The 72,089-nt window shown below is 43.9% G+C and overlaps 2 protein-coding genes across 2 annotated transcripts; one reads left to right on the top strand and one right to left on the bottom strand.

Moving 5' to 3' along the window:
* Nucleotides 1–37,490: 37,490 nt before the first annotated feature.
* LOC123497668 (uncharacterized) lies at nt 37,491–39,103 on the top strand. Its single transcript, XM_073495979.1, has 2 exons — nt 37,491–37,823; nt 38,182–39,103. Exons 1-2 carry the CDS (start codon nt 37,728–37,730, stop codon nt 38,851–38,853), a joined length of 768 nt encoding a protein of 255 aa, XP_073352080.1. The 5' UTR covers nt 37,491–37,727; the 3' UTR covers nt 38,854–39,103.
* A 6,863-nt stretch (nt 39,104–45,966) lies between these two features.
* LOC109735692 (uncharacterized) lies at nt 45,967–47,635 on the bottom strand. The gene has a single exon (XM_020294898.4). It carries the CDS (start codon nt 47,466–47,468, stop codon nt 46,188–46,190), a length of 1,281 nt encoding a protein of 426 aa, XP_020150487.1. The 5' UTR covers nt 47,469–47,635; the 3' UTR covers nt 45,967–46,187.
* Between the last annotated feature and the right edge of the window lie 24,454 nt (nt 47,636–72,089).

Raw genomic sequence — 72,089 nt, 5'->3', positions numbered from 1 at the left:
AATAGAGTACTGACCAAATTGATGTTTAGCTCATTGGCCAAATTGAGTACTGACCACAGAACTTGCTTTGACCACATTAATGTGCCACATGCAGAAGTTCAAATGGTAATTTTGATGTCTACTACGCAACCTTCTTCTTGTAGACGTTGTTGGGCCTCCAAGTGCAGAGGTTTGTAGGATAGTAGCAAATTTCCCTCAAGTGGATGACCTAAGGTTTATCAATCCATGGGAGGCGTAGGTTGAAGATGGTCTCTCTCAAACAACCCTGCAACCAAATAACAAAAACTCTCTTGTGTCCCCAACACACCCAATACAATGGTAAATTGTATAGGTGCACTAGTTTGGCGAAGAGATGGTGATACAAGTGCAATATGGACGGTAGATATAGGTTTTTGTAATCTGAAAATATAAAAACAGTAAGGTAACTAATGATAAAAGTGAGCACAAACGGTATTGCAATGCTAGGAAATAAGGCCGAGGGTTCATACTTTCACTAGTGCAAGTTCTCTCAACAATAATAACACAATTGGATCATATAACTATCCCTCAACATGCAACAAAGAGTCACTCCAAAGTCACTAATAGCGGAGAACAAACGAAGAGATTATGGTAGGGTACGAAACCACCTCAAAGTTATCCTTTCTGATCGATCTATTCAAGAGTCCGTAGTAAAATAACATGAAGCTATTCTTTCCGTTCAATCTATCATAGAGTGCGTACTAGAATAACACCTTAAGACACAAATCAACCAAAACCCTAATGTCACCTAGATACTCCATTGTCACCTCAAGTATACGGAACCAGCAAGTTGATCACCAAAACATACATCAAGTAGATCACGTGAATATCCCATTGTCACCACAGATAAGCACATGCAAGACATACATCAAGTGTTCTCAAATCCTTAAAGACTCAATCCGATAAGGTAACTTCAAAGGGAAAACTCAATCCATTACAAGAGAGTTGAGGGGGAGAAACATCATAAGATCCAACTATAATAGTAAAGCTCGCGATACATCAAGATCGTACCACCTCAAGAACACGAGAGAGAGAGAGAGAGAGAGAGAGAGAGATCAAACACATAGCTACTGGTACATACCCTCAGCCCCGAGGGTGAACTACTCCCTCCTCGTCATGGAGAGCGCCTGGATGATGAAGATGGCCACCGGTGAGGGATCCCCCCTCCGGCAGGGTGCCGGAACGGGTCTAGATTGGTTTTCGGTGGCTACAGAGGCTTGCGGCAGTGGAACTCCCGATCTAGGTTTCTTTTTGAAAGTTTGGGTATATATAAAAGGTGTTGGCGTCGCGAACAAGTCAGGGGGTCCCTGAGGCGGCCACGAGGCAGGGGGCGCGCCCCCCACCCTCGTGGTGGCCTCGGGACTCCCCTGGTCCATCTCCGATGCTCCGTGGGCTTTTTCTGGTCCAAAAATAAATTCCGTGAAGTTTCAGGTCGATTGGAATCTGTTTGGTTTTCCTTTTCTGCGATACTCAAAAACAAGGAAAAAACAGAAACTGGCACTGGGCTCTGGGTTAATAGGTTAGTCCCAAAAAATAATATAAAAGTGCTTAGTAAAGCCCATTAAACATCTAAAAGAGATAATATAATAGCATGGAACAATCAAAAATTATAGATACGTCGGAGACGTATCAGCATCCCTAAACTTAATTCCTGCTTGTCCTCGAATAGGTAAATGATAAAAACAGAATTTTTGATGTGGAATGCTAACTAACATATTTATCAATCTAATATTCTTTATTGAGGCAAGAATATTCAGATCTATAAGATTCAAAACAAAAGTTTAATATTGACATGAAAACAATAATACTTCAAGCATACTAACAAAGCAATCATGTCTTCTCAAAATAACATGGCTAAAGCAAGCTATCCCTACAAAATCATATAGTCGGGCTATGCTCTATCTTCATCACACAAAGTATTTAATCATGCACAACCCCGATGACAAGCCAAACAATTGTTTCATACTTTTGATGTTCTCAAACTTTTTCAATCTTCACGCAATACATGAGCGTGAGTCATGGACATAGCACAATAGGTGGAATAGAATGGTGGTTGTGGAGAAGACGAAAAAGGAGAAGATAGTCTCACATCAACTAGGCGTATCAACGGGCTATGACGATGCCCATCAATAGATATCAATGTGAGTGACTAGGGATTGCCATGCAACGGATGCACTAGATCTAGAAGTGTATGAATGTTCAACAAAAGAAACTAAGTGGGTGTCCATCCAACTTGCTTGATCAGGAAGACCTAGGGCATTTTGAGGAAGCCCATCATTGGAATATACAAGCCAAGTTCTATAATGAAAGATTCCCACTAGTATATGAAAGTGACAACATAGGAGACTCTCTATCATGAAGATCATGGTGCTATTTTGAAGCACAAGTGTGGCAAAAGATAGTAACATTGTCCCTTCTCTCTTTTTCTCTCATTTTTTTATTTTTTTATTTGGGCCTTTCTCTTTTTTTATGGTCTCTTTTTTCGTCCGGAGTCTCATCCCGACTTGTGGGGGAATCATAGTCTCCATCATCCTTTCCTCACTGGGACAATGCTCTAATAATGATGATCATCACACTTTTATTTACTTACAACTCAAGAATTACAACTCGACACTTAGAACAAGATATGACTCTATATGAATGCCTCCGGCGGTGTACCGGGATGTGCAATGAATCAAGAGTGACATGTATGAAAGAATTATGAACGGTGGCTTTGCCACAAATACGATGTCAAGTACATGATCATGCAAAGCAATATGACAATGATGAAGCGTGTCATAATAAATGAAATGGTGGAAAGTTGCATGGCAATATATCTCGTAATGCCTATGAAAATGCCATAATAGGTAGGTATGGTGGCTGTTTTGAGTAAGGTATATGGTGGGTGTATGATACCAGCAAAAGGTGCGTGGTATTAGAGAGGCTAGCAATAGTGGAAGGATGCGAGTGTGTATAATCCATGAAATCAACATTAGTCATAAAGAACTCACATATTTATTGCAAAAATCTATTCGTTATCGAAACAAAGTACTAACGCACATGCTCCTAGGGGGGATAGATTGGTAGGAAAATATCATCGCTCGTCCCCGACCGTCACTCATAAGGAAGACAATCAATAAATAAATCATGCTCCGACTTCATTACATAACTGTTCACCATACGAGCATGCTACGGGAATCACAAACTTTAACACAAGTATCTCTCAAATTCACAATTACTCAACTAGCATGACTCTAATATCACCATCTTCATATCTCAAAACAATCATAAGGAATCAAACTTCTCATAGTATTCAATGCACTTTATATGAAAGTTTTTATTATATCTCTCTTGGATGCCCATCATATTAGGACTAAATTTATAACCCAAGCAAATTACCATGTTGTTCAAAAGACTCTCAAAATAGTATAAGTGAAGCAAGAGAGTCATCTATTTCTTCAAAATAAAACCACCTCCGTGAGCTAAAAAAATATAAGTGAAGCACTAGAGCAAATGACAAACTACTCCGAAAAATATAAGTGAAGATCAATGAGTAGTTGAATAATTAGGCAACTATGTGAAGACTCTTTAACATTTAAGAATTTCAGATCTTGGTATTTTATTCAAAAAGCAAGCAAAACAAAATAAAACAAAATGACGCTCCAAGCAAAACACATATCATGTGATGAATAAAAATATAGCTCCAAATAAAAGTTAGCGATGAACGAAGACGAAAGAGGGGATGCCATCCGGGGCATCCCAAGTTTAGGCTCTTGGTTGTCCTTGAATATTAGCTTGGGGTGCCTTGGGCATCCCCAAGCTTAGTCTCTTTCCACTCCTTATTCCATAGCCCATCGAATCTTTACCTAAAAACTTGAAAACTTCACAACACAAAACTCAACATAAAATCTCATGAGCTCCGTTAGCGAAATAAAACAAACCACCACTTAAAGGTACTATAACGAACTCGTTCTTTATTTATATTAGTGTTAAACCTATTGTATTCCAACTTCTCTATGGTTCATAACCTCCGATACTAGCTATAGATTCATCAAAATAAGCAAACAACACACGAGAAACAGAATCTGTCAAAAACAGAACAGTCTGTAGTAATCTATATCAAACGCAAACTTTATGTAACTCAAAACTTCTACCAAAATAGGACGGCCTAGATAATTTGTTTATTGATATACTGCAATTGGAATCAGTATTTTATCACGTTCTGGTGATTTTTAACAATTGTTTTTGTGAGTAGAAAGTTTCTGATTTTATTCAGCAAGATCAAATAACTATCATCCAAGAAGATCCTATAGGTTTTACTTGGCACAAACACTAATTAAAACATAAAACCACATCTAACAAGAGGCTAGATCAAATATTTATTACTAAACAGAATCAAAAAGCAAGAAACAAAAATAAAATTGGGTTGCCTCCCGACAAGCGCTTACGTTTAATGCCCCTAGCTAGGTATGATGATTTCAATGATGCTCACATAAAAGATAAGAATTGAAACATAAAGAGGGCATCATGAAGAATATGACTAGCACATTTAAGTCTAACCCACTTTCTATGCATATGGATTTTGTGAGCAAACAACTTATGAGAACAATAATCAACTAGCATAGGAAGGCAAAACAAGCATAACTTCAAAACTCTAAGCACATAGAGAGGAAACTTGATATTATTGCAATTCCTACAAGCATATGTTCCTCCCTCATAACAATTTTCAGTAGCATCATGAATGAATTCAACAATATAACTATCACATAAAGCATTCTTTTCATGAGCCACAAGCATAGAATTTTTACTACTCTCCACATAAGCAAAATTCTTCTTATTCGGAATAGTGGGAGTATCATAAGAAACTCGAATACTATAAATTGTTTCCATATTAAAAGAGTAGTGTTCAGAAAAAGGGTCCATGGGTTTTGGGGTGAGATGAGACAGATAGGGAGGGATACACACAATACAAACAAAAGTTTTGAAAAGACAAATTTTATTTTGTGGCTGTCGGAAAAACAACAAACAAATGACAGCTCATAAACGTCGCATCTAACGCAGGTATATAACAGGGGTTTGGTCTTCTAAAGGTCAATAAATCTTCAAAGTCGTCAAACTCTTCCAGTCTTGTTCATGTCTCCGATGGGTTCTTCTGATCGTGGTTGACCTTCTCAAGTTCTTTTGCTAGATCATCTCTGTTAACGCGAAGTCTCTCGTGACGTCCTTTAATATTTCTCGAGTTGCGTTCCAAACTTCTGGGTTTCAACATCCTTGGCATGAACCATGGTCCTATTGTCCTTCAGTTCCTGACGAATCTCCGGTATCTCGAGGTTTTGCTCCTCCAGCTTGGCTACTTTCAGTTTCTGGGTCATGAGTCCTTCACGAAATGCTTTCTCGTCAAATACGGCTTCCTGCAGGTCCATCTTAAAATTCTTGATTTAATACTCCAGATCCTGGTGATACACCAGCTAAGGTTAAAACTTCATCTTGCTGATAGGTGCTCCATCAGGCTTCTTGTCATCCAATCTTTCCAAAGAAATGCATGCGTAACTCAGCACGGTGGCAATAGCATAAGCGGGCGATAACACCATGGTTGGCCGTGTCTATGCACATGTTACTGCCATGAGCTTTCATTCCATAGTTGATATCTCCTCCATTAGGGTTTTCTTAACAAAAACTTTGAGTTCTAATGCTCCATGTTCCGGTCATTCTCCGATACACCTTGATCTCGGGTATTGACAGCTTCCATAGTCTGTCAAGTTCCATAAGGGTAGCCTTACTAGGTCATACTAAATCTGGAAATTCTTCATAGCCTCCAATTCTCCTAGTCTTCAGAGTCTTCAACCGTTGTAGTTTCCATTATTATAATTATAATTCTCGGTAAAAATCCTCTTCATTCCGAAGTGGTCTCAGTTGTCCGATATCTTGTACTTCTTGGAGTGGTCTCATCAGTCGAATCTTTGGGTGGTCAATAGGGAAAAAAGAGGGGGCATGGTCTCACTAAAGGAAATATTTGAATAAGCTCAGAAGAGGAGAGAGGAAAAAGATCTTTTTTTAAAAGAAAGTTGTAGAGAAAATCTTTTCTATGGGCTTGCCAGTTTCTAGGGGTCACGTCCTACAGTCAACATGTGCTCTGATACCATCTTGTAGCGACCCGATCTCAGACGGTCAAGTCTCTGTGCTTAAGTGCCATCCTTGGATCGGTATGCTGACACACACAGTACTCGAGGATTTATAACAGAGGTAAATCACATGTATAAAGTAACGTAAATACTATTACCTCAATCCATATAGCGGAAGTAACAACAAGGTTGTGGATTCCCATCAACACCAACAGCAAAGTTGCGTGTAGAAATCGTAACCCTAACGTATCACTTACTCGTCGTAAGATTCCTGCAACATGAGACGTTGCAGCCACAAAGGGTCAGTACATTAAATGTACTGGCAATTTCACACTGTAGAGCAATGCTGAATAATGGCTATCACTACATGCATATTTGGCTGGTGGAAAAGCTCGATGGTTATGATGTTTTTGCAAAAAGCCAATTTTTCCCTACTGCAAAGGAATATAATTTATTTAACTACAAAGTTGGTTGAAAATTGAAGGTTCCTCCAACTCAATCCCCATTAAAAGTTAACAACCCAACCAATTAATTAAGTAAAGTGATGAGATCAATTTGATAATCCAAGAACCAGATACTCAAGATGTCCATAACCGGGGACACAGCTAATCATGATTAGTTTGTACACTCTGCAGAGGTTTGCGCACTTTTCCCCACAAGACTCGATCTCCTCCGTTCGATTTCTCGCACTACATGGTGTTTGAGAAACGGATGATCGAGACACAATCTTTCAGAAGCATTTACTCTCTACTCCGGGCAGACCGGTACACCTCCAATCCACCGACATCTGCTAGTCCACCTCTTCAAGAGCTCAGGGAACTTACTCAACTATGCCAGAGCCCATAATGGCTTGTGGCCGCACACAGAAGTTTCTAGCATGAATAATCTTATGATCCCTTTGAGCCTGGGTGGCATTCCATAGGGTGATCACACGGGTCCTCCGGGATCCCCTTGGGCAAGCACTGGGTTCTCCAGGTGCCCGGGCAAACCACTGGGTGCTCCAGGGTGCCCCAACCAATCCACCCAGATGTGTATTAAAGTAGCCACCTTAAGTTAACCATTAAATAATAATCTCACATCTGTCATGGATACACTCAAACCCAATCCACGTCTACGAGCATAGCATAGCAGTATAAGCATAACGTAATAGTAACTCCCAAGGTTTGAATGCAGGACAATAGGTTCCTACCTCATAAACTACTTCCCAATACCCACATGTTATCAATTCCTAACCATGCAATGTTTGAGGATTGAGCTAATGCATAAAAACTGGGTATAAAAAGGATATGTTAAAAGTGTGAACTTGCCTGTACTGTTGATGAAGATGATTCGCACTCATAACTCCTGATAGTTCTACTCGTCACACTCCGGTCAATCTATCGTGAGCAAGCAATAGTAACCACACAGAAGCAATCAAGCAAAAGAATCGAAGAAAAGATCTCGGAAAACTTCGAAAACAAGCAAACAACTCTTGCAACAGAAAACAATTTCTAACGGTACCAAAATTGTGTGGATTTGGCTTCTAACAGTACCAAAATTGTGTGGATTTGGCCTTATCAGAAAGTTTATGTCAAGAGCTTCGATTTGCAAAAAGAATCAACTCAAACGGAGCTACGAAACTCAAGTTACGGTCAAAAGAAGATTCAAATTCAAATCTGTTTGAATTCAAATTTTAAAACTTTCAAACATATGTTTAAGTTGTTTTAATGGATAGAGGGGATTATAACGAAGAAGTGGGCATTGGTTTCATTGGTTTTGGACAAACGAGCAAAAAGTTGTGATAGATTGAAGATTAGGGACTAATCTGTGAAGAAACTAATTACATACGGGTCCCTGGCCGAAATTAAATAGAAAGAGCAAAAACTATCTAACGAACGTCGCTCCAAAACCTAAAGCAACGAACTGGTTTGCTCCAGAGGCTAAACCAGTGAGCATTCTCTAAATAACTGGACAAAATAAAAAAGGGTTTTTAACGAAAACTGAGAAAAACCAGATCGGACCGGGGCAACGGTTTATACCAGTTCGGGCGGTCCTTCGTCAAAAACCGGCGGCGGATCTCCGGCGACTTCCCGCGGCGGCGGGCAGCGGCGAGGAGAGGCACTCGGGCGGAGGCGAGGCGACTCCGGCGCGGCGGCTCGGCGAGAGGCGCAGTCGCGGTGGCTGCGGCGGCGGCGCTAGCGAGCGGGAGAGGCGGCGGGATGCGGCGACCAGCGGCGGCGGTTGCTGCAGCGGCGGGGCGGCGGCGGGACGCGAGGAGGAGAGGGGGCGGCGGGGTCGCGGCTTAAATAGGCGGGGAGGGGCCTCGGGAGGCGTGGAGGAGGGGGCAAGGCGGCGGCGCGGAGTTGGAGGCGGTCACGGCGGCGGCGGCGTGCTGGCTTGGGAAACCATCCCGAACTCGGGGACGAGGGTGCCGGGCTGGGCTGGCGGCCTGTTGGGCCGGCCCAGTTCGGCGGCGGAGGAACTTTTGTTTTTATTTAAAAAACAATTTTGGCCCAAAAAAATAAAATAAAACCAAATAAAGTAAAATATACTATAGGCATATTATATATCAAAACTTTCAAAAAAAGATTTTGTACAACATGAACATTTTTCTAGCATTAAATAAAATCCACACAAATTCAAATAATTCAAACAGTGCTCCTGCTCTACTAAAATCCAATAAAAATCATTTCAAAAATACCAAAATTAATTCCAATTTATTTCTCTCTAATTTTCTGATGTAGGGAATCATTTTACCCTAATTTCTGTATATTTTATTTTTGGAGAAAAATAATTTGAATAAAACCCAAATAACTCCAAATTTGAAAATAATTTCAATGGGACTTTGAATTTAATTCTTCGAAACTCCCAAGTCATATTTCATATGTTTTCGAAGAAGTCATTTTATCTTCTCTCATGAAAATCATTGAGTTGCTTGAAGTTTCTGAAATGGAAATATTTTCCAAATGGAATTCAAATATTTTCAAACACCCTTTTCATTTATTTAAATGGAAGAAGTCATGTCATCTTCTCTCTAGGGTTTTGTATTTGAAAAGAATTTGAATTCATGGAGATCATAAAAGCAAAATGAAAGTTTGGGAAAGTCCTTTTATTCCCTCTCATTTAACTTTCAGAAAGTTTCAAATCTCACTCAATTTGACACAATCAATCAAATCTATCTATTTATTATAACATTCCAAAATTTAGAATTTTGGGATGTTACAAACCTACCACCCTTAAAATGAATCTCGTCCTCGAGATTCAGAGAGGCTAGAAAGAAATAGGTTAGGTTTGGGGGTCTTCTCAAAATCCATCGATCGTCTCCGGGGGTCCGGGGTGCTACCACCCTTAGAAGCATCGTTACGGTTCCATTAAAACTCATATACTCCATCCTTATTCTTGACAGTGTCGGTCTTCTCAGATCCTTGAGAAAATTCCTTCTCTGAGCTCTTCCGGTAGTGGCATAACCTTTACCGCAATTTCTTCTGTCCTTTCATTTTGATACAGTTCTTCTGTGACTGAGTCTTCTTAGCTGACGGGTCTGGCGCCAATACTAAAACAATTATCGATCTCTCATGGTGGGTAACAATTTATGGTTTCTCCTGCAGGAAATGGGTCTGGGCTGAACCTCACCGTATATCCTACGATTGGCAGCAGCTGCCTTGTACCAGGGAAAAATACTTATACCATTCTAAGGTTCAAACAAGGTTTAGATCGCCGTCTCTCTACTATAGGCAAGTCACTCAGATTTACCATCCCATGTAGCAAGGCGAACAATAAGAGTAAGTCAGTATGGTGATCAATCCATCCCACACCCAAATCATTACCGTGTATATGGTTTAGCAAATCTCGCATTCTAACACTCGGTCATCCTCACAAGCATTGCAGAATTTCTCTTGTCGACGAACTAAGTTCGGAAAAATTCATTGATTCTGCAAGCCAAACAAACATCTATCGTTCCTTCACAACTCTCCGGTTTTGCGTAACTCCTATAAGATCGTCTATCGATAAATCGTAACTCTTATAAGATCTCCTGTCGATAAAGGCATATCATCTTCCAGGGTTTTTCCTTCAGCAAGAATTGCTTGCTTCTTGGCAGGTCCTGGGGCCTGTGGGTTATGGCCCATCTCATCACTTGCAAACCTTGAATTTATCATCAGGGCAACTGATCCTTATTCCAACATCCAGCTTCCTAGCATTCTTAAATTCATCCAATTTTACCGTCTCTCTTCCTTCTATTGGCACCAAACTAATACGTGATTACTCAGACTCATCATGGAGTTGCGATTGCTCCATATTACCAACATTATACCTCCTTTACATCCAATAGTACTTCATCCCTTCATATTCTTCGGGCATCCCACATATCGAGATAAAACTCGTACTCATTTTGTCCGAAGTCCACTTCGTGGAATATCATTATCCTTTCTAGGGGTCAAGGGTCCTCACAGGGTACTACCACCCTTGAAATGCACAAACTCATCCATAGACCATATTTCTCATATCCTCGAAAATGGTTAAAATCTTTCTTCATGGAGTCAGTACTCATAAAATCCAAATCAGTACCAATGATGCTAACTTTATTGATTCTCAAATTATTACAATCTCCTGTTTTTTCCATTACATGCCTCAACTCAACACCTCAAAAGAATTGTTCCCAGTACTACTACTATATTTCTTACAGACTCCACTATTTATCACGAGTCTCCTTCTCCTTGGGACAATCTCTGACAAAGTGCCCTGCTTCATACATCAGAAACATATTACTTCTGACAAGTCTCGAGGTTTCCTTGTGATTATATAGGCTCCTTGGGTCCTTGGCTTTCTTTTTGGGCAACTTCTGAGGTAGTGCCCTGACTCCTTGCACCTATAACAGGTGATATGACTCGGATCCTTCCTGGAATCCAATCTACTTCTTTTTCTGGACTTTTCCGTTCCAATCAGGGCTTCTATTTCCTGTGGGTCATACTCTACTTCCTCCGTCGGGAATTCTACTAGATCCCCATTCATACAATTTTGGGAGATGTGTCCTTCTTCTCCACATGAATAGCATGATTTGGTGCAGGGTTTAATTGTGTCTTCTTTGGGTGCGCCCTCCACCTCTTCCTTCATCACGGGTTCTTCTAAAATTTCCATGAGGGCTCCTTTCATTGCTTCTTTCTTCTGCTGGATGGTTCTTTGTACCATGGGGTAAATGTGACACTGAGCAGGGTAGTGGGTAGTTCCTTCACACAAGAAACAAGTCATGTGCATAGTGGGGCATTCTTCAGCTGGGTGATTTTCTTCACAATGAGGACATCCATCATTGTGTTCCTCATGGGTGTGTCCTATTTCTCCACAAATCTTGCATGCACAAGGCTTTTTCATATCATTTCCATAACGCTTCACAAACCGAGACTTTGGCAAAGTCAACTTAAATTATTTCCAAGTGGTTACTCCTTGCCATCCATTGACGGTTTGGTACATCCTCCACCATGTAGCAGCACTTCTTTCAAAGCACTGAAGAGCATGTTGGGTCATATCCTTTCCGACTATAGGGTTATTCTTCATGTGATCCTCCATGTTCTGAATCCATCGGTCCGTCTCCAATTGAGTCATCGGTCCAGAAAATATGGGTTCATCTCCATTCATCCTCTATTGGGTCCATGGGTTTTGGGGTGAGATGAGAGAGATAGGGAGGGATGCACACAATACAAACAAATGTTTTGAAAAGACAAATTTTATTTTGTGGTTGTTGGAAAAACAACAAACAAATGACATCTCACAAACGTCGCATCTAACGTAGGTATATAACAGGGGTTTGGTCTTCTAAAGGTCAATAAATCTTCAAAGTCGTCAAACTCTTCTAGTCTTCTTCATGTCTTCGATGGGTTCTTCCGATCGTGGTTGACCTTCTCAAGTTATTTTGCTAGATCATCTCTGTTAACGCGAAGTCTCTCGTGACGTCCTTTAATATTTCTCGAGTTGCGTTCCAAACTTCTGGGTTTCAACATCCTTGGCATGAACCATGGTCCTATTGTCCTTCAGTTCCTGACGAATCTCCGGTATCTCGAGGTTTTGCTCCTCCAGCTTGGCTACTTTCAGTTTCTGGGTCATGAGTCCTTCACGAAATGCTTTCTCGTCAAATACGGCTTCCTGCAGGTCCATCTTAAAATTCTTGATTTAATACTCCAGATCCTGGTGATACACCAGCTAAGGTTAAAACTTCATCTTGCTGATAGGTGCTCCATCAGGCTTCTTGTCATCCAATCCTTCCAAAGAAATGCATGTTTAACTCAGCACGGTGGCAATAGCATAAGCGGGCGATAACACCATGGTTAGCCGTGTCTATGCACATGTTACTGCCATGAGCTTTCATTCCATAGTTGATATCTCCTCCATTAGGGTTTTCTTAACAAAAACTTTGAGTTCTAATGCTCCATGTTCCGGTCATTCTCCGATACACCTTGATCTCGGGTATTGACAGCTTCCATAGTCTGTCAAGTTCCATAAGGGTAGCCTTACTAGGTCATACTAAATCTGGAAATTCTTCATAGCCTCCAATTCTCCTAGTCTTCAGAGTCTTCAACCGTTGTAGTTTCCATTATTATAATTATAATTCTCGGTAAAAATCCTCTTCATTCCGAAGTGGTCTCAGTTGTCCGATATCTTATACTTCTTGGAGTGGTCTCATCAGTCGAATCTTTGGGTGGTCAATAGGGAAAAAAGAGGGGGCATGGTCTCACTAAAGGGAATATTTGAATAAGCTCAGAAGAGGAGAGAGGAAAAAGATCTTTTTTTTAAAAAAAAGTTGTAGAGAAAATCTTTCCTATGGGCTTGCCAGTTTCTAGGGGTCACGTCCTACAATCAACATGTGCTCTGAAACCATCTTATAGCGACCTGACCTCAGACGGTCAAGTCTCTGTGCTTAAGTGTCATCCCTGGATCAGTATGCTGACACACACAGTAGTCGAGGATTTATAACAGAGGTAAATCACATGTATAAAGTAACGTAAATACTATTACCTCAATCCATATAGCGGAAGTAACAACAAGGTTGTGGATTCCCATCAACACCAACGGCAAAGTTGAGTGTAGAAATCGTAACCCTAACGTATCACTTACTCGTCGTAAGATTCCTGCAACATGAGACGTTGCAGCCACAAAGGGTCAGTACAATGAATGTACTGGCAATTTCACACTGTAGAGCAATGCTGAATAATGGCTATCACTACATGCATATTTGGCTGGTGGAAAAGCTCTATGGTGATCATGTTTTTGCGAAAAGTCAATTTTTCTCTACTGCAAAGGAATATAATTTATTTAACTACAAAGTTGGTTGAAAATTATTGAGAAGGTTCCTCCAACTCAATCCCAATTAAAAGTTGACAACCCAAACAATTACTTAAGTAAAGTGATGAAATCAATATGATAATCCAAGAACCAGATACTCAAGATGTCCATAACCGGGGACACGGCTAATCATGATTAGTTTGTACACTCTGCAGAGGATTGCGCACTTTTCCCCACAAGACTCGATCTCCTCCGTTGGATTTCTCGCACTACATGGTGTTTGAGAAACAGATGATCGAGACACAATCTTTCAAAAGCATTTACTCTCTACTCCGGGCAGACCGGTACACCTCCAATCCCCCTACATCTGCTAGTCCACCTCTTCAAGAGCTCACGCAACTTACTCAACTATGCCAGAGCCCATAATGGCTTGTGGCTGCACACGGAAGTTTCTAGCATGAATAATCTTATGATCCCTTTGAGACTAGGTGGCATTCCATAGGGTGATCACACGGGTCCTCTGGGATCCCTTTGGGCAAGCATTGGGTTCTCCAGGTGCCCGGGCAAACCACTGGGTGCTCCAAGGTGCCCCAACCAATCCACCCAGATGTGTATTAAAGTAGCCACCTTAAGTTAACCATTAAATAATAATCTCACATCTGTCATGGATACACTCAAACCCAATCCACGTCTACGAGCATAGCATAGCAGTATAAGCATAACGTAATAGTAACTTCCAAGGTTTGAATGCAGGACAATAGGTTCCTACCTCATCAACTACTTCCCAATACCCACATATTATCAATTCCTAACCATGCAATGTTTGAGGATTGAGCTAATGCATAAAAACTGGGTATGAAAGGGATATGATCAAAGTGTGAACTTGCATGTACTGTTGATGAAGATGATTCGCACTCATAACTCCTGATAGTTCTACTCGTCACACTCCGGTCAATCTATCGTGAGCAAGCAATAGTAACCACACATAAGCAAACAAGCAAAAGAATCGAAGAAAAGATCTCGGAAAACTTCGAAAACAAGCAAACAACTCTTGCAACAGAAAACAATTTCTAACAGTACCAAAATTGTGTGTATTTGGCTTCTAACAGTACCAAAATTGTGTGGATTTGGCCTTATCAGAAAGTTTCTATCAAGAGCTTCGATTTGCAAAAAGAATCAACTCAAACGGAGCTACGAAACTCAAGTTACGATCAAAAGAAGATTCAAATTCAAATCTGTTTGAATTCAAATTTTAAACTTTCAGAAATATGTTTAAGTTGTTTTACTAGATAGAGGGGATCATAACGAAGAAGTGGGCATTGGTTTCATTGGTTTTGGACAAACGAGCAAAAAGTTGTGATAGATTGAAGATCAGGGACTAATCTGTGAAGAAACTAATTACATACGGGTCCCTGGCTGAAATTAAACAGAAAAAGCAAAAACTATCTAACGAACGTTCGCTCCAAAACCTAAACCAACGAACTCGTTCGCTCCAGAGGCTAAACCAGTGAGCGTTCTCTAAATAACTGGACAAAATAAAAAACGGGTTTTTAAAGAAAACCGAGAAAAACCAGATCGGACCGGGGCAACGGTTTATACCAGTTCGGGCAGTCCTTCGTCGAAAACCGGCGGCGGATCTCCGGCGACTTCTCGCGGCGGCGGGCGGCGGAGAGGAGCGGCGCTCGGGCGGAGGCGAGGCGACTCCGGCGGCGGCGCTAGCGAGCGGGAGAGGCGGCGGGGTGCGGCGACCAGCGGCGGCGGTTGCTGTGGCTGCGGCGGCGGGGCAAGTGCGGGGCGGCGGCGGGACGCGAGGAGGAGAGGGGGCGGCGGGGCTGCGGCTTAAATAGGCGGGGAGGGGCCTCGGGAGGCATGGAGGAGGGGGCAAGGCGGCGGCGCAGAGTTGGAGGCGGTCACGGCGGCGGCGGCGTGCTGGCTCGGGAAACCGTCCCGAGCTCGGGGACGACGGTGCTGGGCTGGCGAGCGCTGGGCTAGGCTGGCGGCCTGTTGGGCCAGCCCATTTCGGCGGCGGAGGAACTTAAAAAAAACAATTTTGGCCGAAAAAAATAAAATAAAACCAAATAAAGTAAAAATATAGAATAGGCATATTATATATCAAAAATTTTAGAAAAAGATTTTCTACAACATGAACATTTTTCTAGCATTAAATAAAATCCTCACAAATTCTAATAGTTCAAACAGTGCTCCTCCTCTACTAAAATCCAATAAAAATCATTTTAAAAATACCAAAATTAATTCCAATTTATTTCTCTCCAATTTTCTAATGTAGGGAATCATTTTATCCTAATTTCTGTATATTTTATTTTTCAAGAAAAATAATTTGAATAAAACTCAAATAACTCCAAATTTGAAAATAATTTCAATGGGACTTTGAATTTAATTCTTCGAAACTCCCAACTCATATTTCATATGTTTTCGAAGAAGTCATTTTATCTTCTCTCATGAAAATCATTGAGTTGCTTGAAGTTTCTGAATTGGAAATATTTTCCAAATGGAATTCAAATATTTTCAAACACCCTTTTCATTTATTTAAATGGAAGAAGTCATGTCATCTTCTCTCTAGGGTTTCGTATTTGAAAAGAATTTGAATTCATGGAGATCATAAAAGCAAAATGAAAGTTTGGGAAAGTCATTTTATTCCCTCTCATTTAACTTTCAAATGTTTCGAATCTCACTCAATTTCACACAATCAATCAAACAATCAATCAAATCTATCTATTTATTATAACATTCCAAAATTTAGAATTTTGGGATGTTACAATAAAGGAGCAAGGGGGAGGCCGGCCCCTGTAGGGCGCGCCAGGAGGAGGAGTCCTCCTCCTAGTAGGAGTAGGAAAGCGGAGTCCTACTCCTACTAGGAGGAGGAAAGGAAGGAGGAGAGGGAGAAGGAAGGAGAGGGGGGAAAGGAGGAAAGGGGGGCCGGCCCCCTAGTCCAATTAGGTTTGGGCTAGGGGGGCCGCGCGCCCTGCCTCCTCTCTTCCACCACTTGGCCCATGAGGCCCATTACTTCTTCCTCGTATTCCCGTAACTCCCCAGTACCCCGAAAAATACCTAAATCACTCGGAACCTTTCCGATGTTCGAATATAGTCGTCCAATATATCGATCTTTACGTCTCGACCATTTCGAGACTTCTCGTCATGTCCCCGATCTCATCCGGGAATCCCAACTACCTTCGGTACATCAAATCACATAAACTCATAATACCGATCGTCACAGAACTTTAAGCGTGCGGACCCTACGGATTCGAGAACTATGTAGACATGACCAAGACACGTCTCCGGACAATAACCAATAGTGGAATCTGGATGCTCATATTGGTTCCTACATATTCTACGAAGATCTTTATCGGTCAAACCGCATAACAACATACGTTGTTCCCTTTGTCATCAGTATGTTACTTGCCCGAGATTCAATCGTTGGTATCTCAATACCTAGCTCAATCTTACCGACAAGTCTCTTTACTCGTTCCGTAATGCATCATCCCACAACTAACTCATTAGTCACATTGCTTGCAAGGCTTATAGTGATGTGCATTACCGAGAGGGCCCAGAGATACCTCTCCGACAATAGGGGTGACAAATCCTAATATCGATCTATGCCAACTCAACAAGTACCATCGGAGACACCTGTAGAGCACCTTTATAATCACCCAGTTACGTTGTGACGTTTGGTAGCACACAAAGTATTCCTCTGGTATTCGGGAGTTGCATAATCTCATAGTCATAGGAACATGTATAAGTCATGAAGAAAGCAATAGCAGTAAACTAAAATGATCAAGTGCTAAGCTAACGGAATGGGTCAAGTCAATCACATCATTCTCCTAATGATGTGATCCCGTTTATCAAATGACAACTCATGTCTATGGCTAGGAAACTTAACCATCTTTGATCAACGAGCTAGTCAAGTAGAGGCATACTAGTGACACTCTGTTTTGTCTATGTATTCACACATGTATTATGTCTCCGGTTAATACAATTCTAGCATGAATAATAAACATTCATGGACAAATATTAATTGCAGCAAATATATTCTCAAACATGTCATTCTCATCAAACATAGCATCCCTAAGCTTGGGCCTTTTCATATCATAAGCATAATCATTCTCATCATTAATAGTATGGATAGCACCAATAGTATAGCAATTATTATCATCACAACGAGTAATAGGAGTAACATCATTTGGGAGGGATAGCTTTCTACCTTTGCTTCTCCGCCTTTTCTTTTCTTTTTCTTCACATCATGTGTGGGTTTAACCCTCTTTTTTGAGCTCCTTATTAATGAGATTGGTTGAATAGAAAGCTCTTCCTCGTTACCTGATTCATCATAAGAAATAATAGGAAGATATTGGGGAGTCTCTTCCCTTTCATTAGTATTCTCTTTATCTTTTATTTGTTTTTTATGTAATTGGCAATATAAGGATTTTCAGTGCAATTCACCGCACAATACATAAAAATTTCTTCTAGATCAAAATCAAGAACTTTATCAAGTACAAATTCTGGCATATCCTTAGTTATACGTTTCATTTCTTCATAACTCAAAAGCAAACTAAGTTCATTATGATGTGCAGGGGAAATCAAGTCATCACAATTTTTGGACACGATACGATCATGAAACAATTTGCGTTGGGGATTTAAATGATCACGTTCATTGCAAAGTTCACAAGGATGGCAAAGAAATTTTAAATTTTCAGCACAAGCATCCAGCCTCTCTTCCAACCATTTAGTTTCTAAATACTTATGCCTCTTGCAAAATCTATCTTTCCTATATGGTGTGTACTTGCAAACTCTATGCACTCCATAAAAATTGACATGCTTATAAGCGACATTTTCATCATGACTAGTGCAATCATCATTAGTACAATGGATATTCAAAGAGTTCATACTAACAACATTGCAATCATGCTCATCATTCAAAGATTTAGTGCCAAACATTCTAATGCATTCTTCCTCTAGCAATTGAGCAGAATTATCGGAATCCTTATTTTCATGAAAGATATTAAAAAGATGAAGCATATGAGGCACCCTCAATTCCATTTTTTTGTAGTGTTATTTTATAAACTAAACTAGTGATAAAACAAGAAACAAAAAGATTCGATTGCAAGATCTTGATGTTTACTACGCAACCTCCCGGGCAATGGCGCTAGAAAAGAGCTTGATGTTTACTACGCAACCTTCTTCTTGTAGACGTTGTTGGACCTCTAAGTGCACAGGTTTGTAGGACAGTAGCAAATTTCCCTCAAGTGGATGACCTAAGATTTATCAATCCGTGGGAGGCGTAGGTTGAAGATGGTCTCTCTCAAACAACCTTGCAACCAAATAACAAAGAGTCTCTTGTGTCCCCAACACACCCAATACAATGGTAAATTGTATAGGTGCACTAGTTCGGCGAAGAGATGGTGATACAAGTGCAATATGGATGGTAGATATAGGTTTTCGTAATCTGAAAATATAAAAACAGCAAGGTAACTAATGATAAAAGTGAGCACAAACGGTATTGCAATGCTAGGAAATAAGGCCGAGGGTTCATACTTTCACTAGTGCAAGTTCTCTCAACAATAATAACACAATTGGATCATATAACTATCCCTCAACATGCAACAAAGAGTCACTCCAAAGTCACTAATAGCGGAGAACAAACGAAGAGATTATTGTAGGGTACGAAACCACCTCAAAGTTATTCTTTCGGATCGATCTATTCAAGAGTTCATACTAGAATAACACCTTAAGACACATATCAACCAAAACCCTAATGTCACCTAGATACTCCAATGTCACCTCAAGTATCCGTGGGTATGATTATACATGGATCACACAATCTCAGACTCATCTATTCAAACCAACACAAAGTACTTCAAAGAGTGCCCCAAAGTTTCTACCGGAGAGTCAAGACGAAAACGTGTGCCAACCCCTATGCATAAGTTCACAATGTTACGGAACCCGCAAGTTGATCACCAAAACATACATCAAGTAGATCACGTGAATATCCCATTGTCACCACAGATAAGCACATGCAAGACATACATCAAGTGTTCTCAAATCCTTAAAGACTCAATCCAATAAGATAACTTCAAAGGGAAAACTCAATCCATTACAAGAGACTAGAGGGGGAGAAACATCATAAGATCCAACTATAATAGCAAAGTTCGCGATACATCAAGATCGCACCACCTCAAGAACACGAGAGAGAGAGATCAAACACATAGCTACTGGTACATACCCTCAGCCCCGAGGGTGAACTACTCCCTCCTCGTCATTGAGAGCGCCGGGATGATGAAGATGGCCACCGGTGAGGGATCCCCCCCTCCGGTAGGGTCCCGGAACGGGTCTAGATTGGTTTTCGGTGGCTACAGAGGCTTGCCCCGGCGGAACTCCCGATCTAGGTTTCTTTCTGGAAGTTTGGGTATATATAAGAGGTGTTGGCGTCGGGAACAAGTCAGGGGGGTCCCCGAGGCGGCCACGAGGCAGGGAGGCGCACCCAGAGGGGTAGGGCGCGCCCCCCACCCTCGCGGTGGCCTCGGGACTCCCATGGTCCATCTCCGATGCGAAGTGGGCTTCTTCTGGTCCAAAAATAAGTTCCGTGAAGTTTCAGGTCAATTGGACTCTGTTTGCTTTTCCTTTTCTACGATACTCAAAAACAAGGAAAAAACAGAAACTGGCACTGGGCTCTAGGTTAATAGGTTAGTCCCAAAAATAATATAAAAGTGCTTAGTAAAGCCCATTAAACATCCAAAAGAGATAATATAATAGCATGGAACAATCAAAAATTATAGATACGTCGGAGACGTATCAAATCTCACACTGGTTTATGCCGGCTCCCATAAGCACAAATTATTTCATATGAAAAACGGATCGTGCAATACCATTTGAACTTTGTGGTACATCTATGGCATAAACCAGTGTGAGATTACTAGGGGCCAGCAAAGAAGCATCACTGGACCAATCTGATGTGGTGTTGCCCCCCTCGTAGCCTGCCAGGTATGATTGATCACATACAAAGCATATGATTTATACAAGAAGTATGTTTGACGATATTTACACAGAATTATACCTGGACCCATTGAGTAACTATCGTCAAGATTGTCAGGTAAGGGTATATTCTCTGTGTTGTATTCATCAATATTTGCCCCATCCATATGGCCAGCAACACATCATGTACACACATTGTGAGAAGGGCATGATGTTAGCCATGTACAGCTAAATCAGATAGCCTTGGTACATCTGCCGCCTTTGTATCTTGAGTTGCCTTGCTTTTTGAATTCCCCATATGTACCTATCAATTGCCAGCTCCATGAGACCAAAATATCATTGCTAGATTCGTCCATTCACTAAAACATATACAACGCATCATTACCATGAAACAGAGTGAAAGTAACGCTGAACTTTATATCATAAGAACGAAAATGAAATGTCATAAATGAGAATAATTCAAACTACCAAGTCTGGATCCAATTCCATCCTGCATCACGAGAAGTGACAGAGAGAAATTGCTTATTAGTAACCATGTCAACGAGCAGTATACTTTTTTAACACATTCCATTTAACAAACTGATCTAATCAGTTGAAACTATGTCCCCTTTGCACACAATCAGAAATTCACAATAGAATAAAACCACAGCAGTTAACACCACATGAACAAACAACTGGTTTGATCTTGAAGGTATGCACCAACTCATAAGCCAATCTTCCTACTGTAAAGCATTCTGTAGGGGCTCAGCATGGGTGGAGAGGTCAGGCAAGGCGACAGGTGGACGGAGTGGAGGAAGATGATAACCCAGAAGTATAGGGGATCGCAACAGTTTTCGAGGGTAGAGTATTCAACCCAAATTTATTGATTCGACACAAGGGGAGCCAAAGAATATTCTCAAGTATTACCAGTTGAGTTGACAATTCAACCACACCTGGATAACTTAGTATCTGCTGCAATGTATTTAGTAGCAAAGTAGTATGATAGTAACGGTAACGATAGCAAAAGTAACATTTTTGGGTTTTGTAGTGATTGTAACAATAGCAACGGAAAAGTAAATAAGCGAAGAACAATATGTGAAAAGCTCGTAGGCATTGGATCGGTGATGGAGAATTATGCCGGATGCGGTTCTTCATGTAACAGTCATAACATAGGGTGACATAGAACTAGCTCCAATTCATCAATGTAATGTAGGCATGTATTCGGAATATAGTCATACGTGCTTATGGAAAAGAACTTGCATGGCATCTTTTGTCCTACCCTCCCGTGGCAGCGGGGTCCTAATGGAAACTAAGGGATATTAAGGCCTCCTTTTAATAGAGTACCGGACCAAAGCATTAACACATAGTGAATACATGAACTCCTCAAACTACGGTCATCACCGGGAGTGGTCCCGATTATTGTTACTTCGGGGTTGCCGGATCATAACACATAGTAGGTGACTATAGACTTGCAAGATAGGATCAAGAACTCACATATATTCATGAAAACGTAATAGGTTCAGATCTGAAATCATGGCACTCGGGCCCTAGTGACAAGCATTAAGCATAACAAAGTCATAGCAACATCAATCTCAGAACATAGTGGATACTAGGGATCAAACCCTAACAAAACTAACTCGATTACATGATAGATCTCATCCAACCCATCACCGTCCAGCAAGCCTACGATGAAATTACTCACGCACGGCTGTGAGCATCATGAAATTGGTGATGGAGGATGGTTGATGATGACGACGGCGACGGATTCCCCTCTCCGGAGCCCCGAACGGACTCCAGATCAGCCCTCCCGAGAGGTTTTAGGGCTTAGCGGCGGCTCCGTATCATGAAACGCGATGAATCCTTCTTCTTTATTTTTTTCTCCCCGAAAGTGAATATATGGAGTTGGAGTTGAGGTCGATGGAGCGTCAGGGGGCCCATGAGGCAGGGGGGCGCGCCCAGGGGGACAGGCGCGCCCCCACCCTCGTGGACATGGTGTGGCCCCCCTGACGTGGATTCTTCTTCCAGTATTTTTAATATTTTCCAAAAATATGTTCCGTGGAGTTTCAGGTCATTCTGAGAACTTTTGTTTCTGCACATAAATAACACCATAGAAAGTCTGCTGAAAACAGCGTCAGTCCGGGTTAGTTCCATTCAAATCATGCAAGTTAGAGTCCAAAACAAGGGCAAAAGTGTTTGGAAAAGTAGATACGACAGAGTCGTATCAACTCCCCCAAGCTTAAACCTTTGCTTGTCCTCAAGCAATTCAGTTGACAAACTGAAAGTGATAAAGAAAATTTTTTACAAACTCTGTTTGCTCTTGTTGTTGTCAATATGTAAAGCCAGCATTCAAGTTTTCAGCAAAGATTATGACTAACCACATTCACAATAACTCTTAGGTCTCATGTTTACTCATGTCAATGGCATAATCAACTAGCGAGCGATAATACTAAATCTCGGATGACAACACTTTCTCAAAACAATCATATTATGATATAACAAGATGGTATCTCGCTAGCCCTTTCTGAGACCGCAAAACATAAATGCAGAGCACCTTTAAAGATCAAGGACTGACTAGACATTGTAATTCATGGTAAAAGAGATCCAGTCATAGTCATACCCAATATAAATTAATAGTAATGGATGCAAATGACAGCGGTGCTCCCCAGCTGGTGCTTTTGATAAGAGGGTGATGACTCAACATAAAAGTAAATAGATAGGCCCTTCGTAGAGGGAAGCAGGGATTTGTAGAGGTGCCAGAGCTCGGTTTTGAAACAGAGGTAAATATTATTTTGAGCGGCATACTTTCATTGTCAACATAACAACCAAGAGATGGCGATATCTTCCATGCTACACACATTATAGGCGGTTCCCAAACAGAATGGTAAAGTTTATACTCCCCCTCCACCAACAAGCATCAATCCATGGCTTGCTCGAAACAACGAGTGCCTCCAACTAGCAACCGTCCCAGGGGGAGTTTTGTTTGCAATTATTTTGATTTAGTTTGCATAAAGCATGGGACTGGGCATCCCGGTGACCAGCCATTTTCTCGTTAGTGAGGAGCGGAGTCCACTCCTCTTGATAATAACCCGCCTAGCATGGAAGATACGGACAACCCTAGTTGATACATGAGCTATTCGAGCATACAAAACAGAATTTCATTTGAAGGTTTAGAGTTTGGCACATACAAATTTACTTGGAACGGCAAGTAGATACCGCATGTAGGAAGGTATAGTGGACTCATATGGAATAAATTTGGGGTTTAAGGGATTGGATGCACAAGCAGTATTCCTGCTTAGTATAAGTGAAGGCTAGCAAAAGACTGGGAAGCGACCAACTAGAGAGCGACAACAGTCATGAACATGCATTAAAATTAATAAACATTGAGTACAAGCATGAGTAGGGTATAATCCACCATGAATATAAATATTGTGAAGGCTATGTTGATTTGTTTCAACTATATGTGTGAACATGTGCCAAGTCTAGTCACTTAAATCATTCAAAGGAGGATACCACCCCGCTATACCACATCACAACCATTTTAATAGCATGTTGGCACGCAAGGTAAACCATTATAACTCATAGCTAATCAAGCATGGCACGAGCAACTATGATCTCTAATTGTCGTTGCAAACATGTTTATTCATAATATGCTGAATCAGGAACGATGAACTAATCATATTTACAAAAACAAGAGAGGTCGAGTTCATACCAGCTTCTCCCATCTCAGTCAGTCCATCATATATCGTCATAATTGCCTTTCACTTGCACGACCGAACGATGTGAATAATAAGAGTGCACGTGCATTGGACTAAGCTGGAATCTGTGAGCATTCAATAAACAGGAGAAGACAAGGCAATATGGGCTCTTGGTTAAATCAACAATAATGCATATAAGAGCCACTTCAACAATTTAATTATGGTCTTCTCCTATCGACCCCAAAGAAAAGAAAAGAAATAAAACTATTTATATGGGAAAGCTCCCAACAAGCAAAAGAAGAACGGGAAATCTTTTTGGGTTTTCTTTTTATGTATTACTACTACAGTAAGAAAAGTAAACTAACTAAAAGCTACACTAATTTTTTTGGTTTTCTTAAGGTTTATTAAACACACAAGAAGAAAGCAAGAAAAAGGGAAATAAACTAGCATGGATATTACAATGAAAACGTATGAGTACCGACATCTAGCAAGGAGTGTGTGAACATGAATGTAATGTCGGTGAGAAATACGTACTTCCCCAAGCTTAGGCTTTTGGCCTAAGTTGGTTTATTGCCATGGATGGCCTGGCGGATATCCATAGTTGTAGCCGGGGTCGTACTGCGATGCGACAATTATTGCCTCCTGGGCTGCAGCGTGGCGGCGAGCTGCCTCCGCCCTCCTCTCGTACTCATCTGCCTCCTCTTTGGTAATAAAATGTCTTCCTTTTGCCTGATAATCAAAGAAGGCAGGAGCAGGGAGAGTAATACGGACAACACGACGTCTGTCAAAGATTAAGCGATACCGGAGAGGTGATTCATTCCTCTCGACAAACTGGTGGTGGACCATAGCATTAAAGTCTAAATAAATAGGAGGCAATTCAATATCATCATTATATATGGTTACACCAAGAAAATCACCTAAGAGGGTTGCATAAATTCCTCCAAAGAAATCTTCATTAAATCTATTATGATGCAACCTACATGCAACAATGGCTCCCAAATTATAAGATTTGTCTCCTAACATAGCACTCCTAAGAATACTGAGGTCAGGGACACACATATGACATGCTTCATCTTTACCATTTATGCACCTACCTATGAAGAGAGCAAAATAATGTATAGCAGGAAAATGAATGCTCCCTATGGTAGCTTGTGCTATATCTCTAGATTCCCCCACAGTTATACTAGCAAGAAATTCTCTAAATTCAGATTTGCGAGGTTCACTAGTACTACCCCATTGTGGAAGTTTGCAAGCAGTGGTAAAATCCTCTAAGTCCATAGTGTAAGATTTTTCATAGAGATCAAATAGGACAGTTTGAGAACTACGTGAAGATTAATATTCAAACCTCCTCACAAATGAACTAGTGAGATAGTGGTACTAGCTGCACTTTTCTCCCTCGAAGCTCACAAGATCAGCATTACGCGAAGCTCACAAGATCAGCATTACGCAAATACACGTTAAATTCTTCCTTGATTCCCGCTCGATCCATAAAGACTTCTGAAGGCCATTCACAAGGCCGCACTGGAGCATTCCTTGGTGGCTCATCATCGGCATCGCGCATTGCGAGCATGGGTCCTTGCTTCCTTGAAGGACCACCATGGAACATTTTCCTAAACATATTTCTTCCTCTGAAAAATTTCTGAAAATTTTAGTAACTTCCAATAAAAGTGAACCAAGCTCAACAAAATTGATAGCAACTACTCCTACAAGTGCCTAGAGCCTATATCATGCATTAGAACTACTTGGAACCATATAAATTTGACATGCAAGCTCAAGAACATGGTCACCTAGGCAACACAAATTTGCAATGAATAAAGCACTAGAACAAAAATTAATTGGACCTATGGAGGAGTCACATACCAAGGAACAATCTCCCCAAGCAGTTTCGTGAGAGGTGCTTTGAGCAAGGAGATCGAAAATCGCAGCAAAATGAGCTAGAACTCGTGCTTGAGCTGGATGGTGATTTTTTTTGGGAGGAAGAAGAAGTGTGTGGGTGCAGGAATAAGTTGAGGGGGGCCACCGTGGGCCCACGAGGCAGGGGGCACGCCCTGTAGGGGTGGGCGCGCCCTGGACCCTCGTGGCCAGGTGCTTGCTCCCCCTGCTGTGTTCTCAGTGCCAGATATTCTCAAATATTTCAGAAAAAATCATATTCCATTTTCAGGGCATTTGGAGAACTTTTATTTTTGGGGTATTTTTATATTGCACGGATAATTCAGGAAATAGACAGAAAAATACTATTTTTACTTTATTTCAACTAAATAACAAAAAGTAGAGAGATGGTACAGAAGGTTGTGCCTTCTAGTTTCATCCATCTCATGCTCATCAAAAGGAATCCACTAACAAGGTTGATCAAGTCTTGTTAACAAACTCATTCCGACTAACATGGAACCGGATAAATTTCGAATAACACTAGTTTACCTCAACGGGGATATGCACATCCCCAATAATAAGAATATCATATTTCTTCTTGACAGTAGGAAGAGGAAATTCAAAACCTCCAAAAATAATCGATGGAATTTTTCCAATAGAATTGATACTATGAACCTGAGGTTGTTTCCTCGGAAAGTGGACCGTATGCTCATTACCACTAACATGAAAAGTGACATTGCCTTTGTTGCAATCAATAACAGCCCATGCAGTATTCAAAAAGGGTCTTCCAAGAATAATAGACATACTATCGTCCTCGGGAATATCAAGAATAACAAAGTCCGTTTAAATAGTAACGTTTGCAACCACAACAGGCACTTCCTCACAAATACCGACAGGTATAGCAGTTGATTTATCAGCCATTTGCAAAGATATTTCAGTAGGTGTCAACTTATTCAAGTCACCGGCTCCAAGATCACATAAAGCAGTTTTAACATAGTTTCTTTTAATAAAGCATGGTATAGTTGGTACTCCTGGATCTCCTAGTTTCTTTGGCATTCCACCCTTAAAAGTATAATTAGCAAGCATGGTGGAAATTTCAGCTTCCGGTATCTTTCTTTTATTTGTAACAATTTCTTTCATATACTTAGCATAAGGATTCATTTTAAGCATATCAGTCAAATGCATACGCAAAAAGATAGGTCTAATCATTTCAGCAAAGCGCTCAAAATCCTCATCATCCTTTTTATTGGATGGTTTAGGAGGAAACGGCATGGGTTTCTGAACCCATGGTTCCCTTTCCTTACCGTGCTTCCTAGCAACAAAGTCTCTCTTATCATAACGTTGATTCTTTGATTGTGGGTTATCAAGATCAACAACAGGTTCAATTTCTACATCATTGTCATTACTAGGTTGAGCATCAACATGAACATCATCATAAATACCGACAGGTATAGCAGTTGATTTATCGGCCATTTGCAAAGATATTTCAGTAGGTGTCAACTTATTCAAATCAAGTCTACGATATAAAGAGAGAGGCATAACACTAACACTGGCTCCAAGATCACATAAAGCAGTTCTAACATTGTTTCTTTTAATGGAGCATGGTATAGTTGGTACCCCTGGATCTCCAAGTTTCTTTGGTATTCCACCCTTAAAAGTATAATTAGCAAGCATGGTGGAAATTTCAGCTTCCGGTATCTTTCTTTTATTAGTGACAATTTCTTTCATATACTTAGCATAAGGATTCATTTTAAGCATATCAGTCAAACGCATACGCAAGAAGATAGGTCTAATCATTTCAGTAAAGCGCTCAAAATCCTCATCATCCTTTTTCTTGGATGGTTTGGGAGGAAAAGGCATGGGTTTCTGAACCCAAGGTTCCCTTTCTTTACCGTGCTTCCTAGCAACGAAGTCTCTATTATCATAACGTTGATTCTTTGATTGTGGGTTATCAAGATCAACAGCAGGTTCAATTTCTACATCATTATCATTACAAGGTTGAGCATCATTATGAACATCTTCATTAATATTTTCACTTGGTTCATGTTCATTACCAGATTGTGTTTCAGCATCAGAAATAGAAATATCATTTGGATTCTCAGGTGTTTCAGCAATAGGTTCACTAGAAGCATGCAAAGTCCTATCATTTTTCTTTCTCTTCCTTTTAGAAGGACTAGGTGCATCAATATTATTTCTCTAAGAGTCTTGTTCAATTCTCTTAGGATGGTCTTCAGGATACAAAGGTTCCTGAGTCATTTTACCAGTTCTAGTAGCCACTCTAACAGCATAGTCATTATTCTTACTATTCAATTCATTGAGCAAATCATTTTGAGCTTTAAGTACTTGTTCTACTTGAGTGGTAACCATAGAAGCATGTTTATTAATGAGTTTAAGTTCATCTTTAACTCTAGACATATAATCACCCAAGTGTTCAAGCGTATCGGAATTGTATTTCAATTTTCTACCAAAATAAACATTGAAGTTTTCTTGTTTGACAATAAAATTATCAAACTCATCCAAGCATTGGCTAGCAATTTTAGTAGGAGGGATTTCAGCTTTATCATATCTATAGAGAGAATTTACCTTTACTACCTGTGTCGGGTTATCAGGACCATGAGTTTCTTCAATAGGTAATGGATTAAGACCATATACTTCTTCAACAGGTGGTTAATTAAGACCATGTATTTCTTCAATAGGAGGTAAATTCTTAACATCTTCAGCTTTAATACCCTTTTCTTTCATAGATTTCTTTGTCTCTTGCATATCTTCAGGACTGAGAAATAGAACACCTCTTTTCTTTGGAGTTGGTTTAGGAATAGGCTCAGGAATTGGCTCAGGAAGTGTCCAATTTTTCATTTGTCAACATATTATTTAATAGAATTTCAGCTTCATCCGGTGTTCTTTCCCTGAAAACAGAACCAACACAACTATCCAGGTAATCTCTGAAAGCATCGGTTAGTCCATTATAAAAGATATCAAGTATTTCATTTTTCTTAAGAGGATGATCAGGCAAAGCATTAAGTAATTGGAGAAGCCTCCCCCAAGCTTGTGAGAGACTCTCTTCTTCAATTTGCACAAAATTGTATATATCCCTTAAAGCAGCTTGTTTCTTATGAGCAGGGAAATATTTAGCAGAGAAGTAATAAATCATATCCTGGGGACTACGCACACAACCAGGATTAAGAGAATTAAAACATATCTTAGCATCACCCTTTAATGAGAACAAAAATATTTTAAGAATATAAAGGTAGCGAGATTTCTCATCATTAGTGAACAGGGTGGCTATATCATTTAATTTAGTAAGATGTGCCACAACAGTTTCAGATTCATAGCCATAAAAAGGATCAGATTCAACCAAAGTAATTATATCAGGATCAACAGAGAATTCATAATCCTTATCAGTAACACAGATAGGTGAAGTAGCAAAACCAGGGTCAGGTTTCATTCTAGCATTAAGAGATCGCTGCTTCCATTTAGCTAATAACTTCTTAAGATCACCTCTATCATTGCAAGCAAGAATAGCTCTAGCAGATTCTTCATCCAGAACATAACCCTCAGGCACAACAGGTAATTCATATTTATTAGGGGGAGAGTCTTCATCATCACTATCTTCAATATTATCAATTTCAATAATTTCATTCTCTCTAACCCTAGCAAGTTGTTCATCAAGAAATTCACCAAGTGGCATAGTAGTATCAAGCATAGAAGTAGTTTCATCATAAGTATCATGCATAGCAGAAGTGGCATCATCAATAACATGCGACATATCAGAATGAATAGCAGAAGCAGGTTTAGGTGTCACAAGCTTACTCAAAACAGAAGGTGAATCAAGTGCAGAGCTAGATGGCAGTTCCTTACCTCCCCTTGTAGTTGAGGGATAAATTTTTGTCTTAGCGTCTTTCAAGTTCTTCATAGTGACCAGCAGATATAAATCCCAAGTGACTCAAAGAATAGAGCTATGCTCCCCGGCAACGGCGCCAGAAAATAGTCTTGATAACCAACAAGTATAGGGTATCGCAACAGTTTTCGAGGGTAGAGTATTCAAGCCAAATTTATTGATTCGACATAAGGGGAGCCAAAGAATATTCTCAAGTATTAGCAGTTGAGTTGTCAATTCAACCACACCTGGATAACTTAGTATCTGCAGCAAAGTATTTAGTAGCAAAGTAGTATGATAGTAACGGTAACGATAGCAAAAGTAATATTTTTGGGTTTTGTAGTGATTGTAACAATAGCAACGAAAAAGTAAATAAACGAAGAACAATATGTGAAAAGCTCGTAGGCATTGGATCGGTGATGGAGAATTATGCCGGATGCGGTTCATCATGTAACAGTCATAACATAGGGTGACATAGAACTAGCTCCAATTCATCAATGTAATGTAGGCATGTATTCCGAATATAGTCATACGTGCTTATGGAAAAGAACTTGCATGACATCTTTTGTCCTACCCTCCCGTGGCAGCGGGGTCCTAATGGAAATTAAGGGATATTAAGGCCTCCTTTTAATAGAGTACCGGACCAAAGCATTAACACATAGTGAATACATGAACTCCTCAAACTACGGTCATCACCGGAAGTGGTCCCGATTATTGTCACTTCGGGGTTGCCGGATCATAACACATAGTAGGTGACTATAGACTTGCAAGATAGGATCAAGAACTCACATATATTCATGAAAACATAATAGGTTCAGATCTGAAATCATGGCACTCGGGCCCTAGTGACAAGCATTAAGCATAGCAAAGTCATAGCAACATCAATCTCAGAACATAGTGGATACTAGGGATCAAACCCTAACAAAACTAACTCGATTACATGATAGATCTCATCCAACCCATCACCGTCCAGCAAGCCTACGATGAAATTACTCATGCACGGCTGTGAGCATCATGAAATTGGTGATGGAGGATGGTTGATGATGACGACGGCGACGGATTCCCCTCTCCGGAGCCCCGAACGGACTCCAGATCAGCCCTCCCGAGAGGATTTAGGGCTTGGCGGCGGCTCCGTATCGTGAAACGCGATGAATCCTTCTTCTTGAGTTTTTTCTCCCCGAAAGTGAATATATGCAGTTGGAGTTGAGGTCGGTGGAGCGTCAGGGGGCCCACGAGGCAGGGGGCGCGCCCCCCACCCTCGTGGACAGGGTGTGGCCCCCTGACGTGGATTCTTCTTCCAGTATTTTTTATATTTTCCAAAAATATGTTCCGTGGAGTTTCAGGTCATTCCGAGAACTTTTGTTTCTGCACATAAATAACACCATAGAAAGTCTGCTGAAAACAGCGTCAATCCGGGTTAGTTCCATTCAAATCATGCAAGTTAGAGTCCAACACAAGGGCAAAAGTGTTTGGAAAAGTAGATACGGCGGAGACGTATTAGAAGACAACCGAATTCGACCAAGGTTGTAGCCTGTGAAGGGGGTGGCTTCCCCATGTGCGTCAGACCAGGGCTGTTGAGTGTAGTTACTCCAATTTTTTCTTAAGTGAAAAGAATGTGTCACCTAATCTGACATCTCTGATGTCTAACAGGAAATTGATGATAAGGTTATCATAGAAATTTTCTTGAAGGGGGCTATGAGTTTACAGCCATTGTTTAATCTGACATCTCTGATGTCTAACAGGAAATTGATGATAAGGTTATCATAGAAGTTTTTCTTGAAGGAGTTTACAGTCATTGTTCTTGATGTTGGGACAGCTAATAACAGTGAGCCTATCATTTTGCTTCCAACAGAAGTAAGATCTATATCATCTTGTTCTCACCTCTGTTTTCCTATGGACAGGGGATCGGCGTTCGCCTCCTGAAGGGGATCTTCGCCGGATCATGAACGTGATCGGCGGATCCTCAACGGGATCGGCTGTGTCTCCGTGATCGGCGGTGGGTCCTCAATGGCACCAGCGCCGGGACAGGGGATCTGCGTCCACCTCCTGAAGGGGATCTTCGCCGGATCGTGAACATGATCGGCGGATCCTCAACGGGATCGGCTGCGTCTCTTGAAGCACATCGGCGACGACTTTGATGTGCGAGGGAGGCGGCTCTGATGTGCGAGGGAGGCGGCGAAGGGATGGAGCGGCGGCGAACGAGTCGTGCGTGCGAGTGGTTGTCGCTCGAGGGCAGAGGCATAGCTCGTACGTGCGATTCGTTTGGGGTTTTTTTCGCTGGTTTAATTTCGTAGGTTTTTTCGCAGGTTTTTTCTCTTGTGCGATGTGAGGTTTGCCCATGGACTTCGTGGGGGCATCGCTGGGATAGCAATTTCTTTTTTTTGGTTCGACGGGCGTGGGGGGATCGCTGGTTCAACGTGTGTACGTGTGAGGTGGGATGGAGGACGAAAATAAATCAATGGAGGTGGGACGAAAATTAACCGGCGGAGACTACCACTGAGACATTAGGAGTTGAGACAAGGCAAGTATAGTTTTTTTTTTTTTTTGAGAAGAGAGAAAAAAGGCAAGTATAGACGCGCACCAAATTTGTTGTTCTACTTTGCTAATAATCTGCAGAATAGCTTATTGGGCTCAACTACCGGCCCAATGTCCCGCGCCGGCCTCTGCACGTCTCCTTCTTCTATAGATATCGCGTGGAGCCACAGATCCATCGAGACCTAGCCACAGTGGTGAAGATCGATGGCCAAGAGGAAGAGACGTGCGGTGGACGCCGCCGGCGTGCTCCCGGACGACCTCATGCGCGAGATCTTCGCGCGCGTGGCGCCGGGCGCTCTCGACCACGTCCGCTGCGCAGGCACGTGCACGCGCTGGTTCCGCCTCATCAGCTGCCCGGCCTTCCTCCGGCGCGTCGGCATCTCGTTGGAGAACGCGCGCCACCGGTCCTCCTTCCTCCTTGGTGCCTTCTACATACCGCAAGCGACACCCATGAAAATACCGAAGCTGGGCAAGAAAACGAAATCCCGTTTGCCACCGCGATTCTTCAGGCTTCGTACGCAGCAGACCGGTGGCGACCGCCTCACCTTCACCACGTTCATCCCCAACAAAAATGGAATCTTCAACTATGCGTGGCCCCTGGCGGCGCATCGCGGCCTTCTCCTGGTGGAACGCTTGACCCATGACCGGCAGAAGCTCCATCTGGCCATGTGCCATCCCCTGATCGGCGAGGGGAGCACGCGTCTACTACTCTACTCCCACCGCCTCCGCAGGATCTGGACCCCATGAACGTCGGGTATCATATGACCGGCTATGCCCTTGTCACGGCGACAGACCACCTGCAGCCGGTCTTTCAAGTGCTCTTCACCATTGAATGCTACGATGACAAACTGGTGTACGTCTTCTCGTACTCCTCCGCCATGGACAGTTGGAGTGCACCTATCAAGTGCTCCCAAATTTTCGGCCTCACCAGGTTTGGGCCGCGCGCTGGCGTGGTGAATGGTGGCATCGTTCATTGGTTGTACAAGGACAATGCAAACTTCTACACCCTCAACATAAGCGCTGACGCAACACATGTCTCCTTAACCAAGACCCCTATTCAAGTCAATGGTGGCTTGTCAGCACCGTTCCCATGCATACTTGAGGAAGGAAAGCTCTCATTTGTTGTAATCGGAGATAAAGATGTCCTTGAACTTTGGACCAAGCAAGAACAAGACAATGAGCATAGTTGTCAGGGTAAGGAAGGATGGGTGCACTCCGAGCTGGCGCCCCTAGAGGTCAAGGGAACTCAGATCTTGTCCTTCGCAGAGAGCTTCTGTGTGATATTTATGATGCAAAAAGAGTATCGTAGAATATTCACTCTTAACCTCGTCAGCAATAAAATGGAGCAAGTGATAGATGAAGACGGCAATACGGACATGTTTTATTCATACAACTGTTTCGAAGAGTGCAAAAACCAGAGTCATGTGCTCTACGAGATAGATTGGCCGTCATACCTATTTCACCTATCAGTTGGAAACTATGAAGTGCAATAAGATGGGAAAGATGAACCCATGCTTTATATAATTATATATTTATGGATGAATCATTGTTGATTATGTTCGATTGACCAGAAGAGAAATTATGGTGTAATACTGCTTTGTTATTTTGTCAGTATCTTTTACCATTCTATAATGTGAGCTATGTTTTAGTGTCTAAACGTGGACATATATTTATACCACTTACTTTCGGTACCAAACACATTGTGCAACATCATGGCGGTATTTTCACTTTCACGCACTGCAGCTGCATGTTATACCATTTATGGATGAATAATTGCTGATTATGTTGGATTGACCAGAAGAGAAAGTCTGGTGTAAGACTGTTTTCTTATTTTGTCAGTATCTTTTATCATTCTATTACATGAGCTAAGTTTTGGTGTCTAAACGCGAACATATATTTGTACCACTTACTTTCGGTACCAAACACATTGTGCAACATCACAGCGGTTGTTTTACACTTTCATGCACTTCAGTTGCACGTTATATAGCCCAATCATCGTTTTAGAGTGGAAAACAATAGAAAGGCTAGAAACTATTTTTGAGTATTATATAGTGAGCAATGAATATAAAAAGGGCCAATATATTAGAAATATCATATTAAATTGAAGCATGAAGTATTATGGAAAATAGGAAAATCATATTACCTACAAAAAACCTAATGAAGTTTTTTATTTATCGATATTGTACATTTTCTAAGAAAAGGGTAAAAGCTATGAGACCTTTTGGTAACTCTTCAAATTATTCCCCGCAAAAAAACCTTTTTAGATTATTCCAGCGTTTTTCTATTTCAAATCGGAATTCTACTTCATTTTTTCATGTAATAACTCTTTTTTGGGAAAATGAAATGGCTCAAACATTATTATTTACCACTTTTTTTTGCCAAAATAAACTCCTGATAAGTTCTTAACAAGTATTACCTCCGTCTCAAATTACTTGTCTTAGATTTTTCTAGATACAGATGTATCTAACACTAAAACGTATCTAGAACAACTAATCCGGGACGGAGTGAGTATATAAATCCTGATTGCGCTGCTACATCAGGGCTTTAACTATGCTGCTAATATATTTTTGTTTCTGTTCTCGAATTGTGGGATAGGGTTTTCAAGAAGCAGTTAATTCGCACTGGTGGTCGTTTCTTGCAGATATTTGATTCGATGCATAATGTAAGTAAGCAGAATTGTCAATGATTTTTTTTAATTAAATTGTCAATGATTATTTGTTACACAGATTTCAAGTAACTGTTGCTATATACGTTCCATTGTTGGACATTGTGTGATTAGTTTTAATGGCTATTTCATTCTAGAAAACATACTAGTGGTGGAACTCTCTATTGTGTAAGTACTTTCATTGCTAGATCTTCGTCCTAACTTGGTAAATTATTAAATATATTTTTAGAAGTATTCCTTATTTGTATTCGTGCCCCATTATTTCCATTCTAGGTCCACCCCTAAGTAATACCGCGGTGCTGTGGTTGGATTGGGGACTTAGGGTTCAGGATGATCAGAGCTCTTCCTTCGCCAAAATTGGAGGCTCAAAGGATAAGGCGATGAAGGCTTGATGGTGGTTGCCCGGACTGATAGAGTGACTAGCTGGATAAGAGTGTAAACTGAAACGACAAATTAACATTGATTTAAATTGAAGTACTGGCCTTACAGAAGGTTGTAGTCGCGTAGTAATGGCCGTCCATCGTGATGCCATGTCAGCAGCGTATACCTATGTTGTGACTAATTAGGCTTTTTTTTGGAAAAACTTTTGATATATTTATCAAACATCATGGTAGTACAAAGAAAGGTGGGGTACCAGAAATTGCGTCCATGTCCATAGACAGCAATGACTGCAAGCAGTGAAGTTAGTCGATGACCCCTCCCTCGTCTAAGCCGGGCAAAATCTTGTGGTAGTAGACCGTTGGAAAGTCGCCGTGCTAAGACTCCAAAGTCGTTAGTAAGCATGCTAGCACGGACGTGACACATGGCTTCATGCGGGAGCAAGCTAGGAGCAGAGTGCGGAGACAGAGGCACTCGAGAGCGAATCATGGTCAATAGTGGAGGTTGGTGGGTGGCTGGAGGCAGAGCTCGTGACGAGCTTCAATGGCCGCAGACGGTTGTGCTAGGCGGGAGGAAGCTAGGGGTTATGCGGGAGAAAGACGAGAGAAGGAAAGCATGGCGAGCTCACCTCGTCCATGACTGCGTGGTCGGCAGAGGCGGGGGAGCACGTCAGTTGCGTCCTTGTCGTCAGCAACCAACAATGCAATAGTGGCATGCGGTGGGATAGGCTCGAAGTTGTGTGGCTCGACTCGATAAGAACAACACCAGTGGATCTAAGCGCCTTAAGGATGGTGACAAAGCTGCGCGGAAGAGTTGGGGTGTAGCGACGACGGCGGATCTCTCATAGTGGCACCTGACATGAGGCGAGACGAAGACCGGGGCATCGATTGGGAGCTTCCCATGTGGATTGCTTAGGTGGAGATGATCTAGACTACAAGGCGGCGGTCCTAGACATGACAGATAGGTAAGGCAGGGTCATCGTCCATGATGGTGAGGAAAGGTGATGGCGGCGGCATGCTTGCGACGCCAGTCATGTCCCCTGCATAGAAACATGTCTATTCAGCCTATCTGACAAGAACCAATGGACCGACAACACCCGGGATGTGAATTAGCTTGTCCATCTTCTTCCACACCTCCACGTAGAGGAGGAGGTGGAAGGAGATGAGAAGCGTAGGTGGTGTACTCGATGAGATTCCACTGAGCACCAGATAATCTTGTGATCATAGAAAAAAAAACCTTGTAAAGACTGAGCTAGAGATGCAAGTCATATATTTCTGCAAGAAAAAATAATGTCCTTAATTCTCTTCAGAAGTGTCTCCCTGTGCTGCTTAATTTTCGTCAGAACTGGTGTGTGATGTGCTGCTTAATTTCCTTCAGAAGTTTATTTCCGTGGCTTCTTTTTTTTTTTTTGAGATATAAGTTTATCAGTTTGTCTAATTCATATCTAGATTTTTTTTAACGATGTCACATCTAAGCTTCCACAAATATATAATGCAGCAACAACAAAAAATTAGGACAAAAAAATAGACCACAAACAGAGTGAAAATCAGCTTTTATGTCACATCTAGATGTGTCCTAGACAGTCCCTAAGTTTATTTCCGTGGCTGATAAATTTCTAAGAGTAATGGGCTGCTGTACTACTGGCCCAATGCCCCCGCGGCATCATACATATCGGATCCAAGCAAAGCACGGATCCATCGAGGCTGAGCTCGATGGCCAAGGCACAGGGGGCGGACGCCGTCGGCGTGCTCCCGGATGACCTCCTACGCGGAGTTAATTGCACAGAAGTACCACAATTCGGGCATCACATGCAGATTGGTACCACGATTGCTAATTTTTGCATGCCAGTACCATGATTGCTTCAGGTTTTTTCAAATAAGGCTAAAACGTGTATTTATACGTATTGACGCTCGATCCGACAGCTCGGGCCCACCCGTCAGGTGCCACGCTGGCCAATCGGCGCGTGCCCGCGCGCTGACTAGGACGAGCCGGTGCGCTGCTGCTCTCCAACCCGGTCCGGTCGCACCAGCTCGCCCCCGTCGCATCATTCCCCTCCCCTCCTCCTCTCCTCACTCGTTTCCTCCGTCGCCGCCGCCTGCGTCCCGACTGCCGGCCGCCGCACCGCCCCGCCGACGCCATGGTTTTGGAGGACGAAAGCAGCAACGACCAGTCTAGCCTCCCGTACATGCATTCTTCCTCCACAGACGGTCTCAACGAGGTCAGTACAGTGAGTTTAGGGTTAGGGTTACAGATTTGGGATTTCTTGATTTGGTTGATTTTGGTAGGTTTTGATTTGCCCATTGTCTTTGTGCGAGCTTCTGCAGGTCCCTTTCAGCCTTGAAGATCCAGATTACAAGGGGCTTGAGCTGGATGTGATGTCTCCATGTGAGAAGCACGGCATGGCATCTGAGAGGCTTGTTGCCTTTGAAGGAACAGACACAGGCAGGCAGTTTTTAGCATGTGCACAGCCGGTATGGATTGTAGGCATAGTGATTTTTTTTACTTTGTCGGTGCCATATTGAATTCTGTTTGTTGGAGTACTCTCCTTGCTGTCAACATTTTGGTTCATAGTGGCATTAGAGTAGCTTATTTAGGTCAAGCATGAGTATATTTTGCTGGAGTACAATGGCATAGTAATTTTGGTTAATAGTGGTACTAGAGTAGCTTAAAAATGATAACTAACCTAGTCAGTTAGCTACTCAAGTGGCTGCTCCTCTTGTTAAATGTAGTGGTCTGATGCTAAATTTAGATATTCTTTTTGGCCACTGCAGTTATCTTGTGTAATTACTTGTTGTATGAACTGTGTTGGTGTTGTTGTTGTTTTTGCAGGCAGGTAGCAATTGTGGCTTTGTTGAATGGGTTGATCACCAGTGGCCCCCAACAATGCAGAATGCATTGTTGAAGCTATGGGCAATGGTTGAAGATGCCAAAACTGCTAGGGTGAATGACAATCTTGAAAGTTCTTTCACTATCCACCATCTGACAGAAGAGAAGAACAAGCTGGATGCCAACTATGACAAGCTAGTCCAAGATGTGCATGAGCTGATGAACTTCCAGGAAGATAAGGTGGTGGATTTCAGACATCTGCAGTCTGCCATTACATATCAGCAGGAGGTAAGAAAAGAATTGATTGATGATATGAAGGCACAGATGGCAAGTGAGATGGTAAAGAAAGATGAAGAGACCCAGAAACTTACTCTGAAGTATGAGCTGCTCCTCAACCTGACAAGAGCTCAAGCAACAGTCATTCAGAACTTGAAGTTGAACAAAATGAAAGAGAAGCAAGTGCTTACTGAAGCTAGTATGAATTTGGAGCTGAAGAATGCAGAGCTAACAAAGTGTCAGGAGAAGCTCACCCAAGAGAAGCTAGAGTTGAAGCTTCAGGTTGCTGATCTACTTAAGGGAAATGAAAAGCATATTGAAGAGAAGTGGCAGTTAGAGTTTCAGAATGAAAAGTTGAAGGAGAAGTTCAGGGGGATTCAGGCCATCTTGGAGAAGTGAAGAAGATGAAAATGAGATTAGTGGCATTGCTGACCTTTTGGGAATGATGGTTGTGTAAGACCTAGCATCTAGGAACTAAGGTTGTGTACTGTATGCTTGTACTAATGGTGAACTATGGTTGTGTATGTATGTAGTAGTTATGCTATTCATCCTTTTGTGAGAAAAGGATGAACTATGCATTTGAAGTTGAACTCCTCTATGTATTGTGAACAATGGTTATGTATGGCTATAATGAGTTGAACTCCAGAAACTAATGTGATCAGTTTCTTATTATGTATGGATATGCTGATTATGTAGAAGGATATGTTGATGATGATACATTATGACAATGTTGCAGCAAACCACTCATGTCATACAAAATAAAAGAGGAACAAGACTGACTAAATCTCATTGCATCGGAAGATAACTTCACTGATCCATTACCACTTGATCCATTACAACTTGGCTTAAACTAGAGCAACTAAACCAGACAGTACATTGCATTTAGATTGGCTGCAACTAAACCAACTAACTAACTTAATATCTTGCCTGCAACTAACCCAAGCACAAATATAGTGAAAAGAAACAACACAATGTGAAATTTGGCTCTAATCCCTACAATCTCTGCATTCTTCTCTCTGAGTTGAGTTTGCAGAGACAGAAACATGGCTTCCCTTGTGCCATCATCTTCACTTGGAGTCAGCATTGGAAATTGATCTTCAGATCTAGCAACAGTTGCACCTTTAAGCCTCCATACTTCATCACGTAGATCCCCAATGAGCTCACTCCAGAATGTGGGCAATGGATCATCATGCCATTGCACAAATCCACAGCCACCGTGCTATTAAGATGCAGAAACAAATTTCCAAAAATGTATCATTTCACATACTATTGCACAGAAGAAAAAGGAAGGAAATTAGGCAAAAAAACAACACTCACCATAGCATCCACGCAGCTATAGTACCTCCTACCAGGGTTCTTCCTGCTCCAGGAGATCCATCTTGGCGCCTTCCTCGGAGGTGAGCAGTGGCACATCACTGGAGGCTCGTATGCCATTGGGAGCTCGCAGTAGCGCACCAGCGAGCGCGCCTCCTCCCCCCTCCTTCCTGCAGCTCGAAAAAATCCGGGAGCGGACCCGGCACTGGACGACCACGACATCTCTCTCTCCACCGCCGGCCCCAGTCAGCGCCTCCACGCTGAGATTTCTCCTTCTTCTCCTTTGCTGCGCTCCAAATGGACACTGCGTGGACGAACCCTAGTTTCGTTCCCAAATCTGAGATCTTGTGCTGTCACTTTAATAGTAGGAGAGGTACCTGTCCCACATGTCAGAATCCCCAAATGTGGTGCTGCATGTTATGTGATGCCCCAATATTGGTACTGACATGCAACAACTAGCAGCAGTATTGGTACTGATTTGAAACAAGTAACTGAAAATGTGTTACTGCTTTGCAAATACTGGTACTCCACCTCAAGTTCAACATTACAATAACCACCTCAAGTTCCACATTCAGATAACCACCTCAAGTTCAACATTACAATAACCACCTCAAGTTCCACATTCAGATAACCACCTCAAGTGGCAACAACACATCAACATGAGCATCAAGTTCAACCAAAATAACACCACATCATTTCAAATTACATGGCTCCTCTTCCTCTGCTAGCAGTGAAGTAGGACATCCATCCAGTGTGTGTACCATCAGTAGGAATGTCAGCATATTGCCTGGGGGCACTGAATGGCCTTGGAGCACCTGTTCCAGCTCCTCTTCCTCTGCCAGCTCCTCTTCCAGATGGTGGTGGTGTAGTAGAAGTAGCAGCTCCTCTTCCTCTTCCTCTTCCAGATGGTGGTGGTGTAGTAGAAGTAGCAGCTCCTCTTTCTCTGGCAGCTCCTCTGGCAGCAGCTCTTGGCTGTCTTGCTGTTGTTGTAGTAGAAGGACCAGCAGCTCTTGGCTGTGAGTTACTTGGAGTAGCCTTACAAAGAAAAGGAAAACAGTTAATAATGCTAGAAAGAAATGTACAAGAAATAAAGGAAAGATTTGTATATTTCAAGGTGAAAAATTATTACCACATGCTTATTCTTCCTCAAAGCTAGCTCAGGCTTCAACTGTTTAAGACAGTTTGTGTACCTATGCCCTTGGAGACCACAATTGCCACATGTTATGGTCCCCATTCTTGAAGTGTCTTTTGGCTTTGGTACTTCAAATTTGCCCTTGATCCTCTTTTCTTTCTTTCTTCCTCTCTTGATTTTGAATGCAGGTGGTTCTATGTCTGGACCAGGGGTCCTTGTCCAATCATGCTCACCAGGCACAGGAAAGATCATTGGTTCATAAGCTGCAGCATAAAAATCTTTCTTGAAGAATTTGCTGACATAATCCTCTGGTTTCCTTTTAGCCTTGTTTATTTGCAGAGATGGCATGGTTGCAAGGTATGCCACTAAGGTCCCACTTCCTGCATCCACAAGTCTCAAGTTCCAGGTTGACAGCATGTGTTTGCTGCCCACTTGTAACTTGCCATAAGTTGACCCCTGCATGTATTGGCTTGCAATATCTGGCCCTCTCCTTCTCAACCTCTAGCTTCTCACTGTAATGAGGTGTTATATCCCATCTTGCTGCCTTTACACTCTCTCTGTTCCTATGCCACCTCACCATCTGCTTATCTTTTATCCCATCACACATTGTCCTAATAGGTTTTCTCCTAACAACTAGAATGTACTTGTTGAACACCTCAGACAAGTTGTTCACTACCAAGTCAGTCTTGCAGTTTGTGTCAAATGCATGCCTTGCCCATGTTTTTTTTTGGTATTGCAGTAAGCCACTCCCAAGCTTCCTCACTTTCAGCTCTAAGATCATTCATTGCAATATTAAATTTGTGTTCATTGTAGGCATAGTTAGCATTATCCATGCACTTCTTAAGATCTTCACCCCTAAACCCAGCATTTTGGAAATTTGCATATAAATGCCTAAGGCAGAATCTTTGGTTGCAATTTGGAAAGACAGCATTCACTGCATTCAATAACCCCTGACACAAACAATTTAACAAGTCTAAGCTACAAGGTAAATAAATATGCACCAATGAAACTCTTAGCTACTGTTAACACTTGTGCAAAAGAAAATGAAATGTGCAAACACATACCTTTTGTCTATCTGACATTATAGTATAAGGTCCAAACTTGCCCACTTCTCCACCTAGGCAAATTTTCAGTTGGTGTAGAAACCAACACCAACTAGGTGTGCCTCTTGTCCAACTATGCCAAATGCCAGTGGATATATGTTGTTGTTGCCATCTCTACCAGTGGCAGCAAGGAGTTGAGCTCCTGTAGTGAGCTTAATGAAGCATCCATCAACACCTGCATAGTCTTTAAGCCTAGGATATTGCTTCTTGTGATCCCCTAAGACAGCTTCAATAGCTATGTTCTTTGCCCTATATGCCATGCACTTGGGCACATCTACACCATATTTTTCCATGCATGCATCAATTATTGTCTGAATACCAGTAGTTATATCAGATCTGAAGAGATGCTCATATTTCTGTGCTAGCCACTTAGCACTAACCCTGGTGGTCTCAGTGGTACTAGGGCAAGTGTGCTCTAGTCTCATCTTCTTAATTACAAAGGTTTTCTCCCCTTTTATAACTGCTGCCACCATAAAGAACTGGCATTGTTTATCTGGACACTCAACAATTATCCTCTGATCTGAATTCCTGTGATACTTAAAATTCCTGGCCTGAGTGATGTGCAAATTCAACAAAGCATCTCTGAATTGATGTTGATCCCTAAAACACAACTTCATACACAGTTGCTCATGTGGTTGCTCCATTTTCTCATTGTACCACTTCCTAGCAGGCCTTTTCTTTGCCCTACTCTTCCTTTTCTTTGGTAGGACAAAAGAGGCTGGCTCAAAACCATCATCATCACTCTCCCTCAACAACCCCTTCTCTTCTTCATCTGATGATGGTCTGAAATCAGGTTCAACCTCTGGTAGCTTACTACGATGTGACCTAGTTGTTGGTCCTCTTCTAACTGGTAGCTTCTGCTTCTTCTTCACAGGTTCAACTATAGTTTCTTCTTCTTCTTCAAAATTCCTATCTTCCTCTACCTCAAATGGGTCCTCAACTTCAGTGTCACCCTCATAATGCAGCATTTCTTCCTCTTCTAATTGCTCATCATATGATTCTTCCTCTTGTACTTCTAGCTCTCTTTGTCTCTTTCCCTCTTCCACCTCTACATCTTCATCATCACCCATGTAATGATGGTCATTTCCAATTTGAGCATCCTCATTAGAGGCATTAGCATCACTGTCCTCATATGCCTCAAATCCTTGATATCCCTCTTCTTCTTCTTCCAAAACTGCTTTCAACTTGGCTGTTGCATTCTTGCTTTCTTGTGTGCAAACACCAGCAAGATGAGGTGTGCTAGAGTTGCTACATTGACTCTCAAAAACTACTCCTTGCTGATCAACAGCTAAGACAGGAGGCTCACTCAGATCGAAAACAACAGGCTCTTGGTACACCACAGTGGACAACTCTGGCATTTCACATTGCTACAACTCAAAATCAATATCGGGGGTGGACAAGCCCTGACTAGCAAATCAAGCACCAATTTGTCCTGGATCTTCCTCTTTATCTTCTGTAATTCTACATGACTGTCTACCAAATCCAGCCCTTTCTCTCCTAAAGATGGATTTTCAATGTGATACAAACAATCATATGCATTAAATCCTTGGGTTTCCATCACTGCAACCAAATTTAGATAAGTAATATCTGAACCACACAGCTTCATCTCCAATGGTTCTCTTGCATCAAAATGGATCCTTACTTGCCAAATGTCTTCATCCAAACTATAGAAAAAATTAAATTTCATGTATTCATTATAATTACTCTTAATTTGGAGAGCAACAGTACAGTATAGAACAATTTAGAGTAACCTGTAAGTCTAATATTTACTATTAACTCTACTATTACAGATGCTATTTCAGTACAGAACAATGCTACTAAAGTAACCTGTAAGTCTAATATTTACAGTACAGAACAATGTACTTTACTATTTCAACACAATAGCAAAATCAAGGAAAAAGACAAGGTCATAATCCCAAATTGTTACTGTAATTGAACTAATTTGAGAGTGCAATACACTGAGTTACTAGGTTACTGTAATTGTCCTATACTAGTCACTACAATTGGACAAACCCTAATCCCCAACTGGATAAACAAGAAGATGAACAAACCCTAAAAATCCCCAATTGGATAAACCAGAGCAGGAGGAGGACAAGGGTACTTACAGCACGCCGCCAAGTCCATGCGTCAACTGATGGCTGCTGCTAGGGTTCGCCACCCACTGCTGCGCCAACCGCAACCGCTGCTCCATGCTGAGTAACATCGACTCCTCCTCGTCGTCGGTCGAGTACGCGGAGCTGGAGTCGTCGCCGCCATCGCCGTCGACGCCAGCCGTTCCGCTAGGAGGCCAGAACGGCATCTCACCGCCGCCGTGGACGCCCTCGCCGCCGCCTGCCGGAGTCGCCGACGCCATAGACTAGGGTTCGAGCGAGCGAGGAGAGGAGGTGCGGCGGGGGCGAGCTGGTGCGACCGGACCGGGTTGGAGAGCAGCAGCGCACCGGCTCGTCCTAGTCAGCGCGCGGGCACTCGCCGATTGGCCAGCGTGGCACCTGACGGGTGGGTCCGATCTGTCGGATCGAGCGTCAATACGTATAAATACGCGGTGTAGCCTTATTTGAAAAAACCTGGAGCAATCATGGTACTGACATGCAAAAATTAACAATCGTGGTACCAATCAGCATGTGATGCCCGAATTGTGGTACTTCTGTGCAATTAACTCTCCTGCGCGAGATCTTCGCGCGCGTGGCACCGGCCATTCTCGACCTCATCCGCTGCGCGGGCACCAGCACGCGTTGGTTCTGCCTCATCAGCTGCCCGGCCTTCCTCCGGCGAGTCGGCATCTCGCCGGAGAACGCGCGCCACCGGTCCTCCTTCATCCTTGGTGCTTTCTGCACACCGGAAGCGACACCCGGTGAAAATACCGAAGCTGCCGAAGAAAAGGAAATCCGACTGCCACCGCAGTTCTTCAGGCTTCGTGCGCAGCAGTCCGGCGGCGAGCGCCTCACTTCACCAAGTTCATCCCCAACAACGATGGAATCTTCAACTACGCGAGACCCCTGCTGTCGCATCGCGGCCTTCTCCTGATGCATCGCCCGACCCATGGCTGGCGGAAGCTCCATCTGGTCGTGTGCCATCCCCTGATCGGCCAGCGGAGCACGCGTCTCCTCCCACCGCCTCCACAGGACCTGGACGCCCTTGATGTCGGGTATTATATGATCGGCTATGCCCTTGTCACGGGAGCAGACCACCATGCCACCGGTCATCCCTCACCACTCGATGCTACCATGACAAGCTAGAGTACGTATTCTCTTACTCCTCCGCCCTGTGCAGTTGGAGTTCGTCTATCAAGTGCTTCCAAACTTGTGGCCTCACCGGGTCTGGGCCGCGTGCCGGCGTGGTGAACGGTGACATTGTGCATTGGTTGTACAGAGACAATACAAACTTCTACACGCTCAACATAACTGCTGACACGACAAATGTTACCTTAGCCAAGATCCCAATTAAAATCAAACGTGGCTTGCCACCCCCCCCCCCCCCCCCCCCCTTCCCATGCATCCTTGAGAAAGAAAAGCTTTCATTTCTTCATATCAGAGAGAAAAAATATCCTTGAACTTTGGACCAAGCAAGAACAAGACAATGATCATAGTTGTGAGGGTATGGAAAGATGGGTGCGGTCCGAGCTGATGCCCCAGCAAGTCGAGGGAATTGAAATCTTGTCCTTTGCAGAGAGCACATGTGTAGTACTCGTGGGGCAAAAGAAGTGTGGTAGAATATTCACTCTTGACCTCATCAGCAAGAAAATGGAGCAAGTGATCATAGAGGAAGAGAACAACAGCTTCATGTTTTATTGTTACCAAAAGTGGGGAGACAAGGAGCATGTGCTCCACCCACCAAGATATGCAATGCTTCATCTGCCCCTACTTTTTTCACGTGATCTCCAAGCTTGAATATGTTTTATCTTTCTGACTGATTGTCCAATTTATAACATGTCTGCATATTTTATCTTTGTCTCACCATGATTCAGAATTCAAATTTCAAAACTTGTCAAAATAGGTTCTAGAGCTGTCTTATTTCGAAGTCCTAGTTTTCGAGCTCCGCAAAAAGAAGTCCTAATTCTCAAGAACACAAAATATGCAAATGAAGTATAGATTGGACAATTGGCTCAAAAATAGAATCATGTTTTGTCAAAGAAGCCAGAAGCATTATTATCATAAGCTTCAAAGTTTGCCGCGCTTGTCGCCAAATTAAACACCTGACTTTCCACCAAGGCGACACTTGAAGAAGGCAGGCCAGTCGATCTCCACTGGGAACGCCGTCTTGCAGCCGTCGAGACCACGGCAAAACTGCTTGTCGGTCGTCTCCTCCATGGCGCCACTTTCCAGATCCGCGATGTACATGCACCGGTGAAGGTCCTTGATGAGCAACGTGCCGCTCCTCTCCCCCAAGCACATGCACACCGGCGTGTCGATTTGCTTCTGCTCGGGTGGTCGCAGCTCCACCACCCTAGCACGGCACCAGTCTCGCCCGCAATGCCCATCGCCCTCCTCGCAGACGTCCCCCCTCGTCCAGGTCTCTACTCGGAGGGGCTCCCTGAACAGGCAGAGCGACGACAGGGCCGTCTCGTCGGCCGCGACGCTCAGGCGTGGCGTGTCGTAGAGGTGGTATTCCATGTCGCGCGGTCTCGGGGCCGGGAGCTTCTGCAGGGACACGCGGCCGGTCATGGCGTCCACGTCGATGGCGTGAAAGTCGACGAGGTCCCAGATGAGCCAGTGCACCGTCCCGTGGCGCACCACGGCGCCGCGCTGCTTCAACGGCCCGAAGATGCCGTGCTCTATCGGGTTGAAGAGCTTGCTCGGCGCGCTCCAGCTCGGCTCGCCGCCGGACGAGAACGTCCGGATGTCGTACTGCTGGCTGCCCTCGTTGTTGTAGCCGACGATCAGCACCTTGAAGGACGCCGGCCCCTGGCTCACGACGGCGTACGCGCTCGCGTCCACGTAGTCGAAGAACCAGCCGCGCTCGAGCGGGGGGAGCACGTCGCATGCGCCGGAGTGCAGGTTGCACACGGCCAGGCGGTCCACGTCGGCGCTCGGGTCCGCGCCCGCGCCGCCGGCTGGGACGAAGCGCACGAGGAGGAGGCCGCGATGCGAGGCGAGCGGCACCGCGCGGTCGAAGATGCCGGCGGCGCCGGGCACGAAGGAGCCCAGGAAGGGGTGTTCGGACCCGAGGACCGACCCCGGCGCGCGGACGAAGCCCGGCGAATCAGGGACGTCCCCGCGATCCTCTCCGCCGGGGCGGCGGCACCACTCCTGGCCGAAGAAGCCGAGGAGCGAGGAGGGGTGGCGCGCGCCGTCCGGCCAGCGGCGGCGGAGGAAGGACGGGTCGGCCACCAGCGTCCTCCAGCGCCTGCACGCCGCGGCGCAGCGGAAGAGGCCCGCCGCGTCCGGCACGCGCGCGAGGATCTCCAGCGCGATGTCCTCCGGGAGCGCGGCCGGCGGCGACGCCATCGCCTTCTGATCTCTCACCATCGATCGATCCCCGGACGTACGTATGGTAAGTGGACGTCGCGAAAGATCGAGATGCGGGATTAGCTGCTGCTATCTTGGATGATTCGTTGCTGATCGATCAAGAGGGCGCCGCATTATATAGTGAACAAGATTTGGTCTGCGTAATCGCCGGTCCGGGTCCGACTGCCCCGGCATGTCACGCTGCATAAAGTACTCCCTCGTTCCTAAATATTTGTCTTTCTAGATATTTCAACAAGTGACTACATACGAAGCAAAATGAGTGAATCTACACTTTAAAATATATTTATATACATCCGTATGTGGTAGTCCGTTTGAAATCTCTACAAAGACAAATATTTAAGAACAGAGGGAGTAGTTTCGTAATTTATTCTTACGGCTTGGTACTATTCCGACTCGTCTCAAGTTAATCCTAGGATTATTACTGCACGCAAGTCATTAGCACGGAGAGACAATATGTCCACTTAATAAGTAAGGGACAGGCTATATGTAAGTCGCCTGAAAATTTATTTTGGGGTAAGTCGATTTTCTGAGCCAATAGATTAAAGATTCAACGGTCGACCTTCTTTCTTCTTCCTCCAACTTGCTTCCTCCTTCAACCGTTCATGCTTTTACAAAATCTGACTTACTCAAATTGTAAATTCAGTCAACTTACATGTAGCTATTGTGAATAAGTAAATATAAGCTCGGCAATTCATAGTAGTACTAGCTGATCCCTGGGTCATACGTCCCCGATGAATAGTAAATTCAAATAAAATAGCAAAAATATCAAATCCGTGGGTCATACGTTCCCGGTGAATAGTAAATTCAAATAAAATAGCAAAAATATCAAAAGGATCTGAAATTTTTGTACATCAAAGACGCTCAACTCTTCTACTACATGCTTGCAAAATTCCGTGCTTAGATGAGATCAGAGGAGCTCGCTACAAAAAAAAACTAAGCTTCAAATTGTCCGGTGGTGTGAAAAAATTTCCAGATCTGATTTTGTTTTTCTTTCTACCAAGGTCATCTCGTACAAAAAATTGCAAGCACCTAGTTTGATGAAAACGAGTCCCCCCCCCTTTGGATTATAACGCAACAGCCAACAAGAAGGTTCGTACGACATATGGGGAGTTCAAGTTGCGAGAAAATAAGACAAGCAAACAAAGTCTTGCTAGGGGCTCAGCATAACACAGCCCTGAATAAAAACTAAGCAACTAATCCGGCTCGGGTGGAGGCGGAGGAAGCGGTGGTGCAAGACGCGCAACGATGGAGCGAAGGTCCGTGGTGATCTGGTCGATATCGTCTCGAGCATGCCGCTTTCTAAGTGGCTTCCATAGCTGCAAAAATCCGCATATTTTGCAAATAGCATCAGTAGCCAGACGAGTGATCACATGTTCAATCACAAGTTTATTATGAATATTCCATACAGTCCAGGTAAGCACCCCAACTCTTTATCGAAAAAAGGTAAGCACCCCAACTACTACCATAGAGCTGGCCGTATGGAAGTGTGATGGGTTTGAACCTCCAGAAACATGTTTGGAAGGTTACAATGTCACCACCTGCCACCCACCACCTCACGAAGGCAGCTCCAAAAACACCGAGCTGAGGGACATGTGAAGAAAATGTGGTTGGAGTCCTCGTCGACCTCACACAATAGACATCAACCATCACTGGACCATTACATTTTAGAACTTGAACTCCCGAGCATTAACGGCCATGGATTAACCGCCATAGGAAGATATGAATCTTCAAGGCCAACTTAATCTCCCAAAGAGGGTTCAATTCTTCCGGTCCTGGAGGCAAAAAAAAAGGATGTTTTGAATTATTTTACTTTTTTTTTAATTTTACTGTTCACAAGGAGCAACTGCATTTGGGCACCTAAACGTCGTCCTCGTATAAGCTTTACTTTTCTCTATGGTCACCGAATGAGGATTAAGGGCTTTACTTTTCTCTATGGTCACCGAACAAGGATTTAGGGCACCCAAGTGCGGGGGCACGCAAGTCCCTGGTGCCGCCTTTTTATTTTGGCTCCCGATTTTCAAAGTTTATATCTTTTAAACAAAAAATCCAAATTAAGTTCTGTTTTTATGCTCGTGTTTCTCATGGTCAGTGCTTTCAAATAAGATTCATTTTAAATACAATTTGACCACTTTTAGAAGAAAAAACATGTTAAGTTTTAATGTTGAAACTTAGTACGAGCGGGCGGTAAAAATCAATTATTTTGTGTCCCTGTCCGACCAAAAAAATTGCTTAAAATTATATCTCTGAAACTTGGCAGTTTTAGATGCAAAACCCGTAAGTTTTATCATTGACACTTAAAATTTACCGTGTCCTCGTGTGGGATCCAATTACTTCACGAATCGTGTCCTCGTGTCGCCGATGCACCTCGTCTTCGGTGGCCTTAGGGTCATGGCGGTGAGGTGGATCATGGCCCTTGCCGGTGGGAGAGCTATATTTTTAGTTGTTCCTTCCAGTTTTGTTAGGGTTTGCGTCCTGCTCAGGAAAACGAGACGTTGGCGGCTCCCTAAAAATGGAATAAGGTTCTCCCCGCCTAGCCCCCGTCCCGGTGGTGTGTCTAGCATCGCCGGTGGGCGTGTGGAGATGTGTCTTCAGCGGATTTGTCCTTTGGTGGATTTTCTCGAATCTGGTCATAGTTCGTCCACGTTCATGTGTTCGTCAGGTTGGATCCTTTCGATATACGCTACTCTTCATCGGCGGCGGTTGTTGTTCTGATGCGCTGGTCATATAGGGTTTAAGTCATTTTTCATGCTTTTTTGAGTTTTGTTAGAGTTTGTGCCCGGCAGCTCTCTGAAGATGGAATAGTGTTCTCCCAGCCTAGCCCCCGTTCCAGTGGTGTTTCTAGCATCGTCGAAGGGCGTGTGGAGGCTTGTCTCTGGCGGATCTCGTGGGATTCGGCCGGCGTTTATCTTCGGTGGATCCACGTGGATCATGTTTTCGTTCGTCTGTGTTCGTGTGTCTACAGAATGATCAATCTACCCTTCTCTTCATCGGTGGCGGTTGTGCGCTGGTCCTATGGGGCCTTAGCACGACGACTTCTCGACTGTCTATTATATGACAAGGTTTGCCCAGCTCCGATGAGGGAGGGGCGAAGAGACGACATCGCGCCTTCATCTCACTCCAGTGCTTGTAGTCGTTGCTTGGTGGTCTATGGACCTGAATGTATTTTTTTTTACTTCTCGTGTTCTTTGTACTACTTCGACAGTTGAGTTTTCTCGAACAAGAAGAAGATTTTTTGAAAAAATAAAGAAATACACAAGAGGCCACGCTGAAAATCGTGGGGAGGTTGGTGGGGGATGTGACACGTACGTGCTTAATTCTGCAGTAAGCTACTTTCAGGTGGGTTTAACATGTTTTACCGTGCATACGTGTACAATCTTGCTTTAACTGCGTTTTGTCCTTTCTACTTATACTATCCTTATATGGTTAAATTACTTGTGATGTTTTTTTACTGCCTTGACAGATGAATAGACCGCAACTTTTTTTTAAATATAAAAAATTCACAAAAGGTCACGGTGAAAAATCATGGGGAGAGGTCGGTGGGGATGTGGACGCGTACGTGCTTAATTTCCCCGTAAGCTACTTTCAGGTGGGTTTAACATTTTTTACCATGCATACGTGTATAACTGCGTTTTGTCCTTTCTACTTAACTTAGCGCTGCAATTACCGTGTGATTAATCATGCATGATGCAACAATCCACTGCCGCTTTTCGGCCACCTCCCGTCGCGCTCATCCTTTCTGGTCCGCGAACCAACACGTTGCCTTTGTACCCATTTTCCCCTTCTTTTCCGCGAGTGGGTGGACGAATATATGTACGTGGAGCGGCTCAGCGGTCAGGGTCGACTCGACAAGGTATCTGTGCTGCCTGCCTCATGACTATGCGCAGACAGGGTCAGGCGATGAGATAGCGTTAGGCCAGCAATAACCTGTCCGATCGCGACGAGTCGACGATACGCATGATCTTGGAGAGATCAGTTTGATGCTAGCTTGCTAGCAAATACTCGTGCTTTTGTACAGGGAAAAACATGTAGTACATGAATAATGGACGTGTAAGTCGTTGTCTCAGCTTGATCTTTTTTACGTCCCAGATGCGCCGTCACGCTCATCCGAGTCATGTGTGTGTCAAGTGGGCATCATGCTCGGCCTACTATTGTCTTTGGACCTCCCGCGACCGCACTTGGTCATGATATGGAGGGAGCATAGGGTAAGTGTCATATTTTATTTGAGCTCCCCGAAAGCATAGGAGCATTTTAGGTGTAAAAATTAGGAGCATATGGTTAAAACTTAATCCGTTTTCTTTCAAGCATGACAGACCTTTGATCTCGGCCACGAGTCCGCGACACATCCCGGCGGTGACCATGCCGCAGCGGCTGTGAGGGCAGCGCGGCGGTGATCTGCGGTGAAGACTTCCCATTCCATGATTCACGGCGGAGTTGAATATTCCTGGTTCCATTTCCTGGCGGTGACGACGACGCATGTTCCTGGTCCATGTAAGACGCAATTTGCAGGCTAAGTAACGTGGTCGTTCATGCATCGGTTATTTCGCTCTTGGCCGCGTGCCCGCGTGACCCCCCAGACTGTCTTCCTGGGTGTTCCCAGCGGCACTCTCTAGTGATCGGATGTCCCTAGCTCAGTGCGAGGGTCTGGAGTGCTCCACGTGGCCTGCAATTGAGTCTGCAACAGCTTATCTGAGGACTCCAATTTTGCTCGATGCATTCCGCCCTTGTTCGTGGTGCTCCATGTGACTGGTCTACATTAGGTATATGTGTCCGATATGGACTATTTAACGAAAAAAACTACTACTTTTCAAGCTAAATTTTTTTAAATAATACATTTTTTATTAAATTACAGAAATATTACGCCAAAAATATTATTTTCAAAAATAATACACCGTCGGCCCGCTGCAGGCCGACTGGACCTAATCGGCGCACAGCAGGCCGACTGGTGGCCCATCTGCTTGCTGCTGGCCGATTGGGCTGTCGGCCACCAAATCAAGTCCAGTCGGCCTGCAGTTGGCCGATAGGCCTGCAGTGGGCCGACTAGGCTCAGTTGGCCTGCTGTGGGCCGACTGGTGCATGCCACCATTTTTTTTCCGAATGATCCCTTTTTTTTTGTAAAACTATGACGTATTCCGCACAACCCTTTCCCGCCATATGTTCGCGCCAACTATTTCCCGCCACCCATTTCCCGCCAACCCTTTCCCGCCATATGTTCGCGCCAACTATTTCCCGCCATACCGCAGTCGTTCTTTCCCGCCATTTTCTCCTCTCTACCTATAAAACCCTCTTCAGACAAAGATGGATAAGCATTGCAGTGTAGTGTAGTTGAGATGTCCCATTATCCTTTCGATCGTAGTTTTCACCCTGGGATGAGCAGGACTCTTCTGAGGCTAGCTACCGATTTCAGGATGGATAATAGGATAGTTCCATGGGACGAACTCACCGGTAGTGACACCATAATGAATGAGTTGGCTCACCAATTACGTAGGTCTGGGTGGCCTGAAAGGACCTATGAGGAGGTACGTAAAGAACTTCTTAGGTTGCATGACAGTTGGAAGAAGGTAGTGGTGCCGAAGAGTGAAACTTTCAGAAGGATTGCAGCAAATAATCCATGTTTATGGACTGAGGAGAGCGAGAACGAAGATGATATCTTCATGCCGCCGCTTCCGGGTTCTGCATCGTCGAAGGGCAAGAGTTCTTCATCATCGAAGGGCAAGGTTTCTGCATCGTCGAAGGGCAAGAGTTCTTCATCGTCGAAGGGCAAGAGTTCTGCATCGATCGAGGATGACGATGATGACTTCATGTAGTTTTTATGTTGTATGTTGTGAGTTCAGTTACGTACCATTTAATTTAGATGTAGTTCTATCTAGTTGGTTGTAATGTCTCGTTGTATGAATATTATGTTCTATCTAAATATAATCTTGTAGTTCGGATAACAGAGTACTAAAATAGAGTAGGCATATGTCTCGTACATAAGAACATAGTCATTTGTCTCATACATAGAATAGACATAAGTCTCACACAGAAATAGATGGTAATGTCTCTACTGATAGATAGAAGCGTCAGTGACGACGTCTGGCCTGGTGGAGAGGCGGATCTCGAATGACAAATTCATCACATATAACTCGGTTTCCTGTAGCAATGCAACTCAACAACCCTTTTCCATTCCCATTCGCTCAGCATTTCTTCAATCTTGCCATCATCAGTTATGTCAATCAATTTTCTTTTCCCAGGGCCATCTGACTGCTTCCTGCTGACGTAGTACACTAAATCGTCTTCCTTCAACCCTTGCTTCAACATGAATTTAGTCTTCAACCAATCAAAAGTGAGGTCCACTTCACTAACTTGCACAACACTTGGAGAAAAGCCTTGGACATGAACAATAGGGCTAAGCACCCACTGAGTACCCTTAGCCACCTGCAACACACAAATCGCATTGAGTACCTAACCTACCCCTTAGCCATACTACCGGAGCACCTACGAAAAATAAAATGTGGGCTGAAATATACCTTTGAAGCGTGCGTGCGAACGAAGAACGACGAACGGCGGCCACCAAACTGCCGGTGCTCCGCGTCCAACGAAGAACGACGAACAACAGCTTCACCTCCCACCACACTGCCCCAACTTCACCACCACCACACTGCAATGCTTATCCACCTCCGTCTGAAGGGGGTTTATAGGTAGAGAGGAGAAAATGGCGGGAAAGAACGACTGCGGTATGGCGGGGAAGGGTTGGCGGGAAATGGTTGGCGGGAAATGGGTGGCGGGAAATGGGTGGCGGAAACGGGTGGCGGGAAAGGGTTCTTCATCATCGAAGGGCAAGGTTTCTGCATCGTCGAAGGGCAAGAGTTCTTCATCGTCGAAGGGCAAGAGTTCTGCATCGATCGAGGATGACGATTATGACTTCATGTAGTTTTTATGCTGTATGTTGTGAGTTCAGTTACGTACCATTTAATTTAGATGTACTTCTATCTAGTTGTTTGTAATGTCTCGTTGTATGAATATTATGTTCTATCTAAATATGATCTTGTAGTTCGGATAACAGAGTACTAAAATAGAGTAGGCATATGTCTCGTACATAAGTACATAGTCATTTGTCTCATACATAGAATAGACATAAGTCTCACACAGAAATAGATGGTAATGTCTCTACTGATAGATAGAAGCGTCAGTGACGACGTCTGGCCTGGCGGGGAGGCGGATCTGGAAGCGGCGACCATCCCAACCTGTCGGGTGCCCTAATGTGACGAGGAGGAATCTCATACTCTCCCTGGTCATGCTGTGTATCATGTGTGGGGCCTGGTGGAGGAGTCAAAAACATGTTCATCCACTGGGTGTGCTGCGACATCTGAGCCTGTATGTTGTCTTCGGGATGTTGATCACTCCCCCACGTACCATGTGATGCCGACATAGACGCCTGATATCCATAGGCTCCTATGCGATGGAACGTTTCATCATGAAGAATGAGGTCGCGTCAATTAATATTGAAAACAATAAATATGAAGACACATACCTGCTGGCTGTGACGTCTGCTCTGGTTCAAACACGAAACTGGACGAGGGACCGTGCTGCTGTGGCTGTGGAGATAACACAAAGCTGGACGAGGGACCGTGTTGCTGTGGCTGTGGAGAAAACACGAAGCTCGACGTGGGACCATAGTGCCACGGGTGCCACGTAGAACTGCCAGGTTGGTCAGGACGGGGTGGCCTGGTTGTCGGCTGATGTGCTAGACGTGGACGTGGTTGATGTCGGTGCATGGAGTGACGCGGCTGCTCCTGCTGGTGCTGAACAACATCGGTTCTCCGGGTGCACGTGATAGCCTCGTACACAGTCCGTATCTTATTCTGAATTCTTTCGAAGAAGGGCTGTAGCACTGGACGATGCTAAAGAAGAGGTCCAGACGATAGTGATCGTCCAAAGGTGGTCACGTCGTCGTAGAGTTCGCGTGTCAAGGTAGCCTGCAAATTTCCATGACGATTAATAATGTCTGTCTCTTGCACGTCAAAGTATGTGACAACATTACGTGAAGAAAATATATCTTACCGCGTACTGCCTAGAGCCCGAAGTATCATAGCTCGGGTACATATCCGACGGAGTAGGATCCGGTATCTCCTCTGGGTGGGAGTACTCAACAATGCGTAACCGTGTTCCGGTCATGTAGCGCCGCAAATAGAGATTGAATTCATCGAGATCGAAATTGTGATTCTCGTGTCATAGATTTGTGTTTGCTGTCTCCCATTCTATAACATACGGCTCTAGTCTAACTAGCCAGTCAGCACTAGTCCTGGTCATGCCCTTCCTTGTCATCCTAAAATTGTGGTGTGTGTTCAACAATTACCTAAAGCTTCGAATGGAGTACTATGAAAGATAATGCAACATTGAAAAACTGGTTAATACCTGTGGATGTGTGCTGGCACCGGGTTCTCTATAGGGGGAGGTAGCTCCAACTGCAGAAGACCAAATTGCCTCATAACCCTCTGTTGTGCCATCTCCTCGACGAAGACATCGAAGATGATCTTAGATTTTGTCATCCAGTAATCTCGGTCCCTTGTGCATAGCACAGACATACCACCAGGGTATCTCGCTTGTATGGCTGCTTTCGTGTAGGGCTGCCAGATGACCCCGGTGTACGCATCGAACTGCTCGTGCAATGCTGTGTATGCCTTCCTGGTCTGATCACTAGCAAAGCGTCTCTGCAGAGAAGAAAAGTTAGTAGCTGCTAGCATCGAACTATCTCTTGTGCAGAAAAAAGTTGCATTAAACTACAACACGGTGCGCCATACCTCGCGACGTGTCCAACACAGACCGAAAGTAGGCATGTCGATGCCGTCAACATCAAACATGGCGTCTATAGGCTCATGAACACGTACATCTGGTCGCCCTATAGAGAACCTCTCCCACGACCACAACTGTAGGAATAGAGGGCATCCAAGAAGGGCTGGCTTTCTCGATGTAAGCTGGCAACCATTGCACATACCTCGGTATGTAGCCGCTAAGACCGCCGAACCCCAACTCCTCTGTCTGATTTGATCCGCCGTCTGAGCGCTCGCTATCTCGAGTGCCATAGGGATGTAGAGGGCGCTAATAGTGGTGACATGGTTCTCCGTGAACATCACCTTGCCGAAAAGCCACAGTAAGTAGGCCTCCAGGCTCCGAATGATCTGTTCCGCAGTCAACGGCGCCCGGAAGTTCTGGATCTGCATTAAGCGAAGAGAAAGTATTAGTAAGCCGCAATTATTTTCTGTAAAATTGTATGCACGATAATTGAAGATAATAGGTAGGGGAAATTACCCGGAAATTTAGCAACCACTCATACTTAGGTCCGTGATGCTACCATACCGGATCCGGAGCATCCGGAAAAACACCATGAAAACGTTGTGTAAGAGCTCGCTCCCAACCAGCCGGTGCGTCCAACGGTCCTACGGCATGACCTGCCAACGGTAGTCCGAGCAAAAGTGACACATCCTCCAGAGTAGGAGCCATCTCTCCCCATCTGAAGTGAAACGTGTGGGTCTCTGGCCTCCAACGGTCCACTAAGCAGCTCAGCAAAGGCCCATCGATGGCGAGGCGTTTCTCACCCGGGATAGACTCAACCAGACGCGCGAAAGGTAAAAGGCCGGCCCATTTCAACCTTCATCAGAGAACTTTTCAGTTAGTGTCTCCCATTTCAACCATTAATATGCATGTCAGTGTGCAAATTAATAAAGCACGTACCGCTGAAGCCATCCTGAGTGTATCTTCCAGTTTTCCTTAGGAGTGCGAGTGACCAGAGGCTCAAGCTTGCGCTCATACCATATCGCAGCACGATGACCCCTATCAATGTCCCCATTCAGCAACCACAATCCCAACATTCCTGCACATACAAAATTCAGAACATAGTGTCACACTTATTACAAATTCAGAACATAGTGCCACACTTAAAAAAATCAGAACATAGTGCCACACTTAATACAAATTCAGAACATAGTGCCACACTTAATACAAATTCAGAACATAGTGCCACACTTAATACAAATTCAGAACATAGTGCCACACTTAATACAAATTCAGAACATACTACTGCTAGCTTAGCTTCTTCCTCTCGCCCTTACTCCTCTACTGCCTCTACCTCCTCTTCTTCCCCGGTTGCCTCGTCCACGCCCAATGACGAAAGTGGGACAATTAGTGTCCCTATGGCCAAATTCATTGCATAGAATGCATTGCCTAGTCGGACCTCCTGCTTCAGATTCATCCATATCATTTCGGATGCGCTGACACTGCCGTCTGCCTCTACTTGTACGCATATGCTCTGGGTTTGGAATGTAACGCCTTTCGGCGGGGTTGACGCTGTTGAAATTATCCATTGATCGAAAACCCATCAGCTCACCTGTCCAGGTATTGAGGACAGACTCTTTTAGAAAAAATGGAGACACAAACGATATTGCGTCCATTCCAAGCTGGCCGCAAGCAGCAAGTACATGTGAGCAAGGTAGGTGAAGCAATTTCGGTTTATTGCATGTGCACTCACACGTTGGCCAGGCTTCATTGCCAATTTTCACCTCATGTGTCCTCAACTCATTTGCACATCCGAATTTGTTGTTGGCTAAGCGGACCTCAAACCTTCTTTCTTGATTACCGATGGCGACTACAGTGTGTGACCTAGCTTTTTGCATCTTGTTGTCCATGTACTTCGTGACTCTTTCACAGTACCGTCTATTTGGGTTGTTCAAGATATGCTGCTCTGCTTTTTGACGTCTGTCTCTGAAATACTTGACGGTGCCATAGAAAATACCCTCAACGATGGCTGTAAGTGGCAATGCCCGGTTTCCTCTGAGGACAAAGTTGTATGTTTCCGCGAGGTTCATTGTCATGACACCGTACCTTGCTCCATGTGTGTCATGTAGCAAAGACCACCTCTCCAGAGGCTCATGCTCTATCCACTGCTCGAAGGTTTTAATCGACCTCCCGAGCCTTCTCCTAGTACCAGGTGGGTCAAAGCCTGGCAGGTCACATAGCCCAACAGGCTCCTCCTCCACGGCCGCTGTTCCTGTTGCCAACTGTGCAGCTACTGCTTCAACATGTGCCCTCACCGCTGCATCTCTTGCAGCTTTCCTGTCCCTCACGTGTCTCTGCGTGCACACATTAAGTCTGTCGCGTATCAAATTGTACTTCCATAACTGGTTCTGCTTGCAGAGTTTTTTGAATAGATTCATCAGGTTCTTATTTCTAAACTGCGAGAAGAAATTTGCCCCCAGATGGCGCATGCACCAACGGCTCTGCAAGTCCTGCCATGGAACTTGTTCCTCAGGGCCTGGGTTTGTCAGTGTCCTTATCGCACTGAGTATACCTGCATGCCTGTCAGGAAGGATGCACACATTGGGCTTCTCCTTCACAACTGATATTTTCAACTTCCTGAAGAACCATGTCCAACTTTCAATGTTCTCACTCTCCACAAAAGCAAATGCCAGTGGGACGACTTGATTTTGGCCATCTTGACCTATGGCTGTCAGGATCTGACCCTTGTACTTGCCTGTGAGAAAAGTACCGTCAACACGTATCACCGGTCGGCAATGCCTGAAAGCTTCGATGCATACACTGAAAGAGAAGAAGAGACGATGCAACACCCTCACAGTTGGGAACTCTGGCATGAACATGTCTTGGATATCGATATAGGTGCCTGGATTCCGCTGCTGCAGGGTGTGGAGGAGGTGGACAACAGAGTCATATGCATCAAAATAAGAACCAAATCTCCTCTCAAGCGCCGCATGCTTAGCCCTCCAAGCCTTGCCATAAGAAATTCTGTACTTGAACCTGGCGAAGACTTTTGTCTGGACTGCCTTCACTTCCATAGCTTTGCCCTGCACTATCTCATCGTAAAACAATCGAGCAATAAGCGTGGATGAAAGGTTGGCATGATCTTGAGGGATGAAGGGAATAAGACAAGTGTGATTAACTAAGTCACTTATCACCCAACTTGTGCCATACTTAGGGAGAAAGCCGTGCACCCTGGCGGGACAATCTGCGTTCTTGCATACCATTGTCAGGAATTTCTGACTGGACACCTGAGCTGTGAAAACCCTTTGCGTGGACATTGCCCAATTAATTATTGCATCCTTCAGGGCTTGCTTGTTCGGATACATAGCACCCGTCGCAATATTGTTCTGGTGATATTGCCAGGCTGAATCATGTCCATCATTCACGGTCATTGCAGATGATAAGTCATGATTCCACCATGCAGGATTCGGGACCTCCTCTGCATTTTCTTCTTCATCTGACTCGTCAGAATCATCGGCATGACCCCTTTCAACATCGGTGTCTTCTTCTTCCATCTGGTTCTGCATGTGCCCATCTACCTCGTCAGCGTCCACCTCGCCATTGTAATCACCATCGGCATTTCCTCCTTCTACCTGACTACTCTGCCCTGGTTCATAACGATAAGCATTTCCTCCTTCTACCTGACTGCTCTGTCCTTGTTCGTAACCATAAGCATTTCCTCCTTCTACCTGACTGCTCTGTCCTTCGTAGCCACCCTCGCCTTCATGTGCAGTGACCTCCTTCACGACGGGAAGCACTAAAGCAACAGGATTGCATCCCCTTCGTTCACAACCTTGTAACCACCGCACCCAATCGGAGTCTCCCTCTATTGGCCTCAAATAAAAGTAAATTTTTGAACTTGACCGTGTCCACAATGCATGAACACCGACGGTGTGTGTTTCAGTATCAAGACCTAAACTTGCCGCAATCCATTCTTTCAACTGACAGACAGACCATGTTTGTGGTGCGCTCATTGCCACCTCTATGTGAGTAAATTCACTCAGATCTGCTCCCAACTCAGTTGTTTGGACAGTACCAGGACCGTAGTAAAATCTGAACTTCACTACATCGGACATCTCGACTCACCTATTTTTTTTCAACAACGAAATACAAGTATTAAGCAACAACTTAATATCCCCACTAACAAATATTAGACATGTCTATATATTACCTAGCTATATATTACATAATTTTAACGGAGCAACTAATACAATTCACACACCTACAAGTATATTACGAATATTTGCCGTAGCAACTACAAATATTGACAGATTAATATATTTGACTGGACTGCCTATATTACGGACCTTTTTTCGGAACTACTACAAATACTTACACTCCTAAATACTTGACATCCACATATAGTACGGATTATTACCAGAGCAACTACACATTTTTACACAACTAATTAGTTGACATCTAAATATATTTACGTATACTACCGGGGCAAATAACAATAATCGCACACCTAATTTATTTCACATCGAAACATATTAACAAATACTACCGGAGCACCTACGAAAAATAAAATGTGGGCTGAAATATACCCTTGAAGCGTGCGTGCGAATGAAGAACGACGAACGGCGGCCACCAAATTGCCGGTGCTCCGCCTCCAACGAAGAACGACGAACAACAACTTCACCTCCACCACACTGCCCCAACTTCACCACCACCACACTGCCCCAACTTCACCACCACCACCTCCACCAAAATGCTCACCACGACCACCACGAGCTACCCCATCAGTAGATCGAGACCTCTTTTGGCTGCCCTAACTGAGTTGAATCCATTCACGGTGCCAAAATCGCGAAAAACTTGCTCATTTAGGTGTATAAATTGGTGGCATTTTTGTGTAGAGAGAGGAGAAGGTAAGAACACAAAAGAACAGAAGAAGAAGGGAGGAAGGGGAGAAGAAGAAGGGAGGAAGGGGAGGATAAGGCACGGGCCGGCCAGCTGCGCGAGGTGGCAGCACCCTGTCGGCCAGTAGCTGGCCGATTGGCCCGCGGTAGGCCGACAGGGGCGCACTCACGCCGACAGCCCACTCCCTCCCCCTCGCGACGTGGCCCGACCAACCAGAGGCCGCCGCGTGCCAGCCGGGCCTGCAGTCGGCCTGCTGCTAGCCGATCGGCCTGCTGTGGGCCGATTAGGTTCAGTCGGCCTGCAGCGGGCCGACGGTGTATTATTTTTGAAAATAATATTTTCGGCGTAATATTTCTGTAATTTAATAAAAAAAATGTATTATTTAAAAAAATTAGCCTTTTCAACCTACCTCGACAGAAAACTACTCCCTCTGTCCCATAATCTAAGACGTCTTTTGGCACTAGACTAGTGCCAAAAAATGTCCTACATTATGCGACGGAGGGAGTACCATTCTACTAAATTTGATCAACAACTACCACTTTCTCGCTATTTTTTTGCAAAGAACTATGACTATCATATCGATTTGGCGTTTAGAAACCAAAACTTAACTCACATTATATAGTAGAATGATAAAAAATGCTGACAATAAAAGGAAGCAGTTTTACACCAGGATTTATCTTCCGGTCAATCCAACAGAATGACCAATGATTCATCCATCAATATATGATTAAAGCATGCGTTCATTTATCGCATCTCATTGCGCCTCATAGCTTCCAGCTGAAAGGTGAAAGAGGTACGATGGCCAATCTATCTCGTATAGTACATGATTGTTGTCTCCCCTCTTTCCATAACAATAGAACATGGTCTATTTTCGTCTTCCTTTATCACTTGCTGCATTTTGTTGCTGATGAGGTCAAGAGTGAATATTCTACCACGCTCCTTCTGCCCCACGAGTACTACACATGTGCTCTCTGCAAAGGACAAGATTTCAATTCCCTCGACTTGCTGGGGCGTCAACTCGGACCACACCCATCCTTCCATATCCTCACAACTATGATCATTGTCTTGTTCTTGCTTGGTCCAAAGTTCGAGGATACGTTTGTCCCTGATATGAACAAATGAGAGCTTTCCTTTCTCAAGGATGCATGGGAACGGTGGTGGCAAGCCACGTTTGACTTGAATTGGGATCTTGGCTAGTGAAACATGTGTCGCGTCAGCCGTTATGTTGAGCGTGTAGAAGTTTGTTTTGTCTCTATACAACCAATACACAATGTCACCGTTCACCACGCCGGCGCATGGCCCAGACCTGATGAGGCCGAAAGTTTGGGAGCATTTGATAGGTGGACTCCACCTGTCCCTGACGGAGCAGTAAGAGACGACGTACTCCAGTTTGTCATAGTAGCATTGAGTGGTGAAGACCACTTGGAACACCAGCTGCGGGTGGTGGTCCAAATCACCGGCGGCGTGGTGGTCTGATGCCGTGACAAGGGCATAGCCGGTCATATGATACCCGATGGGTTCCAGATCCTGCGGAGGCGGTGGTAGGAGACGCGTGCTCCGCTCGCCGATCAGGGGATGGCACACGGCCAGATGGAGGTTCCGCCAGTCATTGGTCAAGCGTTTCACCAGGAGAAGGCCGCGATGCACCGTCAGGGGGCTTGCGTAGTTGAAGATTCCATTCTTGTTGGGGATAAACTTGGTGAAGGTGAGGCGCTCGCCGCCAGTCTGCTGCGCACGAAGCCTGAAGAATCGCGGAGGATCGTCGGATTTCGTTTTCTTGCGCAGCTTCGGTATTTTCAGGGGTATCGCATCCGGTCTGTCGAAGGCACCAAGGAGGAAGGAGGGCCGGTGGCGCGCGTTCTCCGGCGAGATGCCGACGCGTCGGAGGAAGGCCGGGCAACTGATGAGGCGGAACCAACGTGTGCACGTGCCCGCGCAGCGGATGAGGTCGAGAACGCCCGGTGCCACGCGCGCGAAGATCTCGCGTAGCAGGTCGTCCGGGAGCACGCCGACGGCGTCCGCCGCGAGTGCCTTGGCCATCGAGCTCTCGAGAGTTAATTGCCCAAAACCACCAGATTTATGGCTAGGGTACTCCAAAACCACCAACTTGGTCGAAAATAACGAACAACCACCACTTCTGTGGCAAGTGAATAACATATAGCATTAAAAACGTTGTGACCCGCGGCTAAGTGCGAATCTGACATGCCTGGCCCGCCTGTCGGGACCACGTGTCCAGGGCTAACGGCGGAGGCCAGACGGCCGTTTCCCCCGCTCGTCAACTCTGTTGGCTCGCCCTCTTCACTGTCCCTCGCTCTCATTCCCCCCCTTTCCCATCTTGCGCGCGACAATGGCGTCTGCCCCAAACACCGGCGATGTGGACGGTGGTGGCGACCACGGTGGTGGCGACGTTCTTGGCTTCGACTTCGCGTCGCCCTCGTCAGCTGCTGGTGGCCCGCCGTCGCCGTGCCGCGCGCGCACGGCCTGGTCGGACCCGGCAGGGGCCGCGGTGGTGGCGCCCGCTGCAACGGGTGGATCCAGATCCGTGGACGACGAAGGCGCCAAAGCCGGATCCGAGGGGGAAGAGCCACCATCTTCCTGCCGTGCGCAGAAGGAGTTTGCGCAACGGGCTGCGCGGGCGCGGGCTGATTCACCAGCCGGCCGTCGTAGTAACACCGGCGACGAGTACGACCTCTATGTGACCTCTCTGTCATTTGATTTACTTGCTGGCGTATTAGGTTAATTTATGGTTTCATTTAGCCTCACGATGTAGTAGTTGTGATTTATTTGCTAGTGTATTAGGTTGATTTAGGGTTTCATTTGATTCAGCATATTTAGTTCAACAAGACAGCTAGAACAAGATAGCTTATATTTACATTTACTTCATTTTGGTATTGTATTAGGTTGAGGTATGAACAGTGGGACGTTCATATTGATTTTCAAGGGTCCAAATATCTGAAGACTAAGATGTATAGGAAAGACATAAGACATTTCTATCTTATGGCCTTGCTGATTGAGAATGGCTACAGTGAATCAGACTATATGTATTATCTGAGTATTGATGGCATAGGATTGGATGGTTTTAAACTTCTAGACAATCAGATTAAGGTGGATGAAATGCTGAGGGAATACGAGGACAACAAGTCAATCAGATTGACGGTTATTAAGGGCGAGAGGCAGCAAGCAATTGTACCAGCACCAGCATTAGCAGCAGCAGTAACAACAACAGTACCAACAGATATGTACGATGAAGATGAAGAATACAACATTGTTCCTCCTGTACTGTTTGCGGTCAATAAGGAAGGTGTGGCACATAAGGATTTTGTTGATCACATTGGCTATAGTTTGTCAGGCCCAGATGAGTGCTTACTAATGGGCACACAGCAGAGTGTAAACTATGAGCCTATCAAAACAATGCCATCTCCCCAGCTAGAAATATATAACATTCAGAAAGAAGACAGTGGCAATTATTCAGACATGGAACTGGATTCAGAAACTGAAGATAGTGGAGAGTATGTAGATGCTATAGAAAGTACAGATGATAGCTCTTGTGAAGATGGAGGTGATGCAGGTATGAAGAAGACAGCAGCAGTGCATTGTGAGGGTGACACTGAACCAGAGGACATTTATGATGTTCCACATGTTCAAGAGGAGGAAGACCAGACTGAAGAAGATGCAACTGAAGATGAAGAACAACATTTGACTGAAGTGCTACCTGTTCTGAAAATTGCAAAGAGAGTAGGACCAGCATCAAACTCACACTCATCAGCAAATGATCCAATTGAGCCTGACTGGTGTCCTTCAGATGATGAAGATTCAAATCTGGGTTTATTGGATTCAGAGGATGATGATGGCAATGAGCCTATGTCTTTCATTATTCCCTCAGGAAGGAAAACAAGAGCAGAGAGGAAAAAGGAAAGAATTTGGTATGATGAAGGCAGACTCAATCTAGAGCAGCAATTCTGTTTGAAGCTCTGTTTCAAAGATGTCTACCACTTTAGGTCTGCTCTTGTTAACTTTCATATCAAGCAACTCAGGTCTTTCAGATATCACAGGAACTGCAAGGACAGGGTCATTGCCTGGTGTGATTACAAGGAAAAGGGATGTCCTTCTTTCATTGTTGCTTCTCAGATCAAGCATGAGAAAACATTTTGTATTAAGAAGTTTTGAGCAGAACATACTTGTCCAACCAGTGACAGTCATAGCAAAGTGAGTTCAAAGTGGCTAGGAAACACTTTCCTAGAGACTATTAGATCAGACCCAAGCACAACTGTGCCAGCATTGGTAGACAAGGCAAAGAGGAAATTTGGAATTGAAGTTCCCAAGATGACGGCATGGAGAGCTAAGAAGAAAGCAAAGCTAATTGTTTTGGGAGATCATAAGAAACAATATCACAGGTTGTCTGATTACATTGAAACTCTTAAGTTATGCAATCCAGGCTCAAGATGCATTGTGACAACTGTCACTCCAAAAAGAACAAATGAAAACCCACATCCTGGTCCTAGATTCCATGGTCTTTTCTTTTGTCTGAATGCACCTAGGGAGGGTTTTCTAAATGGATGTAGGCCTTTCATTGGTTTGGCTGGTTGCTTCATTAAGCTTACTACTGGAGCACAAATCCTAGCAGCTACTGGTAGGGATGCCAACAACAACATGTATCCTATTGCCTTTGGAATTGTAGGAGTGGAGGACACACCAAACTGGAGCTGGTTTCTCACTCAACTCAAATATGCTCTAGGAGGCACAAAGGGAAAATTTGGCAAATACACCATCAAATTTAGGTTTACTATTTAGCTTTGCTCTACTAGTAACATTTAGGTTTATTGTGTAAGCACGGACTACTTAAAGCTATCAATGTTGTATTTCCAAACTGCCCACAAAGATTTTGTTTAAGACACATTTATGCAAATTTCCAAAGAGCTGGCTTTAGGGGTGAAGATTGAAAAAATGCATGGACAGTGCTAGCTATGCATACACAAAACATGGTTTTGATGTTGCCATGGCCAATTTGAAGAATGAGTGTGAGGATGCTTGGAGGTGGTTATCTGGTATTCCAGTACACACATGGGCTAGGCATGAAATGGACACAAACTGCAAAACTGACCTAGTGGTTAACAACATTAGTGAGGTTTTCAATAAATATATCCTAGATGTTAGAAACAAACCAATTGTGACAATGATAAATGGAATCAAAGACAAGTTCCTAGTCAGGTTTGATGGAAAGAGAGAAGGTGCAGAAAATTCCAGATGGGAAATAGCTCCAACTTATGCAGGGATGCTGGAGCTCAGCAAGAAGTATGCTAGAGATTGCAAAGCAATTAGGGCAGGTCCAAACTTGTGGCAGGTCACCAGTGGCCCACAGACATATGCTGTCAACCTTCTTGACCACACTTGTGGATGCAGGAAGTGGGACATGTCAGGGTGCCCATGCAACCATGCTTGCAGTGCTATTTCCAAAGGCAAGATGCAACCTGAGGATTTTGTGAGTCCGTTCTTCAAGAAAGCAATGTACCTTGAGTCATATAAACCTATAGTGTATCCAGTTCCAGGAGAAGATGCTTGGGTCAAGACAGAGCAACCTGATATTGATCCTCCTATTTTCCACAAAGAGGACCAGAGTGGAAGAAAAGAAGAAAAAAGGAAGAAGGGCAGGTTTGAAGTGCCTAAACCAAAAGATACTTCTAGGATGGCTACAATCAAATGTGGCAACTGCAAGTTAATGGGCCATAGGTTTACTAACTGTTCACAACCTTTGAGGGCTGACCTCCAGTTAAGGAAGAATAGAAACATGGTAACATCATCAGCTTTGTCACTTTTTTAACTTAATTACCTACCCATGTTTCAATGTGTCTTTTTCTTTGATTGTTAAACTGCAGGAAAAGAGAAGGCAGAAGGCAGAAGCCTACATTCCACCTGATGCTGCTCCTAGAGCACCAACTGGAGAAGCACCAAGGGCTCCACCTAGGGCTGCTTTCACAGCACCAAGGCCAGCAACAAGGGCTACAACTGGTAGTTCATCTGCTGGTACTTCATCTACATCTACTTCTGCTTTTGCCACAAAGATGAGATCAGTGAGAGGTGGAAGAGTTGGAGGAGTTTCAACAGCTGGAACAGGTAGAAAGAAGAAAGCTCAGAAATATGCAAGACTGAAGAGCTACTTCACTGCCAGTGGAAATGTTTGAAATTTGATGTGTGCCTCATGTTTCAAACTTTTGGGAATACCACCCATGTATCTATCATGTGAACCTGTGTTTCATTAGAGTCATGTGAACCTGTGTTCCATTTGGGTGCTATGAACTGTGAACATATGTAGTATTTGAGTCATGTGAACCTCTGTTCCATTTGGGTGCTATGAACTATGAACCTATGTACTATTTGAGTCCTATGATACTATGTCAACCTGTGTTTCATTTGATTATGTCAACCTGTGTTTCATTTTATTATGTCATTCTGTGTGTCATTTGAACCCACCCGAAAGTAGGGTTGTCGACCCCTCGACAACTACACAACCATAAAGAACCCACCCAAAAGTAGGGTTGTCGAGCCTTCGACAACTACCCAACCATAAAGAACCCCCCCAAAAGTAGGGTTGTCGGCCCCTCGACAACTACGCAACCATATAGAACCCACCCAAAAGTAGGGTTGTCGACTCCTCGACAACTACGCAACCATATAGAACCCACCCAAAAGTAGGGTTGTCGAGCCTTCGACAACTACCCAACCATAAATAACCCACCCAAAAGTAGGGTTGTCGACCCCTTGACAACTATGCAACCATATAGAACCCACCCAAAAGTAGGGTTGTTGAGCCTTCGACAACTACCCAACCATAAAGAACCCACCCGAAAGTAGGGTTGTCGACCCCTCGACAACTACACAACCATAAAGAACCCACCCAAAAGTAGGGTTGTCGACCCCTCGACAACTACCCAACCATATAGAACACACCCAAACGTAGGGTCATCGACCCCTCGACAACTACCCAGCCATATAGAACACACCCAAAAGTAGGGTTATCGACCCCTCGACAACTACCCAACCATACACCCAAAAGTAGGGTTATCGAGCCATCGACAACTACCCAACCATAATTATATTACTCAGAACATGACTAATATGGCACTTTCATCAAACACAAAACATGCACAAATAAGTCATTAATAGCATAATCCAGTAGCACAATTGGATTCACCAGAAGCACAATTTCGGCACAAATGTCTTGAGATGTTTAGTGATACAAATAGGAGATACTAGTACAAAAACATGAATTCATTCATCAACTATCTCCTTGATCTTCCCCTTGGTGGCGTCCTTCTCCTTGAATAGATCACCTATGGTGTACTCCAGGTGCCTTTTCTCTTGCTTGAACTTCTCCCTCTGCTCCAACAGCATGTCCCTCTCCTGCTTGATCTAGTCCATCTCCTACAACAGCTTCAACTTCTCTAACTTCTCTTGGTCTCTCTCTTTCTCTGCTTTGGCCCTTAGCACCTGATGGATGTTAGTGTCTGCTTTGACAGCCAAGTTCTTTTTCTCAAGCTCTTCCTTCAGGTCACTAAGAGCTATTCGTGCATTGCCTAACTAGGCAATTGCATCCTCTTTGTCAGCCACCATTTTGGCAAAGTCAACTTTAAACCTCAGGTCATTTTCCATCTTTCTCTTCTCTTCAACTACCTTGTAGACTTCTTCAGCATTAACTACGTTCTGTCTCAACCTGTCAGTCAACTCCTTCTCATACATAGACCAGATCTTATTTAAAGTTGTCTTCAATGGGATTGGCCACTCAGAATCAATCCATTCCACATATGGGCACTTGGGTCCATCCTAAAAATGTGTGAAAAAAATAATTTAATTTATAACCAATGCAGAACCAACTGTTAACAATGCAAAACCACTGAGCTCAAATTTTCTGATAACAATGCAAAACAACTGAGCTCAAATTTTCTGATAACAACGCAAAACCACTGAGCTCAAACCAATGATATGTACCTATTAAATTGTGCTAATGTTCTACTTGTAATAGACAGCAAAAATAATGATATGTACTAAATAGCTCAAATTATTATGAACAAAACTCATGGCACACTTATAAGAAAATAACAATGTTCTACTTGTGCTAATGTTCTACTTGTAACATCCTATTTGCAGACCTAATTCTATCAGTCATCTAAGAAAATAACAATTCACATATTTCACAAAATCAGTACAACAGCCAAGCAATGAAATGTGTACAGTATAACACCTAATTGCACTGCTAATTTACCTTCTGTGCACAGCCTAGAAACCTCCTGCCGCTATCAGTGGATTCAAACGCAACCAACTTCTCACATGGGGATCGATGCTCACAACGTGCAGGATGATTCAGAGCAAGGCCGCACCATTCCGTGCACTCCATGGTCGCAGGTGCCTAAACATAAGGAAAACGTGTTCAATTTCTAGAGGGAACAGATATTCCCCTTTCTACCTAGAACCCTAACCCTAGATGCACATGAGCAGAAGCTTACCTTGCTAACTTCATCGTCAGACGACGAGGACGAGCCAGAAACATCAGACCAAGACACCATGACTCCCTCCCGTCGGCGGTGCGGCGGCGGATGGTGTCGACGGCGGTGGCGACAGGTGCGGCGCCAGAGGGGAAGGAGCAGAGGAGAGAACGAGCAGAGGAGAGAAATGTCCTGTCGCGCGCTAGCCAACAGAGTTGACGAGCGGGGGAAACGGCCGTCTGGCCTCCGCCGTTAGCCCTGGCCACGTGGTCCCGACAGGCGGGCCAGGCATGTCAGATTCGCACTTAGCCGCGGGTCACAGCGTTTTTAGTACTATATGTTATTCACTTGCCACAGAAGTGGTGGTTGTTCGTTATTTTCGACCAAGTTGGTGGTTTTGGAGTACCCTAGCCACAAATCTAGTGGGTATCCTATGAAGACACATTTCTCCGATTTGGGTTCGAGCTTACCAGGTTGAAGCTTTTTCACATAAGCATCGCAGCCCCAAACTTTAAGAAACGACAACTTTGGTTTCTTGCCAAACCACAGTTCATAAGGCGCCGTCTCAACGGATTTTGATGGTGCCCTATTTAACGTGAATGCAGCCGTCTCTAAAGCATAACCCCAAAACGATAGCGGTAAGTCAGTAAGAGACATCATAGATCGCACCATATCTAGTAAAGTACGATTACGACGTTCGGACACACCATTACGCTGTGTTGTTCTGGGTGGCGTGAGTTGTGAAACTATTCCGCATTGTTTCAAATGTAGACCAAACTCGTAACTCAAATATTCTCCTCCACGATCAGATCGTAGAAACTTTATTTTCTTGTTACGATGATTTTCCACTTCACTCTGAAATTCTTTGAACTTTTCAAATGTTTCAGACTTATGTTTCATTAACTAGATATACCCATATCTGCTCAAATCATCTGTGAAGGTGAGAAAATAACGATACCCGCCGCGAGCCTCAACATTCACTGGACCACATACATCAATATGTATGATCTCCAACAAATCTGTTGCTCGCTCCATTGTTCCGGAGAACGGCGTTTTAGTCATCTTGCCCATAAGGCATGGTTCGCAAGTACCAAGTGATTCATAATCAAGTGATTCCAAAAGTCCATCAGTATGGAGTTTCTTCATGCGCTTTACACCAATATGACCCAAACGGCAGTGCCACAAATAAGTTGCACTATCATTATCAACTCTGCATCTTTTGGTTTCAACATTATGAATATGTGTATCACTACTATCGAGATTCAACAGAAATAGACCACTCTTCAAGGGTGCATGACCATAAAAGATATTACTCATATAAATAGAACAACCATTATTCTCAGATTTAAATGAATAACCGTCTCGCATCAAACATGATCCAGATATAATGTTCATGCTTAACGCTGGCACCAAATAACAATTATTTAGGTCTAAAACCAATCCCGAAGGTAGATGTAGAGGTAGCGTGCCGACGGCGATCACATCGACTTTGGAACCATTTCCCACGCGCATCATCACCTTGTCCTTAGCCAGTCTTCGCTTAATTTGTAGTCCCTGTTTCGAGTTGCAAATATTAGCAACATAACCAGTATCAAATACCCAGGTGCTACTGCGAGCTCTAGTAAGGTACACATCAATAACATGTATATCACATACACCTTTGTTCACCTTGCCATCCTTCTTATCCACCAAATACTTGGGGCAATTCCGCTTCCATTGTTCAGTCTGCTTGCAGTAGAAGCACTCAGTCTCAGGCTTAGGTCCAGACTTGGGTTTCTTCTCTTGAGCAGCAACTTGTTTGCTGTTCTTCTTGAAGTTCCCCTTCTTCTTCCCTTTGCCCTTTTTCTTGAAACTGGTGGTCTTGTTGACCATCAACACTTGATGCTCCTTCTTGATTTCTACCTCTGCAGCCTTTAGCATTGCGAAGAGCTCGGGAATTGTCGTATCCATCCCTTGCATATTATAGTTCATCACGAAGCTCTTGTAGCTTGGTGGCAGTGATTGAAGAATTCTGTCAATGACACTATCATCCGGAAGATTAACTCCCAGTTGAATCAAGTGATTGTTATACCCAGACGTTTTGAGTATATGTTCACTGACAGAACTATTCTCCTCCATCTTGTAGCTGTAGAACTTATTGGAGACTTCATATCTCTCAATCCGGGCATTTGCTTGAAATATTAACTTCAACTCCTGGAACATCTCATATGATCCATGACGTTCAAAACGTCATTGAAGCCCCGGTTCTAAGCCGTAAAGCATGGCACACTGAACTATCGAGTAGTCATCAGCTTTGCTCTGCCAGACGGTCTTAACGTCACCAGTTGCATCTGCAGCAGGCCTGGCACCCAGCGGTGCTTCCAGGACGTAATTCTTCTATGCAGCAATGAGGATAATCCTCAAGTTACGGACCCAGTCCGTGTAATTGCTACCATCATCTTTCAACTTTGCTTTCTCAAGGAACGCATTAAAATTCAACGGAACAACAGCACGG

This window comes from Aegilops tauschii, chromosome 3 (genome assembly GCF_002575655.3).
Source record: "Aegilops tauschii subsp. strangulata cultivar AL8/78 chromosome 3, Aet v6.0, whole genome shotgun sequence".
Taxonomy (NCBI): Eukaryota; Viridiplantae; Streptophyta; class Magnoliopsida; order Poales; family Poaceae; genus Aegilops; species Aegilops tauschii.
This window is presented reverse-complemented; position numbering and strand designations above follow the sequence as displayed.

Coding starts and splice junctions, on each gene's coding strand:
- LOC123497668 (XM_073495979.1), top strand. CDS start 37,728: ATGTCTCCATGTGAGAAGCACGGCATGGCATCTGAGAGGCTTGTTGCC. Junction 37,824..38,181: donor TTTTAGCATGTGCACAGCCG/GTATGGATTGTA, acceptor TTGTTTTTGCAG/GCAGGTAGCAATTGTGGCTT.
- LOC109735692 (XM_020294898.4), bottom strand. CDS start 47,468: ATGGTGAGAGATCAGAAGGCGATGGCGTCGCCGCCGGCCGCGCTCCCG.